The 69,773-nt window shown below is 45.5% G+C and overlaps 6 protein-coding genes across 12 annotated transcripts; all 6 read right to left on the minus strand.

Annotated features, from left to right (window-relative positions):
- Positions 1–22,800: 22,800 nt before the first annotated feature.
- On the minus strand, positions 22,801–23,988 carry LOC123040251 (non-specific lipid transfer protein GPI-anchored 23-like). 2 transcript variants are annotated; one of them, XR_006418102.1, is made up of 3 exons: positions 23,367–23,988; positions 23,102–23,245; positions 22,801–23,018 (listed from the first exon to the last, which is right to left on the minus strand). XR_006418102.1 is itself a non-coding variant. In XM_044463143.1 (3 exons), exons 1-2 carry the CDS (start codon positions 23,917–23,919, stop codon positions 23,190–23,192), a joined length of 609 nt encoding a protein of 202 aa, XP_044319078.1. In that variant the 5' UTR covers positions 23,920–23,987; the 3' UTR covers positions 22,801–23,018; positions 23,177–23,189. The 2 variants fall into 2 exon arrangements, 1 of the variants encoding a protein (XP_044319078.1); XM_044463143.1 differs by having other exon boundaries at positions 23,177–23,245; positions 23,367–23,987.
- A 4,083-nt stretch (positions 23,989–28,071) lies between these two features.
- Positions 28,072–29,258, minus strand: LOC123040252 (non-specific lipid transfer protein GPI-anchored 23-like). 2 transcript variants are annotated; one of them, XR_006418103.1, is made up of 3 exons: positions 28,638–29,258; positions 28,373–28,516; positions 28,072–28,289 (listed from the first exon to the last, which is right to left on the minus strand). XR_006418103.1 is itself a non-coding variant. In XM_044463145.1 (3 exons), the coding sequence occupies exons 1-2, from the start codon at positions 29,188–29,190 to the stop codon at positions 28,461–28,463; spliced, it is 609 nt and encodes a 202-aa protein (XP_044319080.1). In that variant the 5' UTR covers positions 29,191–29,257; the 3' UTR covers positions 28,072–28,289; positions 28,448–28,460. The 2 variants fall into 2 exon arrangements, 1 of the variants encoding a protein (XP_044319080.1); XM_044463145.1 differs by having other exon boundaries at positions 28,448–28,516; positions 28,638–29,257.
- A 4,081-nt stretch (positions 29,259–33,339) lies between these two features.
- LOC123040253 (non-specific lipid transfer protein GPI-anchored 23-like) lies at positions 33,340–34,528 on the minus strand. Of its 2 annotated transcripts, none has more exons than XR_006418104.1 (3): positions 33,906–34,528; positions 33,641–33,784; positions 33,340–33,557 (listed from the first exon to the last, which is right to left on the minus strand). XR_006418104.1 is itself a non-coding variant. In XM_044463146.1 (3 exons), the coding sequence occupies exons 1-2, from the start codon at positions 34,456–34,458 to the stop codon at positions 33,729–33,731; spliced, it is 609 nt and encodes a 202-aa protein (XP_044319081.1). In that variant the 5' UTR covers positions 34,459–34,527; the 3' UTR covers positions 33,340–33,557; positions 33,716–33,728. The 2 variants fall into 2 exon arrangements, 1 of the variants encoding a protein (XP_044319081.1); XM_044463146.1 differs by having other exon boundaries at positions 33,716–33,784; positions 33,906–34,527.
- Positions 34,529–38,622: 4,094 nt separating this feature from the next.
- Positions 38,623–39,810, minus strand: LOC123040254 (non-specific lipid transfer protein GPI-anchored 23-like). Of its 2 annotated transcripts, none has more exons than XR_006418105.1 (3): positions 39,189–39,810; positions 38,924–39,067; positions 38,623–38,840 (listed from the first exon to the last, which is right to left on the minus strand). XR_006418105.1 is itself a non-coding variant. In XM_044463147.1 (3 exons), exons 1-2 carry the CDS (start codon positions 39,739–39,741, stop codon positions 39,012–39,014), a joined length of 609 nt encoding a protein of 202 aa, XP_044319082.1. In that variant the 5' UTR covers positions 39,742–39,809; the 3' UTR covers positions 38,623–38,840; positions 38,999–39,011. The 2 variants fall into 2 exon arrangements, 1 of the variants encoding a protein (XP_044319082.1); XM_044463147.1 differs by having other exon boundaries at positions 38,999–39,067; positions 39,189–39,809.
- A 4,104-nt stretch (positions 39,811–43,914) lies between these two features.
- Positions 43,915–45,102, minus strand: LOC123040255 (non-specific lipid transfer protein GPI-anchored 23-like). Of its 2 annotated transcripts, none has more exons than XR_006418106.1 (3): positions 44,481–45,102; positions 44,216–44,359; positions 43,915–44,132 (listed from the first exon to the last, which is right to left on the minus strand). XR_006418106.1 is itself a non-coding variant. In XM_044463148.1 (3 exons), the coding sequence occupies exons 1-2, from the start codon at positions 45,031–45,033 to the stop codon at positions 44,304–44,306; spliced, it is 609 nt and encodes a 202-aa protein (XP_044319083.1). In that variant the 5' UTR covers positions 45,034–45,101; the 3' UTR covers positions 43,915–44,132; positions 44,291–44,303. The 2 variants fall into 2 exon arrangements, 1 of the variants encoding a protein (XP_044319083.1); XM_044463148.1 differs by having other exon boundaries at positions 44,291–44,359; positions 44,481–45,101.
- Positions 45,103–49,206: 4,104 nt separating this feature from the next.
- On the minus strand, positions 49,207–50,394 carry LOC123040256 (non-specific lipid transfer protein GPI-anchored 23-like). Of its 2 annotated transcripts, none has more exons than XR_006418107.1 (3): positions 49,773–50,394; positions 49,508–49,651; positions 49,207–49,424 (listed from the first exon to the last, which is right to left on the minus strand). XR_006418107.1 is itself a non-coding variant. In XM_044463149.1 (3 exons), exons 1-2 carry the CDS (start codon positions 50,323–50,325, stop codon positions 49,596–49,598), a joined length of 609 nt encoding a protein of 202 aa, XP_044319084.1. In that variant the 5' UTR covers positions 50,326–50,394; the 3' UTR covers positions 49,207–49,424; positions 49,583–49,595. The 2 variants fall into 2 exon arrangements, 1 of the variants encoding a protein (XP_044319084.1); XM_044463149.1 differs by having other exon boundaries at positions 49,583–49,651.
- Positions 50,395–69,773: the final 19,379 nt, after the last annotated feature.

The following is a 69,773-nucleotide window of genomic DNA, read 5'->3' on the forward strand; positions in this document are numbered from 1 at the left end:
AGGTGTTTGGGTGTGCTTGCTGGCCCCATCTCCGTCCATATAACAAGCGTAAGCTCGAGTTTCGTTCCAAGAAGTGTGTTTTTCTTGGTTATAGCTCTCTTCATAAAGGATACAAATGTCTTCATGTGCCCACTAATCGTGTCTACATCTCTCGGGATGTTGTGTTTGATGAGCATGTTTTTCCCTTTGCCAAACTCCCTGTGTCCACTACCGAGCCACCTGTCATGCATTCATCCTCTGTTGCTTCTGACCAATTTGATGATGTTGCATATTCTCCTCTATTGTTGCCTAACCATGGTGCAGGCACTGGTCGTGGGGCTCGTTTGGAGATTCTGGAAGCGCCATCTTCCTCTTCGTCGCCATCGCCTTCATCCTCGGCACCTTCTGTTGTGCATGAGGAGCACATGGCGCCCCTGCATGGCCTCGGTTTCCGTGCTCATGCACGGCCGATCGACGTCCTGGCCCGGTCGCCTCTGGCTTCTGGGCTGCCTTCGCCATCGTCGCGCCCTGCAACCCCGCCGACTGGGCCGGCCTCCTCGGTCCCCGTCTCGCCCAGGGCGTCGGGGCAGTCATCACCAGGCCTGGCCTCGCCCGCCCCTGCCTCGCCCAGGGTGTCTGGGCCCTTCTCACCAGGGCCGGCCTCGCCTGCTCTCGCCTCGCCAAGGCCGTCTGGGCCGGTGTCACCGGAGCTGGCCTCGCCCACTCTCGGTTCGCCCATGGCCTCTGAGCCCCTGTCGTCGGGCCAGTCTTCGCCATGCAGCCCGGAGTCGTCTGTCCCGAGCTCGCCTGAGGTGATTCCTGCATCTCCGGCGACCGTCACGTCTCCGTCACCTTCGCCTCCGCCGGCTCCTGCTGCTGCTCTACGTCCACATACGCGCAGTCGGAGTGGCATTTTTCAGCCTAAGCAACGTCACGATGGCACAGTTGCTTGGTTAGCGGCGTGCATGTCTGCTGCTCTCGCAGATCCATCCTCTGAGCCACGCACGTATCAAGCTGCTATGCGCATTCCTCATTGGAGAGAGGCCATGGAGCAGGAGTATCAAGCGCTTCTTCGCAATCAGACATGGACTCTTGTTCCTCCACAATCACGGGTAAATGTCATTGATTCCAAATGGGTTTTCAAAGTGAAGAGGCATTCTGATGGGTCCATTGAGCGCTATAAGGCTCGTCTGGTTGCTCGTGGTTTTCGACAGCGTTTTGGACTTGACTATGAAGACACCTTCAGTCCAGTGGTCAAGCCTACTACCATCAGACTTCTTCTCTCTCTGGCTGTTACTCGAGGTTGGTTTCTTCGTCAGCTTGATGTTCAAAATGCTTTTCTTCATGGTGTCTTGGCGGAGGAGGTTTACATGCGCCAGCCTCCGGGTTTCTCTGATCCGGATCGCCCTGATCATCTCTGTCGTCTGTCCAAGGCAATTTATGGTCTGAAGCAGGCTCCTCGTGCTTGGCATGCTCGTCTTGCAATGGCTCTTCGTGCTCATGGTTTTGCATCATCAACTGCTGACTCCTCATTGTTTCTTCTTCAAAGGCCTGAGGTTACTATGTACTTGTTGGTCTATGTAGATGATATCATTTTGGTCAGCTCCTCTCAGTCGGCTGCTACTGCGCTTGTTCGCTCACTTGGTGCTGATTTTGCGGTCAAGGACCTTGGGAAGCTTCATTACTTTCTTGGTGTGGAGGTTACTTCTCGTGCTGCTGGCCTTGTTATGACGCAGAAGAAGTACTCTCTGGATTTGTTGCAGCGAGCTGGGATGCTTAAGTGCAAACCGACGACTACACCCATGTCTACCACTGATAAGCTCAATGCTGTTGATGGTGTGCTTCTTTCTTCTTCTGATGCGACAGAGTACAGGAGTATTGTTGGTGGGCTCCAGTACTTGACGATCACGCGACCAGACATTTCCTATGCTGTTAACCGAGTCTGCCAGTATCTGCAGTCACCCCGTGACACTCATTGGTCTGCTGTTAAGCGGATTTTGCGCTATATTCGTTTCACGGTGGCTCATGGTTTGCATATTCGGCCGTCTGACTCTGGTTGTCTTTCAGCATATTCTGATGCAGACTGGGCTGGCAATCCGGATGACAGGCGATCCACGGGGGGTTATGCTGTCTTCTTTGGCTCTAACCTGATTGCCTGGAGTGCTCGGAAACAGGCTACTGTCTCGCGTAGCAGTACTGAGGCTGAGTATAAGGCTGTGGCCAATGCCACATCAGAGATCATCTGGGTACAGTCCTTGCTTCAGGAGTTAAGTATACCCCAATCACAGCCTCCTGTTCTTTGGTGTGATAACATCGGTGCTACATACCTTTCTGCAAATCCGGTATTCCATGCCCGAACGAAACACATTGAAGTTGACTATCACTTTGTGCGTGAACGTGTCTCTCAGAAGCAACTACAGATCAAATTTATTTCTTTCAAGGATCAACTTGCTGACATCTTCACCAAGCCATTGCCTTTGCCACAGTTTGAGACTTGCAGGCGCAATCTTACCCTTCTAGATTCATTAGAAAGTGGCTAAGATTGAGGGAGGGTGTTAGACTGTATTTACATGTGTATATTGTAACGTTGTATACCACCTCATTATATATATATATATATATGTGATAGGCCACCCCTAGAGGGTTGTGCCGGTTCCCCCCAAAGCCTATTGTCTTACACACGCGACGGCGACAATCCAGCCACCATCATGGCATCCGACTAACCGCTTGCCGGTCACTTTGGCCGGGAGAGGAACACGAAACACCGTACTGTCCACCGGGCAGAACACGCGCTCGTACGGCCAGAGGATCAGCCACGGGAGATCTGGCTTCGGCGGTCGCCACGATGAGATGAGACATCGCGCCATGACTTGCACACGGCGGTGAAGCGGACGCGGTCGGGCGGAGAGGGGATCCTGGCATAGACCACGCCTAGGAGATCGCCGGGGAGCCTGGACCACGCATCATCTGCCGCCGGCGCCGCAGACGCGCCCATCTGTGCCGGCATGCTTCTCTCGCGTCCGGTTACAACTAGTCTTTTTTTTTTTGCATGGTTATTCGGCTATTTCAGAGTTGGGCGTCATCACGCTGCAAGTTGGCCTCCACGCGAGGTGGTTAAAAGTGATCAGGTTTTCCACGCGACTGGTTGATCATTGTACATCACCAAAGGACACTAGTGGCTCGTTCAGTTATTCCGGAAATTTGAAGCTCGGAACAAAAATAATTATACAAATTTTCCAGCAAAATGATCTGATCTAAGTGACTAGTTACTCAAACAAAGCAGATGAGATCGAGAGCGCTGAAACAACTACAAACAACATATATTTCTGATAAAATAAGAAATTACGTCAATGTATTACAAAGATTTCGTCGGAGCCCTCAACCGAGGGAGAGCCACCGCGAAGAGGAGAACCGTGTATGACAAACAATAGGCTCCAAGGCGGCGCCTTCAGCAAGGGAACGACACCGTAGCGTCGCCACCGCCCAATCCAAGGATTATGGTTTCCCCCGGAACACCATGGCGACAGATGAGATGCCGCGACGGCGCCCTCAAGAAGGGGACGACGCCAGAACGCCGACGGTGGCGGCGTCCAGACAAGACAGAGCGGGGTTTCACCCCGACCAACACTTTTTTTTGAACCGTGGCCCCTTAGGGCCCGATTCATTAAAAAAAAGGGTAGAAGAGACTTGCCTGTTAATTAACGGAAAATCGGGCGAAAACCGTTAAAACACGCCCCCAACAGGGCACCATTAACACACGCCGACCCACAAGCCACGCAGCAGGCGATCCGATGGCTCCGTCACCCAAGCAACCTGAAGCTGACACCCTACAACCAAAACCGAAGCCGCCGCTCCGGCATCCGTGCTGACCCCGAGGCCGTGCACCAGGCGAGCCGCCTGCTCTGCCGCCCGAGCAACCAGAGCCGACACCCAACAACCATCCCTAGAGTCGTCGCTCCGACGTACAGACAAAAAGCCCACATGCCGGCCACGAGGCCGCGCACCAGGTGAGCCGCTAGCTTCGTCACCCGAGAAAACGGAGCCGACAGCCAACAAGCATATCCGGAGCCACCGCTCCAACATCCATGTCGACACCGAGGCCGCGCACCAGGCTTGCCGATGACACTGCCACCCACGTGACCTGTGCCGGCACTCCTCCATGACGACAAGATTCGGAACCGCCGCTCCGACTTCCAGGCTGGCCCCGAGGCCGCGCACCACCCGAGCTGATGGCTCTCAAGCCCAGACCACTCCAAGAGGATGCCTCCAAGAAGTTCAACGACGCCGAAGCGCCACCATCATCCGCTCCAGGAATGGAACAAGGGTTTCCCCCGGAGTGCGAGAGGGGAGGGCGTAGGCACCCCGACAACAACGCGTCCAAGAAGGTGTGCGGCGCCCACAAGCGTCACCATTGTCTGCTCCAGCCAGAGCCAGAAAAAGGCCTTCGCCTCGAGCAGCCAAAGCAATCCCTCCTCGTGAACTTGCACACGAGAGCCACCGCTCACCTTTACATGGCCTTAGGGTTATTTGGATGGCGTTGTTGTTGTTGTTGTTGTTGACATGGTAGTGGTACATTTTCTTCCCCGTCGCCGCACAGCTCGGACTTGGATCTACTGCTCTACTCTCGTTTGATCAAAATTATCTATGTTACCTTAGAAAAGGAAGCTAAAGATTATCTGTATGAGCTAGCTAGCTAGGCTGTTTTGATCATCTCCATTCCTGATTTGGAGCACATGGCTGAACCTGTGTAGCTAGTATCCATCTGTCATATGCAAGTGATATATGCTCTCTTCTCTAATAGTATATATGTATGTATGTAAATCTATTTAGTGCATGCATGGATGCATGACTGATTCATTTGTTTTCAAGTAACTTAGTAGGTGCAAGTTTGTTTGGAGAGAGAAGGACTAATTAGATGATTCACAACAAACCTGATGTAATTTTTAGGAATCACATCATTAGGAGAATGATGTGATGGACAAGACCCAATCCTAAGCATAGCACAAGATCGTGTAGTTCGTTTTGCTAGAGCTTTTCCAATGTCAAGTATCTTTTCCTTAGACCATGAGATCGTGTAACTCCCGGATATCGTAGGAGTGCTTTGGGTGTACCAAACGTCACAACGTAACTGGGTGACTATAAAAGGTGCACTACAGGTATCTCCGAAAGTGTCTGTTGGGTTGACACGGATCGAGACTGGGATTTGTCACTCCGTATAACGGAGAGGTATCACTGGGCCCACTCGGTAGTGCATCATCATAATGAGCTCAAAGTGATCAAGTGTCTGGTCACGGGATCATGCATTACGGTACGAGTAAAGTGACTTGCCGGTAACGAGATTGAACGAGGTATTGGGATACCGACAATCGAATCTCGGGCAAGTAACATACCGTCTGACAAAGGGAATAGTATACGGGGTTGCTTGAATCCTCGACATCGTGGTTCATCCGATGAGATCATCGAGGAGTATGTGGGAGCCAACATGGGTATCCAGATCCCGCTGTTGGTTATTGACCGGAGAGCCGTCTCGGTCATGTCTGCATGTCTCCCGAACCCGTAGGGTCTACACACTTAAGGTTCGGTGACGCTAGGGTTGTATGAATATGAGTATGCAGCAAACCGAATGTTGTTCGGAGTACCGGATGAGATCCCGGATGTCACGAGGAGTTCTGGAATGGTCCGAAGGTAAAGAATTATATATAGGAAGTGCTGTTTCGTCCATTGGGAAAGTTTCGGGGTCACCCGGTATTGTACCGGGACCACCGGAAGGGTCCCGGGGGTCCACCGGGTGGGGCCACCTATCCTGGAGGGCCCCGTGGGCTGAAGTGGGAGGGGAACCAGCCCCTAGTGGGCTGGTGCGCCCCCCCTTGGGCCCTCCTGCGCCTAGGGTTGGAAACCCTAGGTGGGGGGGGGGGCGCCACTTGCCTTGGGGGGCACTCCACCCCCCTGGCCGCCGCCCCCCTTGGGAGATTGCATCTCCCAGGGCCGGCGCCCCCCTGGGGGCCTATATAAAGGAGGGCAGGGGGGAGGGCAGACGCACCCTGTGTATTGGCGCCTCCCTCCCGCTGCTACACCTCGTCCTCCTCCCGCAGCAGCTTGGCGAAGCCCTGCCGGAGTTCTGCTGCATCCACCACCACGCCATTGTGCTGCTGGATCATCATCAACCTCTCCTTCCCCCTTGCTGGATCAAGAAGGAGGAGACTTCATCCGCTCCGTACGTGTGTTGAACGCGGAGGTGCTGTTCGTTCGGCACTTGGTCATCGGTGATTTGAATCACGACGAGTATGACTCCATCATCACCGTTCTCTTGAACGCTTCCGCACGCGATCTACAAGTGGTATGTAGATGCAATCTCTCTTCCATGACTCGTTGCTTAGATGAACTCATAGATGAATCTTGGTGAAACCGTAGGAAAAATTTTAATTTTCTGCAACGTTCCCCAACAAATACATCGGGCTCGATCACCGCGACTTGTGCGTGAACGCCTACGAGCCACCGCGTGTCTCACCCATCGCTGGAGCCGCGAACGATCAAACCGTTTGCGGCGGCGTTCAGCAGAGTGAGACGACGACGTAAGGACCGACTGATACAGGGTCGATGCCTGCCGAAGGAGGACGCCGCAGGAACTCGCGCGGAAGTTCGACAAGCCACGAATCAGGAGAGCCTCGACGTCGAAGGGGACCTCCTGGAGCTAGGCGGAGTCGTCGGCGATGAAAGTGAGCGTGCCGAGTAGGAACTCATGGCCCATGACCAAACCACCACCGGAAACCATGCTGATGAAGATCAAAGAAAATGCAACCTCGCCGGAAGTCGCCAGGCGGAGTCATCGGCGATGAAAGTGAGCGCCAACTGTCGTGGTAGTAAGTCTGACAGTAAGTATATGGGGTACATATGAGGAGGCAAGGTCCTACCTATGGTGAGTTGTACACAAGTGTTTACGAGTTCAGGCCCCTCTTGGAGGAGGTAAAAACCCTATGTCTCGGTGCTCTGACGCGGTCGACTAGAATATGGGAGTGTGTGTTACAGGGGTGCGAACCCTTGTCCCAAAGGAAGGGGTGGCTTATATAGAGTGCGCCAGGACCCCAGCCACCTCCATTACAGGGGTTCAATGTACATTAAGATAGGGCGTTACTGGTAACGCCAGCTATAAAGTGTATTTAATGACCTTTAAGACTACGGAGTGGATGTCCGATCGTTGCTGTCCTGAGTGGCTCCTGGTCTTCTGTAGGTTGAATGGTTTCTCGTATGGTCGAATGGCTTCGTCTTGGTCGAGTGGTACCAGGAGGGAGGGGTACCCGAGTGATATGACTGGTCGAGTGGATTGCACTCGACGACTTCAATTGGTACTCCCTGTTGTCCCTTGTATGTCTTTGCTTCTAGGGTAGTGACTTTGGGTAGGGCGTGTAGGTCAGGCCTATGACCCTACCCTAGGTCTATATCATCATCACTGTCCCCATCAGAACCTCCTATTAGCTGCCGCTGGCCGGAGCCGCCAGGGCAAAGTCTCTCGCGGTGGCGGCAGGACTTTTCCTTGGTGCGCATGGTCCCATGTCCACTTCTCGTCTTCCCCCCGTTGTTCGCCCAGATCTCAGCCGGTCCCTGCCTTCCCTGCAGTGTTGTCCCATCTCCGAGGCGGGGTGTGGTAGTGCAGGTGGCGGCGGATTTGGGCCTCCCTGCCTGGATCTGGACCGTGGCCATGGGCGGCTACTCGGCTGCCATCTGCGAGGCTGACAAGGTTGCGATGATTCCGGCAACGAGGTTGGTGTGGTTTCCTGGGCCTGATGCTTCCTGTGTGTGGCACCGACGATCCGTGGCTTCACTTGGGCGCCACGGCGGCTGCCCCGGGCATGGCGGCGGCGGCCAGGCGGTGGGCCATCGGCGAAGTCACAGATCTATAGTCCTCTTTGATCCGGCCATCGGCGAGTTCCGGACTTCTTCCATGGAAAAGGACCGGCGTATATGACGCTTCTTGGACACCTTGATTGGATAGGGGCCGGCCGTGTGCACCTGCTACATTAGCATAACCAGCTTCGCCGGGGTATCGCGAAGCTCTGTTTTTGTTGACACCTTGGGACATGTCTGCACCAAGATTTTCAAGGGATCAACGCATGCAGAGAGTGCCATGGCGTGATTGGAGGATCTGCATGTGGCGAAGGCAGGTCTTGGATGAGACGAAAACTTTGCTTCACAGCAGTTGTTCAAATTTGGCTTGCGGGGTATGCTCTCATCTAAACCGGACACGAGTTCCTACGAACCTGGTGGCGCGTGACCTGTAGTGGTAGCCTTTGCAAGTGGGGGCGGCAGCATTGGAGGACTTTTTGTGGTGCTCCTATGAGTACCGAGTCGTGATTTACAGGGTGAAAACCCAAGGCCCGGCCTTTAGGTTGTGCCTGGCAGCGGCCTTGTCAAAGTCATTGTTTTGGGAACGCGGTCTTTTTTCAGGGTGAAAACCTACGATCTTTGATCGGGCAACAACAAGCTTGTGCATTGTTTCCTTTATGAAGGCGTTGCTTGTGGAGAACCTTCTTGCTAGTCCGGGTGCTGTCTTTGGTGGTGGTTAGAGTGTTGCTACTGCGGGTGGTTGTTCACCTGGTAGGGTCTTTTTTCTTTTTTTTTTTATTTTTTTGGCTGTGTGCATCCTGGATGATCTTAGGCATCTTGTTGGTGTAGAGGCTAGGTGTAATTGGTATCTACTTGATATTAATATATTCTCCTTTAAAAGAAAATAAAAAAATAGGGTGGATGTACCTGAAATACGTGTGATGCGTTGGGATAAGGAGATAGAGATGTTTTCTGCTGGGACCAATGCATATCCTGTTTCCTAGATCTCCTCACGTAACTTCTCATAGTTTGTTAGGCAATAGTGTTGCTGCATGATTATGCTAGTTTAGTTAGTGCGTCATTACTTAGTTCATTATATAGGAACCCATTTTTAGGGAAAAACTACGGTTTATTAATCAAAATCCACATAAGATGTGATTACATTCGGATCATGCGGGATAGCCAGCCCAGACGTTGCGTCCTGGACCGAGACTAAGGATGCTTATGGCTAAACTATGGGCCTCGCCGTTAACAGTCCGGCCTTCAAAATGAAAGTACAATTAAAACTTAAAGCTCGACGTTTAATCTCTGTAATGATAGATCCATAGTTACCCCGGGCGCCCTTTCGAATATCATTCCCCACCTGTTTGCAATCGGAGGGAACTGTGAGATTTTGACGCATCAATCGTCCGCGAGCGCCATGGACGGCTCACAGACCTTCAACACTAAACCTTCAGCCCGTGATATGTTAGTTTAGTTAGTGCGTGTAGTTTAGTTGAGCCAATGTAACGTCGGGTTTCTCCTGGTGCCGGCTCGGACGTGGCGGACGGCTGCCAAGTTCAACAAAGCAGAACAAGCAAAGGCAAAACGCTTCAGGGCTTGGTCTTTTACAACATGCTAACGACAGTGAAAGTAAAAGCTGCAACCGCAACCACTTCTATTCTCTAGCATAAAACTGCAAAGCTTGGAAAGACTGTAGAATGCAAAAGCTGAACCAAATAGTGGGAACGAAGGGTTTAGAATATATATACGTTTAGACAAGCAGGCCTAAACATGTCAAACATGCAACATCTAAAGCAGCTAATTAAAAGGCTGTTTCTATATATGTATATTGAAAATATCATAATTTTGATACATACTACAATGACATTGAGCAGCTAGAAATCTGGAGGGAGCAGCCACGTCAGGCCCTCGTAGTGATTAGTAATGTTACTATAGTGACTAGTTATATAATATCCTATTGACTTGATCATATCCACTCCATTGATTTTTTTTGTCTTTCCTGCAATACAAATGTTCGCCAGTGTCACATCTTGTCAATTGTAGATCATTACTAATGGACTTACTATCGCCTAGTAAATTGATATGGTTGTAGTATATGCGGTTTCTCTCTACTCCGGCACGCCTATCTGCTGGCACATACATCATTTTGGAGCAAGTGGTACTAAGGAACAAGGCATGATCGTCCAATGTAGTCACTTCTACCCAGCTGTAGCCGTAACGCATATTTTTAATTAGCTCAAACACCTTGAAGAAAAGGCTGTTCTCGAGTGGCCACCGGGCTCTTTTGGCCATCAACATCTTGTCGCCATGCTTGAAAATGTAGCTGATCTCATGCATGCTGATGTCGGCTCCCCATCCCGTGGACTTGGATAGTTGGTTCATGTCCAGTATGTAGGTGATGCTGACCACCAGATTACTTTTCTTGGTCATGCTGATGTTGTACATGCATAAACTGCGCGGCGGAGTAGGGCACATAGCTTTCCATTGTAGAAAACGATTTTGACTCTCTAAGGCAGTTCTATATGATGATGGATTTGTATTGCAGTAGAAACTTTACCGATGGAATTTTTCCGTCGGCGGCACGTAACCGAACGCGATCACGTACTCGCAGCGGGCACGTTACGTGTAGTATCTGTCAGCCAGGCTCTTTGTTGTTGAGTCTTCGTATTGCAAGTGGGGATCGGTTTCTATGCCAAAAAAAAAAGAGTGGGGATCTGTTTTGCAGGTACGGGCGAAATTACCTGGTTATGGTAAATACTTCTTGCTTGGAGTACTACACGCTCGATCCGAGCGAATCAATTTTAGTTGAGAGCTTCGTTCCTTTTTTTACCATAGATAGATGCCAACGCCTCTGTTCTTCTTGGCTTCCTGTTCCAGTGATGCGTGTTGTGGCCGGAGCCCGGAGTTGCTTTTCTCGTCGTTCGTTGCCTGGTGTAGAGGTCACACCGCAGGGCGTCTCGCCGTTATGTGGCCGCACGCTGTCCATGCCTCGCCGTGCTCATGTTGCAAGGTGGTGTGTTGCGGCTGACTTGGAGCACATGGCTGAACCTGTGTAGCTAGTATCCATCTGTCATATGCAAGTGATATATGCTCTCTTCTCTAATAGTATATATGTATGTATGTAAATCTATTTAGTGCATGCATGGATGCATGACTGATTCATTTGTTTTCAAGTAACTTAGTAGGTGCAAGTTTGTTTGGAGAGAGAAGGACTAATTAGATGATTCACAACAAACCTGATGTAATTTTTAGGAATTACATTTATGTGGTGTATTTTGCAATCGAAACAACCCAGCGTTATTTGAAAGATATAAAAGCTAGAGTAACTTCCAGGATTTGAATGGCCACATGAGTCATGCCACCCAAACCATGTGGGAATTATATATGCGGTTGAGCGCACCCGTGGCCCAGAACACACCCCATGCATGCCTGGCTATAGAAATGATACTTCGTTGCTATACAGTTGGGGAAGAATACCACCATAAAAAAGAACCAAACATGAGTTTCTCTGGCAAGTCTTTGGCATCCGGTCAGTTTAGGTTTTTGGTAGATCCGTATGGATTCGGCCGGCTTTCGCGGTCTTCGGAGTTTCTACAAACCTTTATCATCATTTTTTTCTGTGTGGCGGTGATTTATTTCGCAGATCGTGGCCACCGATCGATGTCTGCTGGTATGCATCAATGGATTTCTGGTAGCTTCCTCGGATTCAAAAGGTTGGCACCACCTTGGCAGAGGCCCAGAGCCAGCATCGAGCTATGCTCACGGCGCGCCGCTAGTGAATGCGGGAGAAAGAAGACTTCGACACCCCTAAAAATTTGAATGTAATTTTATTTTCCTGTAAGGTCATGTTTGTAAGGATATTTGATACTTAATACATGACCTTAGGCCTTTTCGATAAAAAGCAAACAAACATAACATGAGTTTCTCTGCCCAAGACAAACTAGACACCACCATCATTTGCACAACCATCACCAAGTCCAACCAAATCATCGATCCATGAGAACAAAATAGAAATCAGGATCTTTGGTATCACACATGACGACCATACAAAAATGAGATTTTAATGGTGCATATGATGTATTGACCACACTATAAGATCTCAACTCCAAATTGCATCTACCCTTCTAGAAACAATAAAGAAAACTATGTAGTGAGTAGTAGCTTAGCTTAGTATTCAAATCAAATTTTGAATGATGTACTAGTCACAATGGGATTTATTTTTTATTCTCAATTTGTGGATCGAGTTTCTACATTAATCACCTATTTTCTATATGGTGAGTTGACCGTAGTTTATATGATTATTAGCTCCCTTGTGATGTAACCATCCCACCCAGGTTTAAGTCCAATACTTAGCACCGGTACTCACATTTTCCTTAATTAGTTTCAGTCTTTCAGGATGATGTTCGTTTAGTGGGCAACAACATTCCTGTCGATTACAAGGAGCCTGGTAGGGTGTTAGATGTACAATGCAGTTGAGTTAGAGTAAGAGATGATGATAGAATATATTTAAACGAAGTACAACTTGGCTTGCAACTCAAGTATCTCTTCCCTGTCATACTATATATACCCCAGGAAGGACAATTTCATATAAAAAACAAAATATTTAGCATTCCCACCCATGTCATCTACGCATAACTTTACTCTTATATGACTTTTCTATTTACTGGTGTGCCGGGTGTGCGCTTGTTGTGTTTATATACTCTTGATGTTCCATTTTTGAAACAATGAAATCCACGATTTGTCGGAAAAAAGGTAAATGTGATCACAAGTCAATCACATGGGGAAGGATAACACATCTGGATCCATTGTGGTGTATCAAGCCAAAAAGGCAAACACCTAATTCAAAACAACAGATAAATAGCAGGAATGATGGGAGAATAGAGTAAGATTTTTTAACCATGCAGAAGAGCTACATCTAAATTTACCAACGACGAGGAAGATACAACATCAACGAAAGGCACAAACCATACAAGCGACAAAACCCAAACTAAAAAATAAAGTTTAAGACAACCAAACGACCACTAACCAAGAGTTAGCGATCTGCGACTGGAAGACAAACAAACAAACGCCACAAGGCATGAGAGCGGGAATAATCCACTGCATGAGCCTTCCACGGCGAGTTACAATAGTACAACACAACCTAAGGAACGACTACCATGACAACGTCAACACGTCATCACAAGGGAAGAGGCTGGCACCAACCTTGAGACATGCTACATATAAATCTCTACTTCTAATGGACGAGTTGGTTGAATAGTCCCACCACTTTCAACCGGTTTATTTTTAACCGGTTTATTTTTGTCCCCTCCCTCCACCTCACCGGTTTAGTTTCGCGTCACCCTCTCACAGAACGAAAAAAACTGAACGGATTAGAACTTTCCATGCTGATGCAAGTTATTTATTAATGTCTTTATGTAAAAGAATCAATCACAATCAATCTCTAAGTATCAAATCTAAATTAATTAATTTTCATAATGTTTGCTTCCTTCCGCATCACGTCCATAACTTTTCTTCCTTGTTTTGGCGGAAACTATTTGGTAGCAAAGATTAGGAAGCTTCCTATGACCGTAGTAATAGGAAGCATTCTTTTTTATTGATGATTCGTTTCCATGCTGATGATTGTAAATTAGGCCAACATTCACCACTATTTATTACCGTCATCAATCGTATCCATTCCTGCCAGTTTTAAGGGAATCCTCCCGAGGCGTGCACACTCCTCGCGTCCTCGCGCCGTCGTTCTCTTCTTCTCTCCGATCTCCTCGCCCTGCCCGACGACGCCGACTCCTCAGCGTCCCAGGCAACGCCCGCGAGTCCTCGGTGCCCCGCCGTTGCCGTCACATCCAAGGCGCATAGGGGCCAGAACTTGCGCCGCCGCCGCCGCTCGACCCCCTCCCCGCCGCAACATCAATCGAGATCCCAACAACTGCCTGGACATAGGCAAGATTTGTTGCCGGCTTGCCGCGGGCTGCACCCTCCCCCCTCTCCCTTCACCATCGTGAGTTGAGGAGGAGCAGCGTCAACTCGCTTGAAGGAGAAAGGGTCAGAAGGAGAGAGGTCAGGTTCCAGCCCCGTGAAGAAATTAATCAATCCGATGAATTCTGTAATCCTTTCTCGAGATTTTGTGATGCCAAATTGGATCTTTGGGTTAGGATGAAGCTGCCGGGAACGCATGTGTGACCCCAAGAACAAGTATCGGATGCTTCAAATGACGAGGTCGGTCAAGGGCGTCGCTGGTGAGGACGTCTTCGAGAGCATGATCAGCATCTCACCTCTCACCTGAAAAGCGACCACTAACTCATTTCACATCATGCCTCATGCTGATTCGGTTAGCTGAAGTACTCCAGTTCCATTGCCCAGGGAAAAAAACTAATGTGTGCTGAAATCTCTCCGCATATTGTGTTTTCTGAAGTCTGGTGGGTCGAGACAAAGGAACAAAACCCTGAAGAGCTCAAACTTGAGTTCCGGAAAGATATGTAGGATGTATGTGTGTGCCTCTACCTATTCATATGTAATTTTTCTATCTATGTTTCTGCTCCTCTCTGATGCAATTGTGTATGGAGGAGGGGCTACCAGTGGTGAAGTATATTGTGCTTAGTAGGTGCATCATTTTGTTCTACTTCCACATATTTGACCTTGATTATACCATATAGAATCTTAGACGTTATGACAAGGAGTCCTGTTTATTCTATTGATGCAAATTGTCAGCAAATTATGTATTATGTAGATTATGAGATTTTGCTAGGAAAACTGGATCATTATTCTGTGTATGTGATTATGAGGCTGGTGTTTATCTCTTTGAAAAACGATTAGTTACTCCAGAAAATTATTATTAGCACTAAGAAGAAGTTTTCGTAGTCAAAATTGTGATGACCGGGTGGTTCGGATATCATCCTTGCTCGATTTGGGCATCGATGGTTTTATGCAGCTTCACATCAAAGTCGCTGGCGACGATGATCCAACGAATGGAGCTACATCGGGTTGGGTTGAGTGTGTGGTACGTTCACCCTGATCTCATGCTGTTTTAATATATTTTCTCTTGAGAAAAAATTACCTTTAGTATTTAGAGTACATGTATTTTCCGCTGAACTTTACATTGACATATCACAAATGAAGTTCGTTCATCTATCTGCACATTGTGATCTGTAGTAATACATATTCTGTATATAGGTGATTGGTTACTTAGTAGCTAGGCGAGTAGAAAATACATGAATATTGATTCAAGAACTGTGGTTCATTTATACAAATGAACTGTAACACAGCAATATGATCGAAAGAGTACATGGATATTGATTCGAGTGAGACAACTACTTATCTATTAAGTGTGTTGATGGTCTTGGGTCAAGTTCAGTTTTTCTTGGGAGTGTTTATTCGAAATATTGCAGTGTGGTAATCAATTACTTTCATGTTAGTTTTATCTTCTCTGGCACGCCAATTGTATGCCTATAATTGCATGATTGAATCTTCCCTGAGCTATGAGATTAAATGAGTTTACTAAATTCTAGATTGTCATCTTGATGTATATATATCTGTAGACGCTTGTGCATCCTTACCATGGATTGAATCAAGTTGATTCATAGCTCATGCCATGCTTCTACGTACTACCAAATGTCATTTTGATACAGATTGAGCGAGGTGTCTTGGACTGATGGCATTTTGTTCTCAACATGTGTGAGCATTTCTGCTATGGACCCTCTATGTTTAATTAAGTGATAACATTATTCTTTGAAGAATGTAACTTGTGGAGTGTATAATTATTATTAGAGAGAACAACATTTGTGTCTTTCAAATAAAAGGTTTGTGCTACTTTTTTTGTGAGAGACGGCTTGTGTTACAAATTTTAGGGCATTCCATTCCTTTTTTGGATAAAGATCTGCTATTCTATTGAGGCAGTGTATCTCTTACTACTCCCTCAATTTCAAAATACTTGTTGTGGCTTTAATTCAATTCGAACTAAAACCACGACACGTATTTTCAAACGGAGGGAGTATAACTTATGCATATTATCAGTATCCTTTAGTATGTTATATGAAATGTTTTCCAATATGCACAAGTGAAGGTGTAGTTTTTATGAGATATTTCTTTAACACGAGCAATGGTGCAGATCAAAGAGTGCATGCAACGGGAGCAGGAAAAGGTGTGTTGTGATACAGGTAATCAAGGAAACCAAGGTCTACCTTATCCTCTGCTTTTGTATGCAGAGTGATGAATTTTTTTCCTTTCTTAGTGTTGTAATAGTAGCCAATGACAGTTATTTGTAAGTGACCCTATTCGTCTCACCCCTCATGGATACTAGCTGAGAACGTTTCGACAATGTTGAGAGAAATATGCTCTATTTCAGGCATGCTGGCCTTGCTAAGGTCTAACACGAGTCCTTTTACTTTCGCTTCATTGCAGCTAGCATGTTATAGTAGTTCGGGGGGGCGGGCGCTCATTTTAAGTCCTTAGTCTTTCAGGGATTTTAACTACTTTTTTGAGAATTAAGTTGGAACAATGTATCTCTTTAAGAAAATGCATATGACATTTGTTTATTTTCTCCGGTAGTCTTTCATGGATTTGATAGGTATTTTCTACCTTGTAGATCGTCCTTCACTATATGATAGATGTTTTTCTTATTAATCTCGTTTATCCTCTTTGCAATTCCCATTACTTTCCAAATGTGTTGGTCTTGAAATCTTTTTCTCCTTAATGTAGCTTTGGATAGGGAGGCCAAACCTGCAGTTTTTGGTGATTTTATTGAATTAGATTAGCACAGGAGCGTGTAGTGCATTGTTGATTTGCCACCTTAAATTTTCAATCTGCATTGTAAATAAAACTTTGGAGTGTTTGTAACGGATAAGTACATGAGTGCACAATATTCCCTTTCCTTACTACTTTGCTTTGGTTTATCAGCTAGCATTTCCCAAGGTTCCTTGGAGAAGAAGCACGACAGAGTGGCAAAAGCCAAGATGGCATGGGCGGTGGTGCCGGCAATCCAATGCCACGTAAAGGTGTGAGGCAAGTCGGCCGTCCATAAGTGGCAGGTGGCAGCGAGTGCGGCCCAAGCCAAAGGGTGTGATGCCTTTTGTCTTTTCGGTAGCACTTGGTAAAAAAAGACAAATTTAGGGTCTGTGATTTTTTTACTATTCATGCATTATTCTGACCCAATTTGTCCTTTTTGCTGAGAGCTACTCATATGTCTAAATGTTTTGAAATTTGGAGCGCACCTCACGCACAAAATTAGCTTCCATGAAAAAAGTTTTGGATTTGTTGTATTTGTTTAGAATTTTTTGTGAATTTTCTCTTCACCGGGTGTAGATGAGCTTGGGCTGAGAAATGGATTTTCGATATAAAAGAGTATTTTACGAGCAAACAATGCCTTTGGGCTGTAAGACTAAAATAGGTTTAAGTTGTTATTTGGGTGGCAACAAAGTTATGGTTAAGGGGGAAATAAGGTATCCAGGTTTAATTTAGAAATGGGCAACTTGCATTTGGGTGATATTTTTTCGTTCATTTCATCTCCACCTTCCGACCTTGCATGCACCGTTTTATTGAATTTTTATTCCGTTCTGATTCACCAGCACATGCTGCTCCTGTCTTCTCCTATATTTGTTATCTACTAAAGTCCCCTCGCCCGTAGGATTCCTCTGGAGGTATTACACCATCACCGTACAATTTCTCATCCGAAGCTTGACCCATCGCCCTCTTTGATCGCGGCGGCGGATCAACACAAACACAGAGAAAGGGGATTAGGGTAGAGATCGGGGTGGTTGGCGGGGCGGGGTGGGAGGGGGGCCTATCCGTAGTGGTCCGTGGAGAAGTATGGTGTGAAGGAGAAAGGGCATCATGGTGATGGTGAGGTGGATGACATCTGGTTTTAAAGGACAAGACTCCAGAGAGAAATGTCATGCTATAGTGGAAAACTGAGCGTGAAGGGGAGGGGTGAGTTTTTGTGTTGGGACCACGTGTTGGAGATAGCATGTCAGATAGTCCGGACAACCACATTTCTCCCTCACATATGGGTTGGATTTGAATGAGCCCGGATTACCCAGACGTTTGAATTTTGGGGAGCCCGTAGCAACGCACGGGCGTTCTACTAGTCAACATAGTAAACAAATCAACTAAAAGAATTAATATAACATCGCCCTTTTGTTCACGCTAGATAACATCCCAATTTTGATACATACTGCGATTACATTGAGCGGCTAGAGATCCGGAGGAAGAAGCCACATGAGATTGTTATGGTCGCTACTAGTGACGTAGTATCTCACAGACATGATCATAGCAACACCATTGAACTTGCGATCTTTCCGACAATACAAATGTTGGCCGTTGTCACATTTTGTCAAATCTACATCATTATAGATGGACTTATCGTCACCTATTAATTTGATATTGTTGTAGTATATGTGGCTACTCTCAACTCCGCCACGCATGTCTTCTGGTAGGTACACCATGCTGGAGCAATTGGCACTCAAGAACAAGGCATGATCGTCTAATGTGATCACTTCCACCCAGGTGTAACGTGCACTGCTAATCTTGGCGAGCTCAAACACTTTGAAGAAAAAGCCCTTGTTCTCTTGCGACCACCATGCTCTTTTGGCCATCAACAACTTGTCGCCGTGCTTGAGGATGTAGCTGATGTCGAATCCAGCTCCCTCAAACTTGGGTAGTGGGTTCATGCGCAGTATGCGGGTCGTGCTGACGACCGGATTACCTTCTTCGGTCATGTGAATGTTGTGCAAGAATAGAACGCTTCCGAGCAGGCCATAGAGTTTCATATGGCCAAATGCAATGTCATCATACGACTTACAACTTTTCGACGTCCACTGATTATTTTGGTTTTGGGATCCAACTCTGCACACAGCGAGCCCGTCTGCGAGGATGGCGGCAAGGACGCAGCGATTGGACGTGGGGGCCTCTGAGAAGATTACCTTCTTGATCCATGGCGTGGTGCTTGGCTTGGCGGGGAGTGGCACCTCGACCCCAGAAAAGAGATTGACGATCAGTAGCGACTCACCATCGGCAACGGAGGACGCGACGGCGATCCAGCCCCCATCGTGAAACCCGACCAGCCGCTTGCCGATCGCCTCGGGCTGGAGCGAAACGCGCAGGAGCTCGCCATCCGCGGGGCAGAACACCCGCTTCGCCGTGTCGTCGTCGTCCCGTGACGAGAGGATCAGCCACGGGAAGGTCGGCGCCGGCTGTTGCCATGATTTAACCACGCGCCATGAGCGACAGACTGCGGCGAAGCGGACGCGGTGCAGCGGCGAAGCGATCCGGCCATAGACCTCGCCGAGAATTTCATCGGGGAGCTTGGACCACACATCACCGGCCGCCCTCATCTTGGCCGCCATCTTCCTCGTTCCCGATTTTGACTAAAAGACGGTTATTGTGCGGACGGATTTGTATTGCCGTGGGGATCGGTTTGGCAGGTACACGGCTGGACATACTCCTATTTCCGTCGGGGGCAAGGCATCTAAACTGTAGGCAATCACGTCCCTACTCCAAGCAAATATAAGTATTAAATACATTATTTTTTGTGTGGAAAAAGAAAAAGGAAACTAGTATATTCGATCGTTACTTAAAACAAATTCAAAAAAGCGAAACGCCGGGTATGCAACATGCTACAAAATCATAGATTAAACGCGGGACAAATGATTTCGCGGCGGCCTCTCCCAGCAGCTATAGCGGCCGCCATAGAGGGCAATCGCGGCAAATAGCGAAAAATCTTCTGGTGGGAGAAAGGATGGTTTTGCTCATTGTTCATCCATTTAGAGGGATCTGTGGAGGATTTCACGGTAGTAGCCATAGCTTAGCGGCGAGATTCCGGGGCAGCTATAGCGCAACTATCGTGGCTATTTCGCGGGCTATTTTAATCTATGTACAAAATCTACATCTCCGAGGATAAATGTTGAGAGAAACATACTACCCCCTCCCCAAAATCTTGGGAGGATTGACAAGTTTCGGGGCAACTTTGGATCAGCCCTCGACCTCTCGCTACATGCAGCGGTGGCGACCAAAACTTTTGCCCCTACCTTCACTAACGAGACCTCTCGTCCCAGCCTCCTCATCTTGGTGGTACTCTACACAGTGGCGCCATAAAGTAGGTGCTTTGGTCCTCTCGCCATTCTTCAGATCGAGCGAGATTAGAATCTCGATGTGTCGCTGGCGTATGTCGCTATTCGCAGCGGCGCTCGCGGCGAGGGCAAGAAGGATGCTCTGGAGCGAGGAGTCTGGTCTGATGGTGGTGGATCTATCGTTCTCCCCTGACCTTGTCGATGGGTTGCGACGGATCGTGGTACAAGGTAGCACGGGGGGCGTCCCCCAGTCGACGTGGCACATCGACATATGCCTTGCTGCTTTGAGCGGGCCTGTTTATCGACTTACAAAGCCTCGTTGGCGATCATGATTTTCTAGATCCGGCAATGGTGGAGGCTCAATGTCTCTTTTGGCATGCGCTTTGAAGGCACTAGATTTGGGTGACGGGCGCTGGCTTCGGCGAGTGCAAGAGAAGCTAGGGAGAGTTTTATATTTTTATATATTTTAGGGGTCTATTTGCAAAGTTTTTAGAACTGTCGTGTTTTTGGTCCGTCTTTTAGTTTCCACGTGTGTTTGGCTATCTAACTTTATCTTCTATCAGTGAAATGAATTATGTGGTTGCTCTCAAAAAAATATCTTGGGCGCATTAGTTATTAGCACCAAAATTGTAAAGGAAGAGGGAGCCATCCACGACTGAAAAGGAAGAGGGATTTACGCACGATCTCCTTGGACCTAGTCTTGTTTGACCGATCCAATCTGAAGGAAGTGATCTACATCACCCAAATCATTCATGGAGAAGGAAGATTTGAGTGAGTGAATAACTGAATGTAGAGTGGTCATGGTGTGAATTAGTATTGAGAATTATTGTCAATGAAAAAATTAGATATATGATAGAGGAACCATGATGCAAAATAAAAATAGAGAATCACACTTAAAAACAATTACATCGTTGCGACATGTCGCATGTGGTGAGCAACCTCAAAGCAAAGAAACAACTACATCGTTACACCTTTTTGATCTTATAGTGAATCCTTGTGATTTATGCACTTACCAGTTTCTTTTGCTCCTCGTGTCATGATATTTTTGCTTATCTAGAAGATCCATAATTGACCCTCCACACTGATATAAGTCGCGGTATCGACCGTTGTTGATCACAAAGCTTTCTCCTTGATCTACACGACCGCCCCATCGAGCCATTGTGGAATCCAGCCCTACCAACAGCCACGACCATCTCTTCCACTATGGTCAGATACATCCCAATGGTGAGGAAAGTACTCTTTAGTAATGCTTCCATGGAGGAGAAGGATGTCCACGGGAGCCATCATCACCGGCACCGACCTGCATCGAACCCAAACCTTTCACCAAAAGCCTAATGCTTCAGTACCTCAGGCACTTGAGCATAACTGCGGCAAAGCCGTGAGACTGGGCCGCGACTCCTCTTCTATTCATCAACGGTTAACTATGCCAAATAGAGAAAAACAACAACACTGCCACACCACACTATGAAAACAAACACAAAGCGATGTTGACACCACTACAAGCAAAATCTGTTGGACCAGCCGAGACACGAGGCCCATCCGAACCCACGCAAGCGAGCACCCCCCAAAACCACTGCTCCATCCGAACCCCCACCATCACTGCATCCATCATGCCACCACCACCATTGCACACCTCAGAGCCAACCTGCCAACAAAAAACAAGCTGTCGTGCCGTCCTCCAGACCAACCGCACCGCCAACGTACATTCGGGGTCGAAGCTCGCGCAACCATAGAGAGATGACGCGCAGCCACAACACTAGCACACTGCAAAAATGCCAATTAGCATCCCCGATGCAACGCCAACCACCACATACGACAGGCGCCGCACTAACCCATCTCCATGCCACAACCGCGGCCTGGCCAAGTTGGGTGGAAGGCGCTCAAGCCGTCTGCCAAAGCAACACCGCTGACAAACATGAGTCGAGCAGCAGGCTCGCACGACCCCGATTGGGCCTGCCTTCACCCAACTACCACCACGAGCCAACGCGTCATCTAGATCCGGCCGCCGGCCGCATGGACGCCTCCACCATCGGCGCTCGTCGATCTGCCTATCAATCATGGAGTCGGCGTGTTCGCATGACCTGTGCATCTCCCATGCCTCCTATGGGAACTAGCTAGGGTGGCTGCTGACACCGTGTCACCTGCCAGTGGCAACGGCGGCCGAGGACAGAGTCAAAGGAGGAGGTAGGTAGATGGCAGGATTTGGTAGTCTGGTAGCCCTGCGGGACGCAGCTGCAGACAATCGAATGTGTATATATGTGTTTGTGCCCGATCACATTCGAGTACAGAATTTCGTTCGCCTGCGAGCTAGTTCCAAAAATCTGCATTTCATATGATTACATGAATTTGTTTTTGACGGGAATATTCAGGATTTTTCACCCCTCAGGTTGTGACATTTAAGTCATTTGTTCGTGTTGAGCTTGAATGCATATTAAGATCTTGTGTGTTTTTCCTAAGTAGGGAAATCCGTGGCAATCACAAGGGGAAGAATAACACATCTTAAATTATTATGGTGTATCAAGTGAAAATAGATTCGAAATCAAGACAATGAATTTTGGGAAAGAAGGAGGAGAATGTATAAAGGTTTAGACAGGCAGACCTACACATGTAGAACATGGAACATCAGCTAATTAAAAGGGTAACATAAAACCCCGTTTCTATTTTTCCGACAAAGGTTGAATTTTCTTGGCTCAAAGTGGAGCATCAAGAGGATATAAAGACAATAAGCACACACTCCGGGAGGGCCTGACTTCATGCAAGAGGCGCACCGGTCATCTTACCCCATTCTACGGGAGGGCCTGAAACCACGTGCTCGTGTTCGCCTTTGGGTTGGGTTGGGCCTGACCGCACGAGCACTTGGATTACAGGACTAAGGACTTGACGCATTTTCAGACTAGTGATGCGTTTCATTACCAAATTGCGCACATATACATCGAAGACGTAAACAACGGTTGCACACATTTATAAAGAAACAAACAGTTGGACGGTGACAAATAATTTGTTTTCTCACAAATGAAGCTACACATTCTCCCTAAATCGAACTAAGAACTAGCACTATCTCTTCTAAGAATGATCCTAACGGATCTTGACGTATGGCATCTTCAGCTTCCATGCATGCATCTTGTTTCTGTAATGCTGCTACGAATGACGACGATGGCTCTGCCAAAAGCAGATCAACAGAAGTTAAAGCACAATAAATAAATAAATAAGTATACGTCACCCTAAAATAAAAAATAATATACCTAGTTGATGCAGCGATGCATGCATAAATGGGCACAGAAAATTGGATCAATTTATCCGGAAATAAAACTGGCTACCTGATCTGCCCGATTATGGAGCAGCTTTAGGTGTAGGTGCGGCCCTCATCGTCATCGGTGGCACGGGTCCTGCTCTCCGATCCATGCATCAAAAAGATTCACATTAAAGACGAGCTAGCACACTCAGAAATGCGCAAAATAAAGAAAAGTTTATATATAGTACCGAGAGAGGAGGAGAGCAACAAGTTACCTTCACAAGAACCAAATTCACCCGGACTCGAGTCGCAGATGATCATCGTACGAATGAATTTCTCTCTATCCACGGTCGCCGACATGAGCTTGTCGAGATCGGTGCCCTCCAGTATGCGGCAAAGGCAGATGGGAGCGTCTTGGACGAGCGACCTGAGGCCGTCGCAGCACTTGCCCTGGTTCGGAGGCTCCGGCGCGGTGCTGCTGGTGAGGAAATCCTTGCACGGCATCAGCCCCATCAGCGGCGTCCGGCACTCCTTCGGCTGAGGCTTCAATGGGGGCGGGGGAGGCGGTGATGGCGGCGGTGGTTGCGGCGTCCGTGGACAGAATATTGGTGGTATGCAAAATATCTCTGGTATAAACGAAAAGCAGGGGATGATGCACCATGTCCATCCCCATGCCGATGGTTTCGCTACCAAGTCGCCGTTGGGGGAGGGAGCGGGCGCCCTGGCTGTCACGGCCGCCGAAAGCAAAGGCTCCGACGCGGCGGCGGTCAGGACGGCGAGGGCGAGGGCGAGGAACAAGCAGGCGAGATGGGACTTGGGGTGCGCCATGGGTCGGTCTCTTTCTTGGTTTGTGCTTGCTGGCCAGATGTGAATGGTGCCACGAATGTCTTATGGTTTGTGATCAGTGAACGTATATATAGGGTGGATGCACGTGAAATGCTCCATGTGATGCGTTGGGATAAGGAGATAAGAAATGTTTTCTGTTGGGGCCGATCCATATCTTGTTTCCTTGATCTCCGCACGTACCTTTTGATGGTTTGTTAGGCGGGAGTGTTAGTGCGTGATTATGTTATTTTAGTTAGTGCGTGAGTACTTAGTTTGTTAGTAGTATCTAAACCTTCAACCGGTGATTATGTTAGTTTAGTTGAGCCCATGTAACGTCGGGTCGGTGCCATGCATGGCCGGCCAAGTTCAACAAAGCAGAACAAAGGCAAAACTCTCAAGGACTTGGTCCCTTTCACCATTCTAACGAAAGTGAAAATAGAAAGCAGCAAGCTGCAAGCACTTACATTCTATGACTTAAAACTGCAAACCTTAGACAGACTAGCTAATTGCCCGTGCAACAAGGGGGCATGCAAATTTGTTGTTCATATAAAAAAACATGTGTGTGTGTGTGGTGTGTGTGTGTGGGGGGGGGGGGGGGGGTTCCACCTGAATATATTGCTCAAAAACACAAGGGCAAGTTACATTAAGGATTAGGACGTTAGAAACACAAAGATGTTGGTTTCTCTCCTCGTGGCGATCTGATCGCCGGCGAGTCCCCATCCAACACAAACTCTTCCTCCCTGGCAATCAAACGCCAGCGAGTCCCCTGTAGCTACAAAACCTCTCCCCTCTCGCAGGGTTTTGGTCCGTCTTCTCCTCCGATCCGATCGTGATGGCAACGGCGGCGGGCGCCCAATCGGGAAACGAGCGGCGGGGCTAGCGCCACTATAAAGTCGGATCTAGGAGACTTTTGGAACAACCACTACTAGAAAAAGGTCTATAGATGATATGGCCACTAATGCGCACCAGACATGTGGTGCGCCATTATTATATACTAATGGCGCATCATGTGTCGGTGCGCCATTAGTAATATATTACTAATGGCGCACCTGGTGTGTGGTGCGCCATTAGTAGTTTTGAAAAAAAATTGTTACTAATGGCGCACACCGTGGTATAGTGGCCATTACTAGTTGAACATAGTAATGGCGCACACACCCACCGTGCGCCATTAGTAGTTTTGAAAAAAATGTTAGTATGCGAGCCCCACCTCCCCTCGCCCCGTCGCCCCCCCTCCCCTCACCGCCCCTTGCCACCTTCCCTCGCCCCGTTCGCCCCACCGTCCCAACCACCGCGCCACCGCCGCCGCCACCCGCCACCGCCCTGGCCCACCGCCCCTCGCCTCGTCGCCCCCAACGCGCCAGCACGCCTCGCCACCAACTCCACACAACCGCCGCCACTACGCCGCACAGCCACTCGGGAGAGGAACCCCGCCGGCACCGACGCCAGCCAGGCTTCGCCCTACGGTGCTCTCTAGCGGCAACGGGGAGGGGGTGCTAGCAGGGCGATGGTTTCTCCCTGCCGCCCGCGGAAGCGGCCTGGGCGAGAGAAGGGGAAAATAGCCTAGAAAGTGGGTGTCATGTTGTATTGCATCAGCGTACACGCAAATGACCGTCATTTAACTGGATTTTCTTCGACTTCTAGCTAGTTCTATGAATCTGCATTTTGTTCTTAGACATTTTTCACGTTAACTTGATCAGAAGAGCAAATATTTTCCTTAGAGAGGATTATATGAATGTTACATGCATTTATTTTTCCGGTAATATTCAGGAATTTTGACCCTTCAAGTCAACAAATTTTGCTGGTAATATTCCTTAGAGAGGATTATATGAAGAGTTAAATACACTAGGGGTGCCTCAACTTGTTCGGCGCGGTCAGTTTGGTGCCTAAAGTTGTAAAATACATAAAACTAGTGCTTGAACTTGTCTGGATGTGCAAATACGGTGCCTCCTTCCGTATCCGGGTGTATGCTATGCCGGCATGGCGTGACAACGTGGCGGTGGCCCGCATATAAGTGGCTGAGAGCAGGGGAGGAGCTGGGTAGCCTGCGCGTGAGGAATCGCCTCATATTTTGTTTAATCACATATGAAAGCTAACAATAAAAATAAATTGCTTGATTTAGAATCCATGCTGAGATCTCACGGTCACAGATTGCATTATACGCATCCCACCACGTCAAAGTATGCACAGTGAACTTTCACGAGGTCGAACTATATATACGGTGTTGTTGTGCAAAAGGTGACTTTGGAGCACGGGCATATTGTGCCTGTTTCTCTTAAGTTCGGAGAATTGGATTTATACAACTCAAAAAAAATCCAAAATCTTTTATACGTGCACTCATAGAAGTGTAATATATTGTGCGAGTTTTCATCAAAATTCGCATTTGTATGTGAGAGATACCAAAAGATACATACATGCAAAATTTTGCTTGTTATTTGGCTGGAATTTTGTCTTTATTGCAGGGCACAATGTAACATAATTTCTTACAAAAATGACGGTCAAAGCACATGCATACATTTCTGGCATGAAAAAAGTTGAACTTTTAAGTGACAGTTTTTAACCTTAAAAAGACATGCCCAGTGGCCACCGTGCTCCGAGAATCCGCTTTGGCTGCTATCTACCTCTTCAAGCTATTCTTTTATATATGGTACTCGTTTTGGCCCACACAAGTTTTATTTTTATTTTTCAAGTTTGTGTTTATTTTTTGTCTTTGATATTTTTTTACCTTTTGAAAGAAGAAATGCAAGAAAAAGTTACAACTGCCATAAACTTAAGGGAAAGCGCTAGTGCATTTCATGTTTTTGGAATCACATGTATTCAAAATTTATAATGTGTTTTCTAAATTTGTCAGGTTCAACATGTTTTAGAATATGTTCATCGAGTATTAAAAATTGTTGTGTAAATTATCCTTACAATTCTACAAACACGGTTGACATGTTTTGATACATTTCTAGGATTTAATATTATTACACAGTAATTTTCATATATATTGAATAATTTCAAAAATACAATGCTGTCAATTTTTTTGATAATTTGTACTTCAGAAATACAATGAAGATACACCATAATCATGTATCCTTCTGGTCCGGAGTGAAGATATATAAATTTACACAATAATCTTAAATATTTGTTGAAAAATTTAAATCCACATAAATTTTTTTAAAGTTAATTTTACCTCTTCAAAGACACAATGAAAAGATAAAAAATAAATAAAAAATACGCAATAACTGCATATCGATAATTATTATATTTTTACATGGGAAATTTGTGTGCCATAAAAGTGGAATTCCAATAAAAAGAAAAAAATTAAAACTGATGGATTACGCATCAGAAAAATTGCAAAGGAACACGTGGAATTGGTCTACATAATTTTCTAGCTATTACTTGTACATACCAGATAGTTTGCCCACGTGGGCAGATGGTGACGTCTGGTAACCTGGAGGTGCAGGTTCTAAACACCGTCATGGAGATTTCTTTTCATGTTATTTCTCTCTAGCATACACTGTATTTGAGGACTTTCCTACATAATTTTTTAAATAAAATACAAGGATTCTTCTGCAAAATAATTCCTCCCTGCACGTATCCACTTACATGTGGGCCACTGCCATGCTGGCACTTCACGTGGGCAGGGCGTATGTTCGAATACGGAAGGAGGTACCGTATTTGCACGACTAGACAAGTTCAGGCACTAGTTTTATGTATTTTGTAACTTTAGGCACCAAAGTGATCGTGCAAGACAAGTTTAGGCACCTCCGTGTATTTAACTCTTATATGAATGTTTGTTAGAGCAGAATGCAACTCAAAAAATTGCTCCACAAGAGATCGACGTGCTAAAATGTGGAAGCACAAGGCTTATGCTCCGCCGACTCCTCAATCAGGTATAGCACCTAACATTTAGTTGGCTCCTTGCGCCCAGGCAGAGGTTAGGGTCGCGGCAAGGCACGCGATCATGTTTTGCTGGCCTGAGGTCATGCAAGAGGCGCACCGGTCATCTTACCCCATTCTACGGGAGGGCCTGAAACCACGTGCTCGTGTTTGCCTTTGGGTTGGGTTGGGCCTGACCGCACGAGCACTTGGATTACAGGACTAAGGACTTGACGCATTTTCAGACTAGTGATGCGTTTCATTACCAAATTGCGCACATATACATCGAAGACGTAAACAACGGTTGCACACATTTATAAAGAAACAAACAGTTGGACGGTGACAAATAATTTGTTTTCTCACAAATGAAGCTACACATTCTCCCTAAATCGAACTAAGAACTAGCACTATCTCTTCTAAGAATGATCCTAACGGATCTTGACGTATGGCATCTTCAGCTTCCATGCATGCATCTTGTTTCTGTAATGCTGCTACGAATGACGACGATGGCTCTGCCAAAAGCAGATCAACAGAAGTTAAAGCACAATAAATAAATAAATAAGTATACGTCACCCTAAAATAAAAAATAATATACCTAGTTGATGCAGCGATGCATGCATAAATGGGCACAGAAAATTGGATCAATTTATCCGGAAATAAAACTGGCTACCTGATCTGCCCGATTATGGAGCAGCTTTAGGTGTAGGTGCGGCCCTCATCGTCATCGGTGGCACGGGTCCTGCTCTCCGATCCATGCATCAAAAAGATTCACATTAAAGACGAGCTAGCACACTCAGAAATGCGCAAAATAAAGAAAAGTTTATATATAGTACCGAGAGAGGAGGAGAGCAACAAGTTACCTTCACAAGAACCAAATTCACCCGGACTCGAGTCGCAGATGATCATCGTACGAATGAATTTCTCTCTATCCACGGTCGCCGACATGAGCTTGTCGAGATCGGTGCCCTCCAGTATGCGGCAAAGGCAGATGGGAGCGTCTTGGACGAGCGACCTGAGGCCGTCGCAGCACTTGCCCTGGTTCGGAGGCTCCGGCGCGGTGCTGCTGGTGAGGAAATCCTTGCACGGCATCAGCCCCATCAGCGGCGTCCGGCACTCCTTCGGCTGAGGCTTCAATGGGGGCGGGGGAGGCGGTGATGGCGGCGGTGGTTGCGGCGTCCGTGGACAGAATATTGGTGGTATGCAAAATATCTCTGGTATAAACGAAAAGCAGGGGATGATGCACCATGTCCATCCCCATGCCGATGGTTTCGCTACCAAGTCGCCGTTGGGGGAGGGAGCGGGCGCCCTGGCTGTCACGGCCGCCGAAAGCAAAGGCTCCGACGCGGCGGCGGTCAGGACGGCGAGGGCGAGGGCGAGGAACAAGCAGGCGAGATGGGACTTGGGGTGCGCCATGGGTCGGTCTCTTTCTTGGTTTGTGCTTGCTGGCCAGATGTGAATGGTGCCACGAATGTCTTATGGTTTGTGATCAGTGAACGTATATATTGGGGTGGATGCACGTGAAATGCTCCATGTGATGCGTTGGGATAAGGAGATAAGAAATGTTTTCTGTTGGGGCCGATCCATATCTTGTTTCCTTGATCTCCGCACGTACCTTTTGATGGTTTGTTAGGCGGGAGTGTTAGTGCGTGATTATGTTATTTTAGTTAGTGCGTGAGTACTTAGTTTGTTAGTAGTATCTAAACCTTCAACCGGTGATTATGTTAGTTTAGTTGAGCCCATGTAACGTCGGGTCGGTGCCATGCATGGCCGGCCAAGTTCAACAAAGCAGAACAAAGGCACAACTCTCAAGGACTTGGTCCCTTTCACCATTCTAACGAAAGTGAAAATAGAAAGCAGCAAGCTGCAAGCACTTACATTCTATGACTTAAAACTGCAAACCTTAGACAGACTAGCTAATTGCCCGTGCAACAAGGGGGCATGCAAATTTTTGTTGTTCATATATAAAAAAACATGTGTGTGTGTGTGGTGTGTGTGTGTGGGGGGGGGGTTTCCACCTGAATATATTGCTCAAAAAAGGGCAAGTTACATTAAGGATTAGGACGTTAGAAACACAAAGATGTTGGTTTCTCTCCTCGTGGCGATCTGATCGCCGGCGAGTCCCCATCCAGCACAAACTCTTCCTCCCTGGCAATCAAACGCCAGCGAGTCCCCTGTAGCTACAAAACCTCTCCCCTCTCGCAGGGTTTTGGTCCGTCTTCTCCTCCGATCCGATCGTGATGGCAACGGCGGCGGGCGCCCAATCGGGAACGAGCGGCGGGGCTAGCGCCACTATAAAGTCGGATCTAGGAGACTTTTTGGAACAACCACTACTAGAAAAAGGTCTATAGATGATATGGCCACTAATGGCGCACCAGACATGTGGTGCGCCATTATTATATACTAATGGCGCATCATGTGTCGGTGCGCCATTAGTAATATATTACTAATGGCGCACCTGGTGTGTGGTGCGCCATTAGTAGTTTTGAAAAAAAAAATTGTTACTAATGGCGCACCGTGGTATAGTGCGCCATTACTAGTTGACATAGTAATGGCGCACCACACCCACCGTGCGCCATTAGTAGTTTTGAAAAAAAATGTTAGTAATGCCGAGCCCCACCTCCCCTCGCCCCGTCGCCCCCCCCTCCCCTCACCGCCCCTTGCCCCACCTTCCCTCGCCCCGTCGCCCCACCGTCCCAACCACCCGCCACCGCCGCCGCCACCGCCACCGCCCCTGGCCCCACCCGCCCTCGCCTCGTCGCCCCCAACGCGCCAGCACGCCTCGCCACCAACTCCACACACCGCCGCCACTACGCCGCACAGCCACTCGGGAGAGGAACCCCGCCGGCACCGACGCCAGCCAGGCTTCGCCCTACGGTGCTCTCTAGCGGCAACGGGGAGGGGGTGCTAGCAGGGCGATGGTTTCTCCCTGCCGCCCGCGGAAGCGGCCTGGGCGAGAGAAGGGGAAAATAGCCTAGAAAGTGGGTGTCATGTTGTATTGCATCAGCGTACACGCAAATGACCGTCATTTAACTGGATTTTCTTCGACTTCTAGCTAGTTCTATGAATCTGCATTTTGTTCTTAGACATTTTTCACGTTAACTTGATCAGAAGAGCAAATATTTTCCTTAGAGAGGATTATATGAATGTTACATGCATTTATTTTTCCGGTAATATTCAGGAATTTTGACCCTTCAAGTCAACAAATTTTCGCGGTAATATTCCTTAGAGAGGATTATATGAAGAGTTAAATACACTAGGGGTGCCTCAACTTGTTCGGCGCGGTCAGTTTGGTGCCTAAAGTTGTAAAATACATAAAACTAGTGCTTGAACTTGTCTGGATGTGCAAATACGGTGCCTCCTTCCGTATCCGGGTGTATGCTATGCCGGCATGGCGTGACAACATGGCGGTGGCCCGCATATAAGTGGCTGAGAGCAGGGGAGGAGCTGGGTAGCCTGCGCGTGAGGAATCGCCTCATATTTTGTTTAATCACATATGGAAGCTAACAATAAAAATAAATTGCTTGATTTAGAATCCATGCTGAGATCTCACGGTCGCAGATTGCATTATACGCATCCACCACGTCAAGTATGCACAGTGAACTTTCACGAGGTCGAACTATATATACGGTGTTGTTGTGCAAAAGGTGACTTTGGAGCACGGGCATATTGTGCCTGTTTCTCTTAAGTTCGGAGAATTGGATTTATACAACTCAAAAAAATCCAAAATCTTTTATACGTGCACTCATAGAAGTGTAATATATTGTGCGAGTTTTCATCAAAATTCGCATTTGTATGTGAGAGATACCAAAAGATACATACATGCAAAATTTTGCTTGTTATTTGGCTGGAATTTTGTCTTTATTGCAGGGCACAATGTAACATAATTTCTTACAAAAAATGACGGTCAAAGCACATGCATACATTTCTGGCATGAAAAAAAGTTGAACTTTTAAGTGACAGTTTTTAACCTTAAAAAGACATGCCCAGTGGCCACCGTGCTCCGAGAATCCGCTTTGGCTGCTATCTACCTCTTCAAGCTATTCTTTATATATGGTACTCGTTTTGGCCCACACAAGTTTTATTTTTATTTTCAAGTTTGTGTTTATTTTTTTGTCTTTGATATTTTTTTTACCTTTTGAAAGAAGAAATGCAAGAAAAAGTTACAACTGCCATAAACTTAAGGGAAAGCGCTAGTGCATTTCATGTTTTTGGAATCACATGTATTCAAAATTTATAATGTGTTTTCTAAATTTGTCAGGTTCAACATGTTTTAGAATATGTTCATCGAGTATTAAAAATTGTTGTGTAAAATTATCCTTACAATTCTACAAACACGGTTGACATGTTTTGATACATTTCTAGGATTAATATTATTACACAGTAATTTTCATATATATTGAATAATTTCAAAAATACAATGCTGTCAATTTTTTTGATAATTTGTATTTCAGAAATACAATGAAGATACACCATAATCATGTATCCTTCTGGTCCGGAGTGAAGATATATAATTTACACAATAATCTTAAATATTTGTTGAAAAATTTAAATCCACATAAATTTTTTTAAAGTTAATTTTACCTCTTCAAAGTACATAATGAAAAGATAAAAAATAAATAAAAATACGCAATAACTGCATATCGATAATTATTAATTTTTACATGGGAAATTTGTGTGCCATAAAAGTGGAATTCAGAAAAAAGAAAAAAATTAAAACTGATGGATTACGCATCAGAAAATTGCAAAGGAACACGTGGAATTGGTCTACATAATTTTCTAGCTATTACTTGTACATACCAGATAGTTTGCCCACGTGGGCAGATGGTGACGTCTGGTAACCTGGAGGTGCAGGTTCTAAACACCGTCATGGAGATTTCTTTTCATGTTATTTCTCTCTAGCATACACTGTATTTGAGGACTTTCCTACATAATTTTTTAAATAAAATACAAGGATTCTTCTGCAAAATAATTCCTCCCTGCACGTATCCACTTACATGTGGGCCACTGCCATGCTGGCACTTCACGTGGGCAGGGCGTATGTTCGAATACGGAAGGAGGTACCGTATTTGCACGACTAGACAAGTTCAGGCACTAGTTTTATGTATTTTGTAACTTTAGGCACCCAAAGTGATCGTGCAAGACAAGTTTAGGCACCTCGGTGTATTTAACTCTTATATGAATGTTTGTTAGAGCAGAATGCAACTCAAAAAATTGCTCCACAAGAGATCGACGTGCTAAAATGTGGAAGCACAAGGCTTATGCTCCGCCGACTCCTCAATCAGGTATAGCACCTAACATTTAGTTGGCTCCTTGCGCCCAGGCAGAGGTTAGGGTCGCGGCAAGGCACGCGATCATGTTTTGCTGGCCTGAGGTCATGCAAGAGGCGCACCGGTCATCTTACCCCATTCTACGGGAGGGCCTGAAACCACGTGCTCGTGTTCGCCTTTGGGTTGGGTTGGGCCTGACCGCACGAGCACTTGGATTACAGGACTAAGGACTTGACGCATTTTCAGACTAGTGATGCGTTTCATTACCAAATTGCGCACATATACATCGAAGACGTAAACAACGGTTGCACACATTTATAAAGAAACAAACAGTTGGACGGTGACAAATAATTTGTTTTCTCACAAATGAAGCTACACATTCTCCCTAAATCGAACTAAGAACTAGCACTATCTCTTCTAAGAATGATCCTAACGGATCTTGACGTATGGCATCTTCAGCTTCCATGCATGCATCTTGTTTCTGTAATGCTGCTACGAATGACGACGATGGCTCTGCCAAAAGCAGATCAACAGAAGTTAAAGCACAATAAATAAATAAATAAGTATACGTCACCCTAAAATAAAAAATAATATACCTAGTTGATGCAGCGATGCATGCATAAATGGGCACAGAAAATTGGATCAATTTATCCGGAAATAAAACTGGCTACCTGATCTGCCCGATTATGGAGCAGCTTTAGGTGTAGGTGCGGCCCTCATCGTCATCGGTGGCACGGGTCCTGCTCTCCGATCCATGCATCAAAAAGATTCACATTAAAGACGAGCTAGCACACTCAGAAATGCGCAAAATAAAGAAAAGTTTATATATAGTACCGAGAGAGGAGGAGAGCAACAAGTTACCTTCACAAGAACCAAATTCACCCGGACTCGAGTCGCAGATGATCATCGTACGAATGAATTTCTCTCTATCCACGGTCGCCGACATGAGCTTGTCGAGATCGGTGCCCTCCAGTATGCGGCAAAGGCAGATGGGAGCGTCTTGGACGAGCGACCTGAGGCCGTCGCAGCACTTGCCCTGGTTCGGAGGCTCCGGCGCGGTGCTGCTGGTGAGGAAATCCTTGCACGGCATCAGCCCCATCAGCGGCGTCCGGCACTCCTTCGGCTGAGGCTTCAATGGGGGCGGGGGAGGCGGTGATGGCGGCGGTGGTTGCGGCGTCCGTGGACAGAATATTGGTGGTATGCAAAATATCTCTGGTATAAACGGAAAGCAGGGGATGATGCACCATGTCCATCCCCATGCCGATGGTTTCGCTACCAAGTCGCCGTTGGGGGAGGGAGCGGGCGCCCTGGCTGTCACGGCCGCCGAAAGCAAAGGCTCCGACGCGGCGGCGGTCAGGACGGCGAGGGCGAGGGCGAGGAACAAGCAGGCGAGATGGGACTTGGGGTGCGCCATGGGTCGGTCTCTTTCTTGGTTTGTGCTTGCTGGCCAGATGTGAATGGTGCCACGAATGTCTTATGGTTTGTGATCAGTGAACGTATATATAGGGTGGATGCACGTGAAATGCTCCATGTGATGCGTTGGGATAAGGAGATAAGAAATGTTTTCTGTTGGGGCCGATCCATATCTTGTTTCCTTGATCTCCGCACGTACCTTTTGATGGTTTGTTAGGCGGGAGTGTTAGTGCGTGATTATGTTATTTTAGTTAGTGCGTGAGTACTTAGTTTGTTAGTAGTATCTAAACCTTCAACCGGTGATTATGTTAGTTTAGTTGAGCCCATGTAACGTCGGGTCGGTGCCATGCATGGCCGGCCAAGTTCAACAAAGCAGAACAAAGGCACAACTCTCAAGGACTTGGTCCCTTTCACCATTCTAACGAAAGTGAAAATAGAAAGCAGCAAGCTGCAAGCACTTACATTCTATGACTTAAAACTGCAAACCTTAGACAGACTAGCTAATTGCCCGTGCAACAAGGGGGCATGCAAATTTTTGTTGTTCATATATAAAAAAAACATGTGTGTGTGTGTGGTGTGTGTGTGTGTGGGGGGGGGTTTCCACCTGAATATATTGCTCAAAAAGGGCAAGTTACATTAAGGATTAGGACGTTAGAAACACAAAGATGTTGGTTTCTCTCCTCGTGGCGATCTGATCGCCGGCGAGTCCCCATCCAGCACAAACTCTTCCTCCCTGGCAATCAAACGCCAGCGAGTCCCCTGTAGCTACAAAACCTCTCCCCTCTCGCAGGGTTTTGGTCCGTCTTCTCCTCCGATCCGATCGCGATGGCAACGGCGGCGGGCGCCCAATCGGGAACGAGCGGCGGGGCTAGCGCCACTATAAAGTCGGATCTAGGAGACTTTTTGGAACAACCACTACTAGAAAAAGGTCTATAGATGATATGGCCACTAATGGCGCACCAGACATGTGGTGCGCCATTACTATATACTAATGGCGCATCATGTGTCGGTGCGCCATTAGTAATATATTACTAATGGCGCACCTGGTGTGTGCTGCGTCCATTAATAGTTTTGAAAAAAAAATTGTTACTAATGGCGCACCGTGGTATAGTGCGCCATTACTAGTTGACATAGTAATGGCGCACCACACCCACCGTGCGCCATTAGTAGTTTTGAAAAAAATTGTTACTAATGCCGAGCCCCACCTCCCCTCGCCCCGTCGCCCCCCCCCTCCCCTCACCGCCCCTTGCCCCACCTTCCCTCGCCCCGTCGCCCCACCGTCCCAACCACCCGCCACCGCCGCCGCCACCCGCCACCGCCCCTGGCCCCACCCGCCCCTCGCCTCGTCGCCCCCAACGCGCCAGCACGCCTCGCCACCAACTCCACACAACCGCCGCCACTACGCCGCACAGCCACTCGGGAGAGGAACCCCGCCGGCACCGACGCCAGCCAGGCTTCGCCCTACGGTGCTCTCTAGCGGCAGCGGGAAGGGGGTGCTAGCAGGGCGATGGTTTCTCCCTGCCGCCCGCGGAAGCGGCCTGGGCGAGAGAAGGGGAAAATAGCCTAGAAAGTGGGTGTCATGTTGTATTGCATCAGCGTACGCGTAAATGACCGTCATTTAACTGGATTTTCTTCGACTTCTAGCTAGTTCTATGAATCTGCATTTTGTTCTTAGACATTTCTCACGTTAACTTGATCAGAAGAGCAAATATTTTCCTTAGAGAGGATTATATGAATGTTACATGCATTTATTTTTCCGGTAATATTCAGGAATTTTGACCCTTCAAGTCAACAAATTTTGCCGGTAATATTCCTTATAGAGGATTATATGAAGAGTTAAATACACTAGGGGTGCCTCAACTTGTTCGGCGCGGTCAGTTTGGTGCCTAAAGTTGTAAAATACATAAAACTAGTGCTTGAACTTGTCTGGATGTGCAAATACGGTGCCTCCTTCCGTATCCGGGTGTATGCTATGCCGGCATGGCGTGACAGCGTGGCGGTGGCCCGCATGTAAGTGGCTGAGAGCAGGGGAGGAGCTGGGTAGCCTGCGCGTGAGGAATCGCCTCATATTTTGTTTAATCACTATGAAAGCTAACAATAAAAATAAATTGCTTGATTTAGAATCCATGCTGAGATCTCACGGTCGCAGATTGCATTATACGCATCCACCACGCCAAAGTATGCACAGTGAACTTTCACGAGGTCGAACTATATATACGGTGTTGCTGTGCAAAAGGTGACTTTGGAGCACGGGCATATTGTGCCTGTTTCTTTTAAGTTCGGAGAATTTGATTTTACAACTCAAAAAAAAATCCAAAATCTTTTATACGTGCACTCATAGAAGTGTAATATATTGTGTGAATTTTCATCAAAATTCGCATTTGTATGTGAGAGATACCAAAAGATACATACATGCAAAATTTTGCTTGTTATTTGGCTGGAATTTTGTCTTTATTGCAGGGCACAATGTAACATAATTTCTTACAAAATTGACGGTCAGAGCACATGCATACATTTCTGGCATGAAAAAAAGTTGAACTTTTAAGTGACAGTTTTTAACCTTAAAAAGACATGCCCAGTGGCCACCGTGCTCCGAAAATCCGCTTTGGCTGCTATGTACCTCTTCAAGCTATTCTTTTATATATGGTACTCGTTTGGGCCCACACAAGTTTTATTTTTATTTTTCAAGTTTGTGTTTATTTTTTGTCTTTGATATTGTTTTTACCTTTTGAAAGAAGAAATGCAAGAAAAAGTTACAACTGCCATAAACTTAAAAGAAAGCGCTAGTGCATTTCATGTTTTTGGAAAATGTTTCACATGTATTCAAAATTTATAATGTGTTTTCTAAATTTGTCAGGTTCAACATGTTTTAGAATATGTTCATCGAGTATTAAAAATTGTTGTGTAAAATTATCCTTACAATTCTACAAACACGGTTGACATGTTTTGATACATTTCTAGGATTTAATATTATTACACAGTAATTTTCATATATGTTGAATAATTTCAAAAAATACAATGCTGTCAATTTTTTGATAATTTTGTACTTCAGAAATACAATGAAGATACACCATAATCATGTATCCTTCTGGTCCGGAGTGAAGATATATAAATTTACACAATAATCTTAAATATTTGTTGAAAATTTAAATCCACATAAATTTTTTAAAGTTAATTTTACCTCTTCAAAGTACACAATGAAAAGATAAAAATAAATAAAAATACGCAATAACTGCATATCGATAATTATTGTATTTTTTACATGGGAAATTTGCGTGCCATAAAAGTGGAATTCAGAAAAAAGTAAAAAAATAAAACTGATGGATTACGCATCAGAAAAATTGCAAAGGAACACGTGGAATTGGTCTACATAATTTTCTAGCTATTACTTGTACATACCAGATAGTTTGCCCACGTGGGCAGATGGTGACGTCTGGTAACCTGGAGGTGCAGGTTCTAAACACCGTCATGGAGATTTCTTTTCATGTTATTTCTCTCTAGCATACACTGTATTTGAGGACTTTCCTACATAATTTTTTAAATAAAATACAAGGATTCTTCTGCAAAATAATTCCTCCCTGCACGTATCCACTTACATGTGGGCCACTGCCATGCTGGCACTTCACGTGGGCAGGGCGTATGTTCGAATACGGAAGGAGGTACCGTATTTGCACGACTAGACAAGTTCGGGCACTAGTTTTATGTATTTTGCAACTTTAGGCACCAAAGCTGATCGTGCAGGACAAGTTTAGGCACCTCCGGTGTATTTAACTCTTATATGAATGTTTGTTAGAGCAGAATGCAACTCAAAAAATTGCTCCACAAGAGATCGACGTGCTAAAATGTGGAAGCACAAGGCTTATGCTCCGCCGACTCCTCAATCAGGTATAGCACCTAACATTTAGTTGGCTCCTTGCGCCCAGGCAGAGGTTAGGGTCGCGGCAAGGCACGCGATCATGTTTCGCTGGCCTGAGGTCATGCAAGAGGCGCACCGGTCATCTTACCCCATTCTACGGGAGGGCCTGAAACCATGTGCTCGTGTTTGCCTTTGGGTTGGGTTGGGCCTGACCACACGAGCACTTGGATTACAGGACTAAGGACTTGACGCATTTTCAGACTAGTGATGCGTTTCATTACCAAATTGCGCACATATACATCGAAGACGTAAACAACGGTTGCACACATTTATAAAGAAACAAACAGTTGGACGGTGACAAATAATTTGTTTTCTCACAAATGAAGCTACACATTCTCCCTAAATCGAACTAAGAACTAGCACTATCTCTTCTAAGAATGATCCTAACGGATCTTGACGTATGGCATCTTCAGCTTCCATGCATGCATCTTGTTTCTGTAATGCTGCTACGAATGACGACGATGGCTCTGCCAAAAGCAGATCAACAGAAGTTAAAGCACAATAAATAAATAAATAAGTATACGTCACCCTAAAATAAAAAATAATATACCTAGTTGATGCAGCGATGCATGCATAAATGGGCACAGAAAATTGGATCAATTTATCCGGAAATAAAACTGGCTACCTGATCTGCCCGATTATGGAGCAGCTTTAGGTGTAGGTGCGGCCCTCATCGTCATCGGTGGCACGGGTCCTGCTCTCCGATCCATGCATCAAAAAGATTCACATTAAAGACGAGCTAGCACACTCAGAAATGCGCAAAATAAAGAACAGTTTATATATAGTACCGAGAGAGGAGGAGAGCAACAAGTTACCTTCACAAGAACCAAATTCACCCGGACTCGAGTCGCAGATGATCATCGTACGAATGAATTTCTCTCTATCCACGGTCGCCGACATGAGCTTGTCGAGATCGGTGCCCTCCAGTATGCGGCAAAGGCAGATGGGAGCGTCTTGGACGAGCGACCTGAGGCCGTCGCAGCACTTGCCCTGGTTCGGAGGCTCCGGCGCGGTGCTGCTGGTGAGGAAATCCTTGCACGGCATCAGCCCCATCAGCGGCGTCCGGCACTCCTTCGGCTGAGGCTTCAATGGGGGCGGGGGAGGCGGTGATGGCGGCGGTGGTTGCGGCGTCCGTGGACAGAATATTGGTGGTATGCAAAATATCTCTGGTATAAACGAAAAGCAGGGGATGATGCACCATGTCCATCCCCATGCCGATGGTTTCGCTACCAAGTCGCCGTTGGGGGAGGGAGCGGGCGCCCTGGCTGTCACGGCCGCCGAAAGCAAAGGCTCCGACGCGGCGGCGGTCAGGACGGCGAGGGCGAGGGCGAGGAACAAGCAGGCGAGATGGGACTTGGGGTGCGCCATGGGTCGGTCTCTTTCTTGGTTTGTGCTTGCTGGCCAGATGTGAATGGTGCCACGAATGTCTTATGGTTTGTGATCAGTGAACGTATATATAGGGTGGATGCACGTGAAATGCTCCATGTGATGCGTTGGGATAAGGAGATAAGAAATGTTTTCTGTTGGGGCCGATCCATATCTTGTTTCCTTGATCTCCGCACGTACCTTTTGATGGTTTGTTAGGCGGGAGTGTTAGTGCGTGATTATGTTATTTTAGTTAGTGCGTGAGTACTTAGTTTGTTAGTAGTATCTAAACCTTCAACCGGTGATTATGTTAGTTTAGTTGAGCCCATGTAACGTCGGGTCGGTGCCATGCATGGCCGGCCAAGTTCAACAAAGCAGAACAAAGGCAAAACTCTCAAGGACTTGGTCCCTTTCACCATTCTAACGAAAGTGAAAATAGAAAGCAGCAAGCTGCAAGCACTTACATTCTATGACTTAAAACTGCAAACCTTAGACAGACTAGCTAATTGCCCGTGCAACAAGGGGGCATGCAAATTTTTGTTGTTCATATAAAAAAAACATGTGTGTGTGTGTGGTGTGTGTGTGTGGGGGGGGGGGGGGGGGCGGTTCCACCTGAATATATTGCTCAAAAACACAAGGGCAAGTTACATTAAGGATTAGGACGTTAGAAACACAAAGATGTTGGTTTCTCTCCTCGTGGCGATCTGATCGCCGGCGAGTCCCCATCCAACACAAACTCTTCCTCCCTGGCAATCAAACGCCAGCGAGTCCCCTGTAGCTACAAAACCTCTCCCCTCTCGCAGGGTTTTGGTCCGTCTTCTCCTCCGATCCGATCGCGATGGCAACGGCGGCGGGCGCCCAATCGGGAACGAGCGGCGGGGCTAGCGCCACTATAAAGTCGGATCTAGGAGACTTTTTGGAACAACCACTACTAGAAAAAGGTCTATAGATGATATGGCCACTAATGGCGCACCAGACATGTGGTGCGCCATTACTATATACTAATGGCGCATCATGTGTCGGTGCGCCATTAGTAATATATTACTAATGGCGCACCTGGTGTGTGGTGCGCCATTAGTAGTTTTGAAAAAAAAATGTTACTAATGGCGCACCGTGGTATAGTGCGCCATTACTAGTTGACATAGTAATGGCGCACCACACCCACCGTGCGCCATTAGTAGTTTTGAAAAAAAATGTTAGTAATGCCGAGCCCCACCTCCCCTCGCCCCGTCGCCCCCCCCCCTCCCCTCACCGCCCCTTGCCCCACCTTCCTTCGCCCCGTCGCCCCACCGTCCCAACCACCCGCCACCGCCGCCGCCACCCGCCACCGCCCCTGGCCCCACCCGCCCCTCGCCTCGTCGCCCCCAACGCGCCAGCACGCCTCGCCACCAACTCCACACAACCGCCGCCACTACGCCGCACAGCCACTCGGGAGAGGAACCCCGCCGGCACCGACGCCAGCCAGGCTTCGCCCTACGGTGCTCTCTAGCGGCAACGGGGAGAGGGTGCTAGCAGGGCGATGGTTTCTCCCTGCCGCCCGCGGAAGCGGCCTGGGCGAGAGAAGGGGAAAATAGCCTAGAAAGTGGGTGTCATGTTGTATTGCATCAGCGTACACGCAAATGACCGTCATTTAACTGGATTTTCTTCGACTTCTAGCTAGTTCTATGAATCTGCATTTTGTTCTTAGACATTTTTCACGTTAACTTGATCAGAAGAGCAAATATTTTCCTTAGAGAGGATTATATGAATGTTACATGCATTTATTTTTCCGGTAATATTCAGGAATTTTGACCCTTCAAGTCAACAAATTTTTCCGGTAATATTCCTTAGAGAGGATTATATGAAGAGTTAAATACACTAGGGGTGCCTCAACTTGTTCGGCGCGGTCAGTTTGGTGCCTAAAGTTGTAAAATACATAAAACTAGTGCTTGAACTTGTCTGGATGTGCAAATACGGTGCCTCCTTCCGTATCCGGGTGTATGCTATGCCGGCATGGCGTGACAACATGGCGGTGGCCCGCATATAAGTGGCTGAGAGCAGGGGAGGAGCTGGGTAGCCTGCGCGTGAGGAATCGCCTCATATTTTGTTTAATCACATATGAAAGCTAACAATAAAAATAAATTGCTTGATTTAGAATCCATGCTGAGATCTCACGGTCGCAGATTGCATTATACGCATCCACCACGTCAAAGTATGCACAGTGAACTTTCACGAGGTCGAACTATATATACGGTGTTGTTGTGCAAAAGGTGACTTTGGAGCACGGGCATATTGTGCCTGTTTCTCTTAAGTTCGGAGAATTGGATTTATACAACTCAAAAAAATCCAAAATCTTTTATACGTGCACTCATAGAAGTGTAATATATTGTGCGAGTTTTCATCAAAATTCGCATTTGTATGTGAGAGATACCAAAAGATACATACATGCAAAATTTTGCTTGTTATTTGGCTGGAATTTTGTCTTTATTGCAGGGCACAATGTAACATAATTTCTTACAAAAAATGACGGTCAAAGCACATGCATACATTTCTGGCATGAAAAAAAGTTGAACTTTTAAGTGACAGTTTTTAACCTTAAAAAGACATGCCCAGTGGCCACCGTGCTCCGAGAATCCGCTTTGGCTGCTATCTACCTCTTCAAGCTATTCTTTTATATATGGTACTCGTTTTGGCCCACACAAGTTTTATTTTTATTTTTCAAGTTTGTGTTTATTTTTTTGTCTTTGATATTTTTTTTACCTTTTGAAAGAAGAAATGCAAGAAAAAGTTACAACTGCCATAAACTTAAGGGAAAGCGCTAGTGCATTTCATGTTTTTGGAATCACATGTATTCAAAATTTATAATGTGTTTTCTAAATTTGTCAGGTTCAACATGTTTTAGAATATGTTCATCGAGTATTAAAAATTGTTGTGTAAAATTATCCTTACAATTCTACAAACACGGTTGACATGTTTTGATACATTTCTAGGATTTAATATTATTACACAGTAATTTTCATATATATTGAATAATTTCAAAAAATACAATGCTGTCAATTTTTTTGATAATTTTGTACTTCAGAAATACAATGAAGATACACCATAATCATGTATCCTTCTGGTCCGGAGTGAAGATATATAAATTTACACAATAATCTTAAATATTTGTTGAAAAATTTAAATCCACATAAATTTTTTTAAAGTTAATTTTACCTCTTCAAAGTACACAATGAAAAGATAAAAAATAAATAAAAATACGCAATAACTGCATATCGATAATTATTATATTTTTACATGGGAAATTTGTGTGCCATAAAAGTGGAATTCAGAAAAAAGAAAAAAAATTAAAACTGATGGATTACGCATCAGAAAAATTGCAAAGGAACACGTGGAATTGGTCTACATAATTTTCTAGCTATTACTTGTACATACCAGATAGTTTGCCCACGTGGGCAGATGGTGACGTCTGGTAACCTGGAGGTGCAGGTTCTAAACACCGTCATGGAGATTTCTTTTCATGTTATTTCTCTCTAGCATACACTGTATTTGAGGACTTTCCTACATAATTTTTTAAATAAAATACAAGGATTCTTCTGCAAAATAATTCCTCCCTGCACGTATCCACTTACATGTGGGCCACTGCCATGCTGGCACTTCACGTGGGCAGGGCGTATGTTCGAATACGGAAGGAGGTACCGTATTTGCACGACTAGACAAGTTCAGGCACTAGTTTTATGTATTTTGTAACTTTAGGCACCAAAGTGATCGTGCAAGACAAGTTTAGGCACCTCCGGTGTATTTAACTCTTATATGAATGTTTGTTAGAGCAGAATGCAACTCAAAAAATTGCTCCACAAGAGATCGACGTGCTAAAATGTGGAAGCACAAGGCTTATGCTCCGCCGACTCCTCAATCAGGTATAGCACCTAACATTTAGTTGGCTCCTTGCGCCCAGGCAGAGGTTAGGGTCGCGGCAAGGCACGCGATCATGTTTTGCTGGCCTGAGGTCATGCAAGAGGCGCACCGGTCATCTTACCCCATTCTACGGGAGGGCCTGAAACCACGTGCTCGTGTTCGCCTTTGGGTTGGGTTGGGCCTGACCGCACGAGCACTTGGATTACAGGACTAAGGACTTGACGCATTTTCAGACTAGTGATGCGTTTCATTACCAAATTGCGCACATATACATCGAAGACGTAAACAACGGTTGCACACATTTATAAAGAAACAAACAGTTGGACGGTGACAAATAATTTGTTTTCTCACAAATGAAGCTACACATTCTCCCTAAATCGAACTAAGAACTAGCACTATCTCTTCTAAGAATGATCCTAACGGATCTTGACGTATGGCATCTTCAGCTTCCATGCATGCATCTTGTTTCTGTAATGCTGCTACGAATGACGACGATGGCTCTGCCAAAAGCAGATCAACAGAAGTTAAAGCACAATAAATAAATAAATAAGTATACGTCACCCTAAAATAAAAAATAATATACCTAGTTGATGCAGCGATGCATGCATAAATGGGCACAGAAAATTGGATCAATTTATCCGGAAATAAAACTGGCTACCTGATCTGCCCGATTATGGAGCAGCTTTAGGTGTAGGTGCGGCCCTCATCGTCATCGGTGGCACGGGTCCTGCTCTCCGATCCATGCATCAAAAAGATTCACATTAAAGACGAGCTAGCACACTCAGAAATGCGCAAAATAAAGAACAGTTTATATATAGTACCGAGAGAGGAGGAGAGCAACAAGTTACCTTCACAAGAACCAAATTCACCCGGACTCGAGTCGCAGATGATCATCGTACGAATGAATTTCTCTCTATCCACGGTCGCCGACATGAGCTTGTCGAGATCGGTGCCCTCCAGTATGCGGCAAAGGCAGATGGGAGCGTCTTGGACGAGCGACCTGAGGCCGTCGCAGCACTTGCCCTGGTTCGGAGGCTCCGGCGCGGTGCTGCTGGTGAGGAAATCCTTGCACGGCATCAGCCCCATCAGCGGCGTCCGGCACTCCTTCGGCTGAGGCTTCAATGGGGGCGGGGGAGGCGGTGATGGCGGCGGTGGTTGCGGCGTCCGTGGACAGAATATTGGTGGTATGCAAAATATCTCTGGTATAAACGAAAAGCAGGGGATGATGCACCATGTCCATCCCCATGCCGATGGTTTCGCTACCAAGTCGCCGTTGGGGGAGGGAGCGGGCGCCCTGGCTGTCACGGCCGCCGAAAGCAAAGGCTCCGACGCGGCGGCGGTCAGGACGGCGAGGGCGAGGGCGAGGAACAAGCAGGCGAGATGGGACTTGGGGTGCGCCATGGGTCGGTCTCTTTCTTGGTTTGTGCTTGCTGGCCAGATGTGAATGGTGCCACGAATGTCTTATGGTTTGTGATCAGTGAACGTATATATAGGGTGGATGCACGTGAAATGCTCCATGTGATGCGTTGGGATAAGGAGATAAGAAATGTTTTCTGTTGGGGCCGATCCATATCTTGTTTCCTTGATCTCCGCACGTACCTTTTGATGGTTTGTTAGGCGGGAGTGTTAGTGCGTGATTATGTTATTTTAGTTAGTGCGTGAGTACTTAGTTTGTTAGTAGTATCTAAACCTTCAACCGGTGATTATGTTAGTTTAGTTGAGCCCATGTAACGTCGGGTCGGTGCCATGCATGGCCGGCCAAGTTCAACAAAGCAGAACAAAGGCAAAACTCTCAAGGACTTGGTCCCTTTCACCATTCTAACGAAAGTGAAAATAGAAAGCAGCAAGCTGCAAGCACTTACATTCTATGACTTAAAACTGCAAACCTTAGACAGACTAGCTAATTGCCCGTGCAACAAGGGGGCATGCAAATTTTTGTTGTTCATATATAAAAAAAACATGTGTGTGTGTGGTGTGTGTGTGTGTGTGTGGGGGGGGGGGGGGGGGTTCCACCTGAATATATTGCTCAAAAAGGGCAAGTTACATTAAGGATTAGGACGTTAGAAACACAAAGATGTTGGTTTCTCTCCTCGTGGCGATCTGATCGCCGGCGAGTCCCCATCCAGCACAAACTCTTCCTCCCTGGCAATCAAACGCCAGCGAGTCCCCTGTAGCTACAAAACCTCTCCCCTCTCGCAGGGTTTTGGTCCGTCTTCTCCTCCGATCCGATCGCGATGGCAACGGCGGCGGGCGCCCAATCGGGAACGAGCGGCGGGGCTAGCGCCACTATAAAGTCGGATCTAGGAGACTTTTTGGAACAACCACTACTAGAAAAAGGTCTATAGATGATATGGCCACTAATGGCGCACCAGACATGTGGTGCGCCATTACTATATACTAATGGCGCACCATGTGTCGGTGCGCCATTAGTAATATTACTAATGGCGCACCTGGTGTGTGCTGCGTCATTAATAGTTTTGAAAAAAAATTTGTTACTAATGGCGCACCGTGGTATAGTGCGCCATTACTAGTTGACATAGTAATGGCGCACCACACCCACCGTGCGCCATTAGTAGTTTTGAAAAAAATTGTTACTAATGCCGAGCCCCACCTCCCCTCGCCCCGTCGCCCCCCCTCCCCTCACCGCCCCTTGCCCCACCTTCCCTCGCCCCGTCGCCCCACCGTCCCAACCACCCGCCACCGCCGCCGCCACCCGCCACCGCCCCCTGGCCCCACCCGCCCCTCGCCTCGTCGCCCCCAACGCGCCAGCACGCCTCGCCACCAACTCCACACAACCGCCGCCACTACGCCGCACAGCCACTCGGGAGAGGAACCCCGCCGGCACCGACGCCAGCCAGGCTTCGCCCTACGGTGCTCTCTAGCGGCAGCGGGGAGGGGGTGCTAGCAGGGCGATGGTTTCTCCCTGCCGCCCGCGGAAGCGGCCTAGGCGAGAGAAGGGGAAAATAGCCTAGAAAGTGGGTGTCATGTTGTATTGCATCAGCGTACGCGTAAATGACCGTCATTTAACTGGATTTTCTTCGACTTCTAGCTAGTTCTATGAATCTGCATTTTGTTCTTAGACATTTCTCACGTTAACTTGATCAGAAAAGCAAATATTTTCCTTAGAGAGGATTATATGAATGTTACATGCATTTATTTTTCCGGTAATATTCAGGAATTTTGACCCTTCAAGTCAACAAATTTTGCCGGTAATATTCCTTATAGAGGATTATATGAAGAGTTAAATACACTAGGGGTGCCTCAACTTGTTCGGCGCGGTCAGTTTGGTGCCTAAAGTTGTAAAATACATAAAACTAGTGCTTGAACTTGTCTGGATGTGCAAATACGGTGCCTCCTTCCGTATCCGGGTGTATGCTATGCCGGCATGGCGTGACAGCGTGGCGGTGGCCCGCATATAAGTGGCTGAGAGCAGGGGAGGAGCTGGGTAGCCTGCGCGTGAGGAATCGCCTCATATTTTGTTTAATCACGTATGAAAGCTAACAATAAAAATAAATTGCTTGATTTAGAATCCATGCTGAGATCTCACGGTCGCAGATTGCATTATACGCATCCACCACGTCAAAGTATGCACAGTGAACTTTCACGAGGTCGAACTATATATACGGTGTTGTTGTGCAAAAGGTGACTTTGGAGCACGGGCATATTGTGCCTGTTTCTCTTAAGTTCGGAGAATTGGATTTATACAACTCAAAAAAAATCCAAAATCTTTTATACGTGCACTCATAGAAGTGTAATATATTGTGCGAGTTTTCATCAAAATTCGCATTTGTATGTGAGAGATACCAAAAGATACATACATGCAAAATTTTGCTTGTTATTTGGCTGGAATTTTGTCTTTATTGCAGGGCACAATGTAACATAATTTCTTACAAAAAATGACGGTCAAAGCACATGCATACATTTCTGGCATGAAAAAAAGTTGAACTTTTAAGTGACAGTTTTTAACCTTAAAAAGACATGCCCAGTGGCCACCGTGCTCCGAGAATCCGCTTTGGCTGCTATCTACCTCTTCAAGCTATTCTTTTATATATGGTACTCGTTTTGGCCCACACAAGTTTTATTTTTATTTTTCAAGTTTGTGTTTATTTTTTTGTCTTTGATATTTTTTTTACCTTTTGAAAGAAGAAATGCAAGAAAAAGTTACAACTGCCATAAACTTAAGAGAAAGCGCTAGTGCATTTCATGTTTTTGGAAAATGTTTCACATGTATTCAAAATTTATAATGTGTTTTCTAAATTTGTCAGGTTCAACATGTTTTAGAATATGTTCATCGAGTATTAAAAATTGTTGTGTAAAATTATCCTTACAATTCTACAAACACGGTTGACATGTTTTGATACATTTCTAGGATTTAATATTATTACACAGTAATTTTCATATATATTGAATAATTTCAAAAAATACAATGCTGTCAATTTTTTTGATAATTTTGTACTTCAGAAATACAATGAAGATACACCATAATCATGTATCCTTCTGGTCCGGAGTGAAGATATATAAATTTACACAATAATCTTAAATATTTGTTGAAAAATTTAAATCCACATAATTTTTTTAAAGTTAATTTTACCTCTTCAAAGTACACAATGAAAAGATAATAAATAAATAAAAATACGCAATAACTGCATATCGATAATTATTATATTTTTACATGGGAAATTTGTGTGCCATAAAAGTGGAATTCAGAAAAAAGAAAAAAATTAAAACTGATGGATTACGCATCAGAAAAATTGCAAAGGAACACGTGGAATTGGTCTATATAATTTTCTAGCTATTACTTGTACATACCAGATAGTTTGCCCACGTGGGCAGATGGTGACGTCTGGTAACCTGGAGGTGCAGGTTCTAAACACCGTCATGGAGATTTCTTTTCATGTTATTTCTCTCTAGCATACACTGTATTTGAGGACTTTCCTACATAATTTTTTAAATAAAATACAAGGATTCTTCTACAAAATAATTCCTCCCTGCACGTATCCACTTACATGTGGGCCACTGCCATGCTGGCACTTCACGTGGGCAGGGCGTATGTTCGAATACGGAAGGAGGTACCGTATTTGCACGACTAGACAAGTTCAGGCACTAGTTTTATGTATTTTGTAACTTTAGGCACCAAAGTGGTCGTGCAAGACAAGTTTAGGCACCTCCGGTGTATTTAACTCTTATATGAATGTTTGTTAGAGCAGAATGCAACTCAAAAAATTGCTCCACAAGAGATCGACGTGCTAAAATGTGGAAGCACAAGGCTTATGCTCCGCCGACTCCTCAATCAGGTATAGCACCTAACATTTAGTTGGCTCCTTGCGCCCAGGCAGAGGTTAGGGTCGCGGCAAGGCACGCGATCATGTTTCGCTGGCCTGAGGTCATGCAAGAGGCGCACCGGTCATCTTACCCCATTCTACGGGAGGGCCTGAAACCATGTGCTCGTGTTCGCCTTTGGGTTGGGTTGGGCCTGACCACACGAGCACTTGGATTACAGGACTAAGGACTTGACGCATTTTCAGACTAGTGATGCGTTTCATTACCAAATTGCGCACATATACATCGAAGACGTAAACAACGGTTGCACACATTTATAAAGAAACAAACAGTTGGACGGTGACAAATAATTTGTTTTCTCACAAATGAAGCTACACATTCTCCCTAAATCGAACTAAGAACTAGCACTATCTCTTCTAAGAATGATCCTAACGGATCTTGACGTATGGCATCTTCAGCTTCCATGCATGCATCTTGTTTCTGTAATGCTGCTACGAATGACGACGATGGCTCTGCCAAAAGCAGATCAACAGAAGTTAAAGCACAATAAATAAATAAATAAGTATACGTCACCCTAAAATAAAAAATAATATACCTAGTTGATGCAGCGATGCATGCATAAATGGGCACAGAAAATTGGATCAATTTATCCGGAATTAAAACTGGCTACCTGATCTGCCTGATTATGGAGCAGCTTTAGGTGTAGGTGCGGCCCTCATCGTCATCGGTGGCACGGGTCCTGCTCTCCGATCCATGCATCAAAAAGATTCACATTAAAGACGAGCTAGCACACTCAGAAATGCGCAAAATAAAGAACAGTTTATATATAGTACCGAGAGAGGAGGAGAGCAACAAGTTACCTTCACAAGAACCAAATTCACCCGGACTCGAGTCGCAGATGATCATCGTACGAATGAATTTCTCTCTATCCACGGTCGCCGACATGAGCTTGTCGAGATCGGTGCCCTCCAGTATGCGGCAAAGGCAGATGGGAGCGTCTTGGACGAGCGACCTGAGGCCGTCGCAGCACTTGCCCTGGTTCGGAGGCTCCGGCGCGGTGCTGCTGGTGAGGAAATCCTTGCACGGCATCAGCCCCATCAGCGGCGTCCGGCACTCCTTCGGCTGAGGCTTCAATGGGGGCGGGGGAGGCGGTGATGGCGGCGGTGGTTGCGGCGTCCGTGGACAGAATATTGGTGGTATGCAAAATATCTCTGGTATAAACGAAAAGCAGGGGATGATGCACCATGTCCATCCCCATGCCGATGGTTTCGCTACCAAGTCGCCGTTGGGGGAGGGAGCGGGCGCCCTGGCTGTCACGGCCGCCGAAAGCAAAGGCTCCGACGCGGCGGCGGTCAGGACGGCGAGGGCGAGGGCGAGGAACAAGCAGGCGAGATGGGACTTGGGGTGCGCCATGGGTCGGTCTCTTTCTTGGTTTGTGCTTGCTGGCCAGATGTGAATGGTGCCACGAATGTCTTATGGTTTGTGATCAGTGAACGTATATATAGGGTGGATGCACGTGAAATGCTCCATGTGATGCGTTGGGATAAGGAGATAAGAAATGTTTTCTGTTGGGGCCGATCCATATCTTGTTTCCTTGATCTCCGCACGTACCTTTTGATGGTTTGTTAGGCGGGAGTGTTAGTGCGTGATTATGTTATTTTAGTTAGTGCGTGAGTACTTAGTTTGTTAGTAGTATCTAAACCTTCAACCGGTGATTATGTTAGTTTAGTTGAGCCCATGTAACGTCGGGTCGGTGCCATGCATGGCCGGCCAAGTTCAACAAAGCAGAACAAAGGCAAAACTCTCAAGGACTTGGTCCCTTTCACCATTCTAACGAAAGTGAAAATAGAAAGCAGCAAGCTGCAAGCACTTACATTCTATGACTTAAAACTGCAAACCTTAGACAGACTAGCTAATTGCCCGTGCAACAAGGGGGCATGCAAATTTTTGTTGTTCATATATAAAAAAAACATGTGTGTGTGTGTGTGGTGTGTGTGTGTGGGGGGGGGGGGGGGGGGGCAAGTTACATTAAGGATTATAGCGAGAGGAGAGGTACAACGCCAAGACACAGGATCATTCCTACTTATGGGGTCCTTAAATCTAAAGGCTCAAAGCATAAAGTCTGAAATGATGTTCCGAATAGTATCAAGCTGGGGGGTGCATCTTGTTGCGGAAAACACTAGCATTCCTAGAGTCCCAAAACTTCCAGAGGATGACGAGGGCAACGGTAGGTCAAATGTTGATCTCGAGACCAACCGGCGTTTGAGTATCCCAGACGAGGTCAATGGAGTGAGGTGCCCGAAGGCCCAAGAGGGACCAGACCGAGCCGCACATGCGCAGAGGATGGCGAGGTACGTCACGTCCTCAAGAGAGATGTCGCACCGAGGACAAGCAGAACTAGAGGAGATCGTCTTGCAATGAAGGTCGCCATCGTGCTCAGCCTGCCACGCCAGAGAAGCCAGCCGAATATCTTAACCTTGATCTCTGTCTCCCCAATCTAATCTTACCACCTATGTCAATGGCTCATCCGGTCACAATCCCACTTCCACTGCCACCCAGCCACACTTTGGGTTTTAAACACATGGTAAGTTCCACGTGCGTTGCTTCACGAGATAAAAGATGTATATAATATCTTATAAAAAATCAATACATTTTGTGTACTCCCCACCGCGTTCCCGTCGGGCTTTGTTCTTTTTTGTACGTCTCCTCCACGCCCGTATCTCCCACAGCATATTCGCCCCAAACACCAACTCTTCGTTTAGCTACTCCATCATTTCCTCCAACTTTGTCGAATCTTCGTCAGGGAATCAAAATAAAAGTTCTTTCCATCCATAAATTCTTGCTGGCAAGAATCACGGATCAAGGCTTCAAGGCTTCTCCCCCCCCCCCCCCCCCCCCCCCCCCCGCCCGCCCGAGTGCATTTCTTGCTTCTTGGACTGCTTTATAGTGGAGTTTTTAGTACTACAATAGCGAAGTAAGCACTATATATTCAAGAAAATATCTCAAAGTTTGCCATCTACTATCCTTAGTTCAAAAGGTCTAGACAAAAGGCTCCAGGAACATTCCACACTGCTATGCTTGGTCTTGTTATGTGAAGAGACTTTTACTAAGATCTTTGTTGATCCTGCAAATTATTTATAATCAAACTTTATATGCAAATATCTAACAAAAAAAGTGTGCAATTTGTTGCTTGCATTACATGTGCTTCATTTCATGTGCATATGCAAATATCTCGACTAAAGTACACCCTACTAAAAGCATTGGTATGCAGACTATCAAGGTCCTAAATTGGGTGTGTTGAACTTTGCATGTGACTTCTTCGGCAAGATTTAGTTATTTACTAACTCGCCTTTTAAGCCAATAGTCGCTATGCTCGAACAATTTTTTTGATTTAGAGTTACTGGACATAAATATATAATCATAGCATTGCTTTAGAAGAGGTATTGGATACTTAAAACTTTGGCAGAGCCACATTACAGAATATAGAGGCATAGCTATAATGATATAAAAGCCATACTGATATAATACTGATGGAACTGGATCAGGTGCATGATCTGATCATCGAAGGTCTAACCATGGCTCCTCACTTTTTTTAATCCTTTTCTGCCATGTCATGCGTAGTCCTCCAATAGGTCCAAGATTCATGTCTTAGAGCATCTCCAATAGACGCGCGGTTGCGCGGCGCGTTAATTTTTTTTGCAGTTTCGAAATAGTGTTTCGCGCGCGTAGGAGGGTGTTCGCTTTAGTCTGCGTGATGCCTGCGTGCTTGCTTGCTGAGTCTGCGTGCATGCTTGTCGTGTAGGAGTACTTGTGTGCGGGGTGCTGGCTGGTGCTGGGCTCTCGCGGATGGAGCTGCAACAAGTCTGGTTGGGCGGTGGTGGACATGAATATTTGAACTCGGCTCTCCAACGTGCAACACTTTCATCCATTCATGTTCCCATCCTTTCTTTTTTTTGCTAACATATTACCATCAGGGGCAAAATTCTCTTTCTACATGCCATTTAACATAGCCGGATGAAAAAATGGATGAAAGTGGAACAAAATGAAGTTTAAGTGTCAAGAATGGAAGAAAAAAGTTTTGGGCCAAAGGGGGAAGCAAAATTTAAGGGGCAAATAAGGAATTCTCTCCCACATATTTGTCTACGCGTGTCGTGATGTCGTGCTCGTGCAGACAAGGTGCGGTTCTTGAACCAGCGCACCCCCAAGCATGGGTGTGACTTCCACGATGTCCAGCGACGGCAAAAGCGGGCATGCCGACATGGTGTGTGGCCTCCACCAAGTTTGGACGACAATGAGCGAGCAAATGGGTAGGAATTGTAGCTTCTGCTTATCGACAAAGGAGAGCTAGCAGCACTAGCAGCTGGAGTGGCCTGGACATTGTACCAGCAACGGCGAGAGAGCAGGGCAGTGGAAACTAGGTGTGTCAAGATGGCGAAGAAAGAGGGATGGGGACCTGGGGAGGAATAACGTGAGGTAGAATCGCATTTTAATATTTGAACAAGGATCCTAAGCTCACTAGTAGAAAACAGGGCTTTGGTTCGGGCCTGGCCAGCCCATTAGTCCCGGTTCTTCATGAATCGGGACCAATGGGGGGCATTAGACCCAGTTCATGAGCCCAGGGGGGCGGCCGGGGCCTCGTGGGCATTGGTCCCGGTTCGTCTGTATCCATTTGTCCCGGTTCTAGGCAAGAATCGGGACCAATGGTCCACGCTCCTGGCCCACAGCCATTGGTACCGGTTCGTGCCACGAACCGGGACAAATAGGTTGCCTATATATACCCATCGCTGCGGCAGAGCATCACTCTATTATTTCTGGCCGGCGAGGGGAGGGCATTTGGATGCTCTAGCTCACCTCCTATGCACATGAGGTGTTTGATGAAATGTCCGAGCCACGCTAGTTAATCATTCTCCTCTCGAAACTCGACCTCCGAGCTCCATTTTCCCCAAGATTTGTCTCGGTTTAGCGGTCTGTGACGTCATGTCCCCGTCTTCACCATCGTCTATCGCCCGCGCCGATCTCGTCGCCGGCACCACCGTGGTGAGCCTCTTGTTATTATCTTCTTTCTGAAAGAAAAAAAATTCTTACTTCAGATAGATACTTGTCTAATTTTCTTACTTTTATTATTTCATGTTATTATACACTGCGATGGTTTTGGTATCCGCCCCGTCAGCCCTCGTCCTGTCTATGATTCGGATGTGGTATATATTATCTTTTGATAACTATTTGGTTCATTTATTTTTTATGAAAATTATGCCGACCAACGTGACATAGATTTTATTTATCTAGGAGGTGGTTGAACCGGAAATTCCAACCGACCCTATTGTCGAGAGGTTAAATTTAGTTGAAGAAGAAAACAATTACTTGAAGGAAAGAATAAGAAAAATTGACGAGGAGAAGATGATATTGGAGTTGCATGTTGCGGATGTCGTCGATGATCACAAGATCAAGATGGATGCAATGCGGTTGAAGATTAGAAAGATTAGAAAATATGCCATTCATACCCAGGCTTGATATCATTATGTAGTTGGATCAGTTGTTACCTTGGTTGCGATTATGATCGCATTTGTTTTTTGCATGTAAATGTTTTTCATAATTTCAATGTATGGTTTAATTAGATGCTCCGGGGAGCTATATCTCGCACATGCTATGTGGGTTAAATCCCTTTGTAACAGACGAGTTTCCGTATGAAACCCTGATACTTCGAAGGAGATTGTCTGTTTTGTACACGAAGTGCATCCAGTTTTTGCCGTAAGCCTCTGTGCTTTCTTGCACATGCTATGTGGGTGAAATGATGATACCATGCCAACTTGAACCTTTTCAGAGTTTATTTCAAATGCTTTTAAATTTCATGGTCTCATAGCTCAAAATAATCAGTAAATGCATGAAAAATAATAGATGAAGTCGGAAATGGTTGTAAATTGATGATGTGGCTTTGAATGGTGCGTTTTGAACACAGAAAAACTACGGAGTTCAAATAAGTTCAAAAAAATGAAATCCCTTTGTAACAGACGAGTTTCCGTAAGAAACCCGGATACTTCAAAGGAGATTGTCTGTTTGTACACGAAGTGCATCCAGTTTTTGCTGTAGGCCTTTGTACTTTCTTGCACATGCTATGTGGGTGAAATGATGATACCATGCCAACTTGGAACCTTTCCAGAGTTCATTTCAAATGCTTTTCAATTTCATGGTCTTATAGCTCAAAATAATCAGTAAATGCATGAAAAATAACAAATGAAGTCGGAAAGGGTTGTAAATTGATGATGTGACTTTGAATGGTGCATTTTAAACACAGAAAAACTATGGAGTTCAAATAAATTCAAAAAATGAAATCCCTCTGTAACAGACGAGTTTTCGTATGAAACCCGGATACTTCGAAGGAGATTGTCTGTTTTGTACACCAAGTGCATCAAGTTTTTGCCGTAAGCCTATGTACTTTCTTGCACATGCTATATGGGTGAAATGATGATACCATGCCAACTTGGAACCTTTCCAGAGTTTATTTGAAATGCTTTTCAATTTCATGCTCTTATAACTCAAAATAATCAGTAAATGCATGAAAAATAACAAATGAAGTCAGAAAGGGTTGTAAATTGATGATGTGGCTTTGAATGGTGCATTTTGAACACAGAAAAACTATGAAGTTCAAATAAGTTCAAAAAAATGAAATCCCTTTGTAACAGACGAGTTTCCGTATGAAACCCTGATACTTCGAATGAGATTGTCTGTTTGGTACACGAAGTGCATCCAGTTTTTGTCGTAAGCCTCTGTACTTTCTTGCACATGCTATGTGGGTGAAATGTTGATACCATGCCAATTGGAACCTTTCCAGAGTTCATTTCAAATACTTTTCAATTTCATGGTCTTATAGCTCAAAATAAGCAGTAAATGCATGAAAAATAACAAATAAAGTCAGAAACAAAGTAAAATAAAATAAATAAGTATTTTGAAACAAAATATATAAACTTTAATAAAATAGATAAGTAGAAACAAAATAAAATAAAAAAATTAAAGTTTAATAACATAAATAAAGTTTATGAAACTAAAATTATCAAAGTATTTTCTGTTCAAAGCATTATAAGCAACCTCTAGTATTATTGAAACTAAAATTATATAAAATTAATGCAACTAAAATTATCAAAGTATTTTCTGTTCAAAATCATTAAAAGCAAAAAGAATTTCCATAAAGAACTTTTTTTTGTTAGAAACTTTAATAGGAAAAAGAATTATCATAAAAAAATTAATAAGTAATTACCAACAAAATAAAATAAAATAAATAAGTATTTTGTTGTAAGTAGAAACAAAACAAAATAAATAATAGGAAAAAGAAAAAAAATTGGAAAAAATAAAAAAAATCCACCAACTGGGCCACCACGGCGTGAATACGACTAGAAACCCATCCATGGGCCAGGATTCAGGCCCGCAGTAGGCCCAGAAGGCCCATCGGGCATAGCAGTAGCAAGTAGGCCCGTAAGCCTGCAGTGGAGAGGAGATCGAGAGGAGTGTGGCAGTGGGACTTATAAACCACTGCGCGCCCCTCTCAACTAGCGAGGTGGGACTAAACTTTGGCCGCGACGTGGACAACACAGGGGCCTTTGGTCCCGGTTGGTGGCACCAACCTGGACTAAAGGGGGTGCATTGATACTGGTTCGTGGCACCAACCGGTACCAATGACCATCCTTTAGTTCCGGTTGGTGCCACCAACCGGGACCAAAGGACTTTGCTTCCCGCCCTTTGGGCTGCTGAAAAGTGACCTTTGGTCCCGGTTGGTGGCACCAACCGGGACTAAAGGGGGGCATTGGTCCCGGTTGGTGCCACCAACCGGGACTAAAGGCTCTGCTATATAAAGCAACACTTAGCAGTTTCAACCAAATTCCCGACTTCTCCCCCGACGCCCCCTGCTCCTCCTCGTCGCTGTCGCCGCCCGACGCCCCTGCTCCACCTTACCGTCGTCGCCGCCACCGACGCCGTCAGGCTGCTCGCCTTCGCCGTCGCCGCCGCCACCGACGCCCCTGCCGGCCCTGACTCGCCGCCCACCGTGCCCCGCCACCCCCTGTGAGCACCTGCAGCCTGATCCCGCGCCCCTCCCCTGTCCCGCGCGCCGCCCCGCTGCCCCTGTTCATAGCATTTTTTTCAGAAATGTATTTTTTGTGTATATGCGTTTGTATGTGTATATATGTGTGTACATGTTTATAGTATTTTTTCATAAATGTATTTATTTTTGTCAATTTATGTACATGTTCATATATATAGATTTTTTTTCATAAATGTATTTTTGTCAATTTATGTATATGTTCATATATATAGATTATTTTAGTTTATGTTTAGTTTAGTATTAAGATTAGGAAAATTTCAGATGTGTAATTATATTTATTTATATGTGTAGTTAATTTAGATGTTGTAATTTGTTCTTAAAAATTGTGCACTTTTGTATAGAAACTTTATTTTTTTTCATATGTACGAAAATGTAGAGTGAAAACAAAAACAAATATATAAGAAAAAACAAATGAAAAAATGAAGAAGGAAAAGGAAACCGCCCGGCTTGGCCACCACCGCATTTTCATAAAGTGTTTCCACCGCATTTACATGAGGGGGGACGTCGGAAAAAATAAGAAGAGGAAGAAGAAGAAAAAAAAAGAGAAGAAGAAGAAGGAATAGAGGAGTGGAAGACTAGTCTTCCACTCCTCTATTCCTTCTTCTTCTCCTCTTTTTTTCTGCTTCTTTTTTATCGTGAACTAGGGCAGAGGGTCGAGGGTTGGGAACTAGGACAGAGGGTCGAGGGTCACCCTCTCGACCGTGATAACTTATACCACGGGAGCACCCCTCCCCCCCGCCCTCTCGCTCGACCAGAACTCTCGAGGACACCCAAACCCTAGAGAGAAAAAATGATGTTGGTCTCCTACCCCCTCCCGCCGCGCCCCTACCCGACAAACTCTCTCGAGGCCACCCAAATTTACCAAGTTAAAAGAGTGTTGTCGTCGAGGCCACCTCAAACCCATGAAGCATTTTGTCGAGGCCACCCCAAACCCTTGAAGCATTGTCGAGGCCACCCCAAACCCTAGAGAAGCAGCGTCAAGGCCACTAATATGATTCCTTATTATAATTAGCTAGCTAGTTCTACGTTTGCCACTAATATATATCCATCTGTCATGTTTGAATAATAATTGACATGTTGTAAATATTTGCAGAAACTATGGAGCACCCCCGAGACGAAGCAACAGAAGCGATGTTGGGGGACATAATCGCAAAAGGAAGTGATGTCATTGCTATTAGGGAACATAGCAGAAATTCAAAATTTTCCTATGAATCACCAAGATCTATCTATGGAGAGACTAGCAACGAGAGAGAGGAGTGCATCTACATACCCTTGTAGATCGCGAGCGGAAGCGTTCAAGAGAACGGGGTTGAGGGAGTCGTACTCGTCGTGATCCAAATCACCGAAGATCCTAGTGCCGAACGGACCGCACCTCCGCATTCAACACACGTGCAGCCCGGTGACGTCTCCCGTGCCTTGATCCAGCAAGGAGAGAGGGAGAGTTTGGGGAAGACTCCGTCCAGTAGCAGCACAACAGTGTGGTGTTGATGGATGAGCGTGGCATTCCAGCAGGGCTTCGCCAAGCACCGCAAGAGACGAGGAGGGAGAGAGGTAGGGCTGCGCCTTGGGAGAGTTCATCTCGTGTGTTTTGCAGCCCTCAATACCTCAAGTATATATAGGGGAAGGGGAGGGGTTGCGCCCCCATCTAGGGTTCCCTCCCTAGGGGTGGCGGCAGCCCCTAAAACCCATCTAGGGTGCGGCCAAAGGGGGGAAGAGAGGGGGGCGCCCTAGGGTGGGCCTTAAGGCCCATCTGGACCTAGGGTTTTACCCCTCCCACTCTCCCTGCTCCTTGGGCCTTGGTGGGGGGGGGGCGCACCAGCCCACTTGGGGCTGGTCCCCTCCCACACTTGGCCTACGTAGCCCTATGGGGCCGGTGGACCCCCGGGACCCTCCCGGTGGTCCCGGTGCATTACCGATAGCACCCGAAACCTTTCCGGTGACCAAAACAGGACTTCCCATATATAAATCTTTACCTCCGTACCATTCCGGAAATCCTCGTGACGTCTGGGATCTCATCTGGGACTCCAAACAACATTCGGTAACCACGTATATCTATTCCCTATAACCCTAGCGTCATCAAACCTTAAGTGTGTAGACCCTACGCACTACAAGAATCTTGTTAATCCATGACAGATTCAGTCCATCACAGACATATGCAATACCGTCATGGATGGGCATCCATGACGGATACGAAATCCGTCATGTATATCGCGTCATAATTTGACCACTATATGTTCCATGACGGATCATCCAACTGTCATGATTGGTACTTACCTTACGTCCCCATAACGCCATTAACTTGTGTGCCACGTCATCATCTAAGGTGGCAGCCCATGTAGTAATGAGCCCATCTAAAGTTTTGGCCCACTAAATTTCAGTTGGTACAAGAGTGGTGGCCCATATAGTAATCAGCACAATTAGAATTTCGGTCCATTAATCTTTGGTAAGGCCCACTAATTTCAATCCAAAACATTAGCCCAACTGTCATTTCGCTTGGTCAATAATAGTTTGAATCCAATAAGAATTTGACAGAAAATATATGCTCATGTGATTAAAACATAAATTACACAAACACACCAAAAATACACTTTGCAGGAGGCGACAGAAAAAAACAAAAAATAATTTTACAAGCATGTCTCTGAGAACATTATGCTACCCCAAGAACACTATGCTACTCTACAGCCAGCACCACCCCTCACTGGACATCAACCGAGAGTCTTCTCGCTTTTCTGGCCGCAAATCCGCCCGTATAGGCTGAAGTCATCAGAACACATGTCATTGTTGTTGAATATGCTCCCATGCACCAATATCTGTCACATGATGAAAAATATGTCAAGCATGTCAGCTAGCAGCATGTCTGTTTAAGTTTAAACAACTGCCAAAACCAATAAAAGGTGTCGACATTTCTGGATTATCACCAAAATATTCTAAGCACCATTAATCCCAGGTATTGGTACACTGCAAGCACATCCAAAGTTCTGACTTGAAACAAGCAATGCCATATTCATTTTATATTTACAATCTTACCTCTGAAGAAGGAAATGTTTGCAGGGGTAACAGTGCTAACCCTTCAATAAGGTACACCATCTTTCTTCGGATGATTACTTGACTTCAATACAGGATTCTTATCAAACCATACTCGTGAGTGGTTGACCGTCTCCACCAATTAGGATTCCAAGAAAACTACCTATGCGTAGACAAACAGTTAGACCGTCTTGGAAAATCAGAAGAAAAAGGGAGGGGGAAACAGAAGCAAAACCGAGGGAGAAGGATCTCTCATCTCTGGCACTTAACTGACGATGAGGAGACGGCTAAGGTGCCTGATGCGTGCCACACAGCGACGAATGTGAGGGAGCAGCCCTGCACCGCGCATCCCCCAAGCGGGCTGCAGGGCGCATCACCCCGACGACGGATGCGTGCCTAGCAGAGACGAAGGGGAGGCGACAGCCAAGCACGGCGCAGCCCCTGGCCGTCATGGCAGAGATCTCCAGATCCACCAGGCCAGGCGCCCAGACCGGCTCGATCTGGCTACCTTGGTGGCACATCGCGTCACCATGGGACATATCGGCCTCATCAGTTGCACATCTTCAGAGCGGCCGGCCTGGACTTCAAATCTTCAACAAAGGTGTGCGGAGTGCGGTATGGTGCTGCATCGGCGCTGGGGAAAAAGAACCTGGCGGCTAGGAAACAGGGAGAGGGTTCTGGAAGGGAAAGAGACGAAGAGGCAACCATTGGATCATACCGCGAGGATGGGCGATCCGCGTGAAGGGAAGACTGACCAATCAGAACGCAGTATCGGCTGGGAGCGTTATGGGCTATGGTTCAATTAGCCCAGCATTGCACGTGGTCGGCCCGGAATTTTGACCATGTTTTTGTTTTTGTTCTGTTGTTTTTTCTCTTTCTCTTTTGCTTTTTATTTTCTATATATGTTTCTATTTTTCTCTTTTAGTTCACGTATCCGAACGTTTTTGTTTTATACACCATTTTTACTTTTCAAATATAACTATATGTTTTTATATGTATGAACATTTTTTTAAACATATACAATGCTTCATCTCCATATGTAACTACTCGTTCTAAAAGTAACACATGAAAATATTTCTATTTATAGTTTATACATACTTTACCCGGTGAATGATGTTTTTTAGTTAGAGATTTGAACAAAAAGATCCATTCATGTAACTAATTCCAATTTGAAATTTCATAGACATCTGTATATACTTGTATGCTCAAAATTGAGTTATATTCATTAAATGCCTCAAAATGCAATAACTGATTTAAATGTAGCAAACATGCCGTGAAAAATGCCAAACTTTGGCATGGATCGCGTAATGATGTACGTTGAGTGTTTGAGAAATATTCAAGGCCAACGGATGAAGCAGTGGTCGGTGCGCCCTCAAATCTGACCCGTTCCCTTTAGAAACCTAGATTCTTCTTTGGAGATGGTCCGGTTTCTAAATATCATATGTCTAAACTTTTGTGAAACCTTCTTACATTTTGACTTTCTTGTTTTTAAACGTTTTTTTCTTTGAAGGGACAAAGTCGGGTCGTACATATTTTCCTTCATTTTTCTTTGATTTTTGTCTTTCTTGTTTTCAAACGTTTTTTTATTTTTTTTATTTTGTTCCTTCCTTTTTTATTTTTTTATTCCCCATTTTTGTTTGGTTTTCATTTTTGGGTTTTTCTTTGTTTCTTTTTTGTTTTTCATTCTACATTCTTATATACATGATCAACATTTTTCCAAATTCTTGTTTAACATTTTTATATACATGATCAACATTTTTCAAATACTTGTTAAACATTTTTCGAAAGCTTGATTAACATTTTTTTTAATTTCTTGTTCAACATTTTTCAAATATATGTTCATTATTTTTCGAACCCTTGATTAACAATTTTCAAGTACATGTTCAATATTTTTCAAAATGCATGTTCAACATTTTTAAATACTTGTTTAACATCTTTCGAATGCTTAAACATTTTTCAAATACTTGTTCAACATTTTCTTGAATGCTTGATAACATTTTCAAATACTTATTCAATATTTTTCCAAATGTTTTTTGTTGAAATTTTTTTGTAATATATATGTGTATATATATATATATATATATATATATATTTAAAATAATTTAAACTATGAACAAAAGTACAAAATAAAACAAAAAATGATACCATAAAACGTGAAAAAACAAAACACGGAAAAATAGGTTGGAGCCTCCCTAGCGCGTGGGCCGGCCCATCTGTGCTCCTACCGACACGAGGCTGTCCCGTGTGCATGCTTAAAGCGAGAAATAGGGGTGCACACATGAGAGCTGGGCCCCATAGCAGCCTGACGAGTTGGGCCTTGGGCCCAATCTCATTACGACACATCTCCGTAACAATAGGTGACGGTTCAAACAATATCCGCTGGCTAGGGGCCTCACTGATCCATGACGGATCTGGAAACCGTCATGATCCATGACGAATCATGGGTATGTGGGATTGATGGCACCTTATCCGTGACAGTTTCTCATAACGTCATTGGATATCCGTCATGGATTAACCGATTTCTTGTAGTGACGGGTTCGGGAACTATGCAGACATGACCGAGACAACTCTCCGACCAATAACCAACAGCGGGATCTGGATACCCATGTTGGCTCCCACATGTTCCATGATGATCTCATCGCATGAACCACGATGTCAATGATTCAATCAATCCCATATACAATTCTCTTTGTCTATCGGTATAGTACTTGCCCGAGATTCTATCGTCGGTATCCCGATACCTTGTTCAATCTCATTGCCGGCAAGTCTCTTTACTTGTTCCATAACACATCATCCCACGATCAACTCCTTGATCACATTGTGCACATTATGATGATGTCCTATCGAATGGGCCCAGAGATACCTCTCCATCACACGGAGTGACAAATCCCAGTCTCGATTCGTGCCAACCCAACAGACACTTTCGGAGATACCCGTAGTGCACCTTTATAGCCACCCAGTTACGTTGTGATGTTTGGCACACCCAAAGCATTCCTACGGTGTCCGGGGGTTGCACAATCTCATGGTCTAAGGAAAAGATACTTGACATCTAGAAAAGCTTTAGCATACGAACTACACGATCTTGTGCTAGCCTTAGGATTGGGTCTTGTCCATCACATCATTCTCCTAATGATGTGATCCCGTTATCAATGACATCCAGTGTCCATGGTCAGGAAACCATGACCATCTGTTGATCAACGAGCTAGTCAACTAGAGGCTCACTAGGGACATGCTGTGGTCTATGTATTCACACATGTATCGCGCTTTCCGGTCAATACAATTATAGCATGAATAATAGACAATTATCATGAACAAGGAAATACAATAATAACCATTTTATTATTGCCTCTAGGGCATATTTCCAACAGTCTCCCACTTGCACTAGAGTCAATAATCTAGTTCACATCACTATGTGATTGTAATGAATCGACACCCATGGGGTTTGATCATATCTCGCTTGTGAGAGAGGTTATTAGTCAACGGATCTGAACCTTTTAGATCCGTGTGTGCTTTGCAAATCTATGTCATCTCCTAGATGTAGCTACCACGCTCTATTTGGAGCTATTCCAAATATCTGTTCTACTATACGAATCCGGTTTACTACTCAGAATAATTCGGATTAGTGTCAAAGTTTGCATCGCCGTAACCATTTATGACGAACTCTTTACCACCTCCATAATCGAGAAAATTCCTTAGTCCACTAGTTACTAAGGTTAAGTTTGACCGTTGTCCTGTGATTCATTCCTGGATCACTCTTGTACCCCTTGACTGACTCATGGCAAGGCACACTTCCGGTGCGGTACACAGCATAGCATACTATAGAGCCTATGTTTGAAGCATAGGGGACGACCTTCATCCTTTCTCTCTCTTCTTTCGTGGTCATGTCTTGAGTCTTACTCAATACTCACACCATATAACACAGCCAAGAACTCCTTCTTTGTTGATCTATTTTGAACTCCTTCAAAATCTTGTCACGGTATGTATTCATTTGAAAGTACTATTAAGCGTTTTGATCTATCCTTATAGATCTTGATGCTCAATGTTCAAGTAGCTTAATCCAGGTTTTCCATTGAAAAACACTTTTCAAATAACCCTATATGCTTTCCAGAAATTCTACATCATTTCCGATCAACAATATGTCAACAACATATACTCATCAGAAATGCTATAGTGCTCCCACTCACTTCTTTGGAAATACAAGTTTCTCATAAACTTTGTATAAACCCAAAATCTTTGATCATCTCATCAAGGCGTATATTCCAACTCCGAGATGCTTACTCCAGTCCCTAGAAGGATTGCTAGAGCTTTGCACACTTGTTAGCATCTTTCAGGATTGACAAAACATTCTGGTTGTATCACATACAACCTTTCCTCAAGAATATCGTCGAGGAAACAATGTTTTGACATCCTATCTGCAAGATTTCATAAAACATGCAGTAACTGCTAATATAATTCCAACAGACTCTTTAGCATCGCTACGAGTGAGAAAGTCTCATCGCAGTCAACTCCTTGAACTTGTCAGAAAACATCTTAACGACAAGTCGAGCTTTCTTAATGGTGATACTTACCATCATTGTCCGTCTTCCTTTTAAAATCCATCTGTACCCAACAGCCTTACGACCATCAAGTAGTTCTTCCAAAGTCCACACTTTGTTTTCATACATGGATCTTCTCTTGGATTTTATGGCCTCTAGCCATTTGTCGGAATTCGGGCCCACCATCGCTTCTCCATAGCTCGTAGGTTCATTGTTGTCTAGCAACATGACCTTCAAGACATGATTACTGTACCATTCTGAAGTAGTACGCATCCTTGTCACCCTACGAGGTTCGGTAGTGACTTGATCCGAAGTTTCATGATCACTATCATTAACTTCCACTTCAATTGGTGTAGGTGCCACAGGAACAACTTCTTGTGCCCTGCTACACACTGGTTGAAGTGATGGTTCAATAACCTCATCAAGTCTCCACCATCCTCCCACTCAATTCTTTCGAGAGAAACTTTTCCTCGAGAAAGGACCCGTTTCTAGAAATAATTACTTTTTCTTCCGGATCTGAGATAGGAGGTATACCCAACCATTTTGGGTATCCTATGAAGATGCATTTATCCGTTTTGGGTTCGAGCTTATTACGATGAAACTTTTTCACATAAGCGTCGCAACCCCAAACTTTCAAGAAACGACAGCTTAGGTTTCTCTAAACCATAGTTCATACGGTGTCATCTCAACGGAATTACGTGGTGCCCTATTTAAAGTGAATGCGGTTGTCTCTAATGCCTAACCCATGAACGATAGTGGTAATTCGATAAGAGACATCATGGTATGCACCATATCCAATAGGGTGCAGCTATGATGTTCGGACACACCATGACACTATGGTGTTCCAGGCGGTGTTAGTTGTGAAACAATTTCCACAATGTCTCAATTGTGTACCAAACTCGCAACTCAGATATTCATCTCTATGATCATATCATAGACATTTTATCCTCTTGTCACGAAGATCTTCAACTTCACTCTGAAATTACTTGAACCTTTCAATAATTCAGACTTGTGTTTCATCAAGTAAATATACTCAACATCTACTCAAATCATCTGTGAAGTAAGAACATAACGATATCCACTGCATGCCTCATCACTCATTGGACTGCACACATCAAAATGTGTTACTTCCAACAAGCTGCTTTCTTGTTCCATCTTACTGAAAACGAGGCTTTTCAGTCATCTTGCCCATGTGGTATGATTTGCATGTCTCAAGTGATTCAAAATCAAGTGAGCCCAAGCGATCCATTTGCATGGAGTTTCTTCATGCGTACATACCAATAGACATGGTTCGCATGTCTCAAACTTTTCAAAAAAAAACGAGTGAGTCCAAAGATCCATTAACATGGAGCTTCTTCATGCGTTTTATACCAATATGACTTACATGGCAGTGCCACAAGTAGGTGGTACTTATCATTACTATCTTATATCTTTTGGCATGAACATGTGTATCACTACGATCGAGATTCAATAAACCATTCATTTTAGGTGCAAGACCATTGAAGGTATTATTCAAATAAACAGAGTAACCATTATTCTCCTTAAATGAATAACCGTATTGCGATAGACATAATCCAATCATGTCTATGCTCAACGCAAACACCAAATAACAATTATTTAGGTTTAACACCGATCCCGATGGTAGAGGGAGCGTGCGATGTTTGATCACATCAACCTTGGAAACACTTCCAACACACATCGTCATCTCACCTTTAGCTAGTCTCCGTTTATTCCGTAGCTCTTTTATTTCGAGTTACTAACACTTAGCAACCGAACCGGTATCTTAATACCCTGGTGCTACTAGGAGTACTAGTAAAGTACACATTTAATACAATGTATATCCAATATACTTCTGTCAACCTTGCCAGCCTTCTCATCTACCAAGTATCTAGGATAGTTCTGCTTCAGTGACCGTTCCCTCATTACAGAAGCACTTAGTCTCGGGTTTGGGTTCACCCTGGGTTTCTTCACTGGAGCAGCAACTAATTTGTCGTTTCATGAAGTATCCCTTCTTGCCCTTGCCCTTCTTGATTTCTACTTTTGCGGTGTCAAACATCGCGAATATTTCAAGGATCATCATATCTATCCCTGATATGTTATAGTTCATCACGAAGCTCTAGTAGCTTGGTGGCAATGTCTTTGGAGAAACATCACTATCTCATGTGGAAGATTAACTCCCACTCGATTCAAGTGATTGTTGTACTCAAACAATCTGAGCACAAGCTCAACGATTGAGCTTTTCTCCCTTAGTCTGCAGGCTAAGAAACTCGTCGGAGGTCTTATACCTCTTGACGTGGGCACGAGCCTGAAATCCCAATTTCAGCTCTTGGAACATCTCATATGTTCCGCGACATTTCAAAAATGTCTTCGGTGCCTCAATTCTAAACCATTTAACATTACCCACTGAACTATCACGTAGTCATCAAAACGTGTATGTCAGATGTTCGCAACATCCACAAATGACGTTCGAGGTTCAGCACACTGAGCGGTGCATTAAGGACATAAGCCTTCTACGCAACAATGAGGACAATCCTCAGTTTACGGACCCAGTCCGCATAATTGCTACTATCAACTTTCAACTATATTTTCTCTAGGAACATATCTAAAACAGTAGAACTAAAGCGCGAGCTACGACATAATTTGCAAAAACCTTTTAACTATGTTCAGGATAATTAAGTTCATCTAATGAACTCCCACTCAGATAGACATCCCTCTAGTCATCTTAAGTGATACATGATCCGAGTCAACTAGGCCGTGTCCGATCATCACGTGAGACGGACTAGTCATCATCGGTGAACATCTTCATGTTGATCGTATCCACTATACGACTCATGTTAGATGTTTCGGTCTCTTGTGTTCCGAGGCCATGTCTGTACATGCTAGGCTCGTCAAGTCAACCTAAGTGTTTCGCGTGTGTAAATCTGGCTTACACCCGTTGTATGTGAACGTTAGAATCTATCACACCCGATCATCACTTGGTGCTTCGAAACAACGAACTTTTGCAACGGTGCATAGTTAGGGGGAACACTTTCTTGAAATTATTATGAGGGATCATCTTATTTACTACCGTCGTTCTAAGCAAATAAGATGCATAAACATGATAAACATCACATGCAATGAAAGTGACATGATATGGCCAATATCATTTTGCTCCTTCTGATCTCCATCTTCGGGGCTCCATGATCATCATCGTCACCGGCATGACACCATGATCTCCATCATCATGATCTCCATCATCGTGTCTCCATGAGTTGTCTCGCCAACTTATTACTTCTACTACTATGGTTAACGGTTTAGCAATGAAGTAAAATAATTACATGGCGTTATTCAGTGACACGCAGGTCATACAATAAATAAAGACAACTCCTATGGCTCCTGCCGGTTGTCATACTCATCGACATGCAAGTCGTGATTCCTATTACAAGAACATGATCAATCTCATACATCACATATCATTCATCACATTCTTTTTGGCCATATCACATCACATAGCATACCCTGCAAAAACAAGTTAGACGTCCTCTAATTGTTGTTTGCATGTTTTACGTGGCTGCTATGGGTTTCTAGCAAGAACGTTTCTTACCTACGCAAAAGCCACAACATGATATGACAATTACTATTTACCCTTCATAAGGACCCTTTTCATCGAATCCGATCCTACTAAAGTGGGAGAGACTGGCACCCGCTAGCCACCTTATGCAACAAGTGCATGTCAGTCGGTGGAACCTGTCTCACGTAAGTGTACGTGTAAGGTCGGTCCGGGCCGCTTCATCCCACAATACCGTTGAAACAAGAGAGGACTAGTAACGGTAAGCATATTGAACAAAATCAATGCCCACAACAACTTGGGTTGTACTCGTGCATAGAATCTACGCAATAGACCTAGCTCATGATGCCACTTTTGGGGAACGTAGCAGAAATTCAAAATTTTCCTACGAGTCACCAAGATCTATCTATGGAGAGACTAGCAACGAGAGAGAGGAGTGCATCTACATACCCTTGTAGATCGCGGGCAGAAGCGTTCAAGAGAACGGGGTTGAGGAAGTCATACTCGTCGTGATCCAAATCACCGAAGATCCTAGTGCCGAACGGACGGCACCTCCGCGTTCAACACACGTGCAGCCCGGTGACGTCTCCCATGCCTTGATCCAGCAAGGAGAGAGGAAGAGGTTGGGGAAGACTCCGTCCAGCAGCAGCACAACGGCGTGGTGTTGATGCAGGAGTGTGGCATTCCAGCAGGGCTTCGCCAAGCACCGCAAGAGACGAGGAGGGAGAGAGGTAAGGCTGCGCCTTGGGGGAGTTCATCTCGTGTGTTTTGCAGCCCCCAATACCTCAAGTATATATAGGGGAAGGGGAGGGGCTGCGCCCCCATCTAGGGTTCCCTCCCTAGGGGTGGCGGCAGCCCCTAAAACCCATCTAGGGTGCGGCCAAATGGGGGAAGAGAGGGGGGCGCCCTAGGGTGGGCCTTAAGGCCCATCTAGACCTAGGGTTTTGCCCCCTCCCACTCTCCCTGCGCCTTGGGCCTTGGTGGGGTGCGCACCAGCCCACCTGGGGCTGGTCCCCTCCCACATTTGGCCTACGCAGCCCTCTGGGGCCGGTGGCCCCACCTGGTGGACCCCTGGGACCCTCCCGGTGGTCCCGGTACGTTACCGATAGCACCCGAAACCTTTCCGGTGACCAAAACAGGACTTCCCATATATAAATCTTTACCTCCGGACCATTCCGGAACTCCTCGTGACGTCCGGGATCTCATCCGGGACTACGAACAACATTCGGTAACCACGTATATCTATTCCATATAACCCTAGCGTCATCGAACCTGAAGTGTGTAGACCCTACCGTATACAATTCCCTTTGTCTACTGGTATAGTACTTGCCCGAGATTCGATCGTCGGTATCCCGATACCTTGTTCAATCTCGTTACCGGCAAGTCTCTTTACTCGTTACATAACACATCATCCCGCGATCAACTCCTTGATCACATTGTGCACATTATGATGATGTCCTACCGAGTGGGCCCAGAGATACCTCTCCGTCACACGGAGTGACAAATCCCAGTCTCGATTCGTGCCAACCCAACAGACAGTTTCGGAGATACCCGTAGTGCACCTTTATAGCCACCCAGTTACGTTGTGACATTTGGCACACCCAAAGCATTCCTACGGTGTCCGGGAGTTGCACAATCTCATGGTCTAAGGAAAAGATACTTG

This window comes from Triticum aestivum, chromosome 2B (genome assembly GCF_018294505.1).
Source record: "Triticum aestivum cultivar Chinese Spring chromosome 2B, IWGSC CS RefSeq v2.1, whole genome shotgun sequence".
In the NCBI taxonomy this organism is placed as follows: Eukaryota; Viridiplantae; Streptophyta; class Magnoliopsida; order Poales; family Poaceae; genus Triticum; species Triticum aestivum.

What these genes read in the sequence shown, in the direction of transcription:
- LOC123040251 (XM_044463143.1), bottom strand. Translation starts at nt 23,919, where the DNA reads ATGGCGCACCCCAAGTCCCATCTCGCCTGCTTGTTCCTCGCCCTCGCC. An exon ending in TGAATTTGGTTCTTGTGAAG is followed by an intron (nt 23,246 to 23,366) that starts GTAACTTGTTGC and finishes ATCGGAGAGCAG; the next exon opens with GACCCGTGCCACCGATGACG.
- LOC123040252 (XM_044463145.1), bottom strand. Translation starts at nt 29,190, where the DNA reads ATGGCGCACCCCAAGTCCCATCTCGCCTGCTTGTTCCTCGCCCTCGCC. An exon ending in TGAATTTGGTTCTTGTGAAG is followed by an intron (nt 28,517 to 28,637) that starts GTAACTTGTTGC and finishes ATCGGAGAGCAG; the next exon opens with GACCCGTGCCACCGATGACG.
- LOC123040253 (XM_044463146.1), bottom strand. Translation starts at nt 34,458, where the DNA reads ATGGCGCACCCCAAGTCCCATCTCGCCTGCTTGTTCCTCGCCCTCGCC. An exon ending in TGAATTTGGTTCTTGTGAAG is followed by an intron (nt 33,785 to 33,905) that starts GTAACTTGTTGC and finishes ATCGGAGAGCAG; the next exon opens with GACCCGTGCCACCGATGACG.
- LOC123040254 (XM_044463147.1), bottom strand. Translation starts at nt 39,741, where the DNA reads ATGGCGCACCCCAAGTCCCATCTCGCCTGCTTGTTCCTCGCCCTCGCC. An exon ending in TGAATTTGGTTCTTGTGAAG is followed by an intron (nt 39,068 to 39,188) that starts GTAACTTGTTGC and finishes ATCGGAGAGCAG; the next exon opens with GACCCGTGCCACCGATGACG.
- LOC123040255 (XM_044463148.1), bottom strand. Translation starts at nt 45,033, where the DNA reads ATGGCGCACCCCAAGTCCCATCTCGCCTGCTTGTTCCTCGCCCTCGCC. An exon ending in TGAATTTGGTTCTTGTGAAG is followed by an intron (nt 44,360 to 44,480) that starts GTAACTTGTTGC and finishes ATCGGAGAGCAG; the next exon opens with GACCCGTGCCACCGATGACG.
- LOC123040256 (XM_044463149.1), bottom strand. Translation starts at nt 50,325, where the DNA reads ATGGCGCACCCCAAGTCCCATCTCGCCTGCTTGTTCCTCGCCCTCGCC. An exon ending in TGAATTTGGTTCTTGTGAAG is followed by an intron (nt 49,652 to 49,772) that starts GTAACTTGTTGC and finishes ATCGGAGAGCAG; the next exon opens with GACCCGTGCCACCGATGACG.